General features: G+C 48.0%; 1 pseudogene; it reads right to left on the bottom strand.

Annotated features, from left to right (window-relative positions):
* Positions 1-29,748: 29,748 nt before the first annotated feature.
* LOC142925625 (exosome complex exonuclease RRP44-like) lies at positions 29,749-68,288 on the bottom strand (annotated as a pseudogene).
* Between the last annotated feature and the right edge of the window lie 3,801 nt (positions 68,289-72,089).

Here is a 72,089-nt window from a genome sequence, read left to right as displayed (position 1 = left end):
TTGGGAAACAATAAATGCGTCGGGCACCAGTTCTGATAATGTGGTGGAGAGCGCAAGTGTTGCTCCCGTAATTGACACACCTATCGAGCAGGGAAACATAACTGCATTAAAGTGTGATCCTACAGGAGATGATAACCAACCGCAGGGAGGGGAAGGAAAACCTGATTGTCTGGTAAATATAAATGCCATCCCTTGTGTCGCGGAAGTGCGTGAGTGTACTGTGGAAGAGGCAGATGAATGCAGACATCAGCCTTTGGATGTTAAATTGTGCTCGGGCACACTAAGGAGGGATGGAGATCAGAGTGTTGAAGTGGAGGAGAAGAATATCCGTGACGGATCGGGAATTGTGTTGAAACACAGCATACTCAAAAGCACGGAATCGAATCGTGACCCAGAATCGAATCGTGGCACGGAATCGAATCGTAGCGCAGAAGGGAATCGTGGCCCAGAGTCAAATCGACTCCCAGAGGCAGCAGATGTGCACAGGGCTGCGGAGAATACAAATGACCCCAACAGTCGAGTACGGAAACTCGTGGTGTATGTTGATCCTGGTTACGCACAGCATAACTTCACGCCACACAATCTCACATGGAAAGGGAGTGATAAAATAAATTACCGATACGAACCAGTGAGCCATGTTCATTAGGCCAAAGCCATCACGACGATGAGCCGGGACGATGATGTGATGATGTTGCATGGAAGGGTCATCGGTAACTCTAAGATACCTGGCCATGAGAGATATGATACACTCGTGACTAAAAGAGTCAGTCAGGTTATCAATGACTTGGTACAAGGTGGCAGAGAGGTAACATGAGAAAGTCAGAGAGACACCGTGGTTCTCGTTAACCTGCACTCCGCCATGGTTAACTTAACAATCCAAGAATTGGGTTTCGCAATCCGAGATCTGTACGAAGAAGAGAATACTCGACAGCAAATTCAATAGTTGATCCAAAGACTTGTTGCATTGCACCAGCGGCAGCATCAGTGATCTTCTCCAAGGACAATTACCTTCATATCTGGTAACTCCAACACTAAAAAAAAATGTGATACCATTAGCATCCCTGGAAACAATCAGTACAACACAGGTACAAATTGACTTTAAAATGGGTACAGCCACACCCATACATGGGGACTCCCAGACCGGACAGGTGGGATTTTTGTTGAATTTCCCACTGGTCAAACCCGAAAATGTATTTCGATTGCGGACAGTATTGAACGTGGGTACATGGAATAACGACATCTCCTATAACATGTAGCCAGTTAAACAATTTCCCCTTGTTTTACCTTCCTTTTAGTATTTCTTTTCTTATTTCAAATGTAATCATAAGTTGTGACGTGCGCGCGTTGTAAGGAAAAATTACTTGAGTAATATTGATGATTCATGATGGAAAAGTGCATAGATTCTTTGTTTTAAAAATGACCCGTGGCCAATTGACCACCGATCATTTTTAAAAGGGCGGAATGTTGTATCTAGGCCCCTTTTCCATCTTAATATTAACAAGTAATTTTTCAATACATATAGATACATATTTCTATTGTTTCTTTTAATTTTAATAATGAATAAAAACACCAAACCAGGCCTCAGCATGGCATGTGGGGGTCATATTTACCTTGACCCACTAACACGATTTTGACGTTCAGAGCCCTCCCAGGGTCAGAGGGAGCAGATAGAGAGCAGAGCGCAGTGGATTGCAAAGGGCTGACGTAAACACAAAGCCAGGGTCACTGGGAGGTTGCGTTAGCCTAGATCTAGTTAAGTCAAAAAAAGCTAATTGGTTCTGCATTACTATTAAAGTAACTTAAAGTCGGAATTTAACGACAGGGTAGGCTAAAGTTATTGATCTTCACACCCACTTCAATTGAACCCTGCCACAAGCTACGTCAATGTAACCATCACCCGTCTATTAATTTAATATGAAATGTATTTCCATATTTTAATAATGTCTATACGACTTGACCCGAAGCCTATAACAATCAGGTTTTCCTAAGTCAACATAAATGCTCTAGCCTCCACCCATACGCAAATAATATGCAGGGTTAAAGTAAGAGTAGAGAGGAAAAGAAATGCAAGCGCACAGCAAAACTGCAACGTAAGCAAAGGGTGATGTTAAACCCAGGGTCGGAGAGAAAGACAAATCCCGACCGTCTTTGTATCCCTGCAGCGCGGGGTAGGAGTGTGTATACGCTTGGGGAAACACGAGTCAAACACAACAACGAGAAGCTGACTCAGACCTTGGATTAATACAGAATCATAACTATGGAACTCTGATGAAATGAAATGTTAACTTAAAACTTTTTAACCATTTCTTTGTGCGTCGGTGAAAGTCGGAGGGAATATCGCCCCTCCCTCAGGTTGTGCACCCAGACAGAGAGGCGCCTTCGAGACAATTTATAACATTTGATTGTTTTACTTGTGGGTTTTATGGTAGGAGTATGACAACGGAATATACCGTGGGTGATCCACACAAGGACACACACTGACACATGTACGGACACACACACGGACGCAGATACATACGGACAAACCCTGACACAGCAAAAATCGAAAGAAACCTCGCCTTGTGGGCAGGATTTTTGGGCATAAAAAGAGGATCCTGAGCATTGAAACCTCAGTTCGACTGGGGGGGGGGGGGGGGGGGGGTCGGCTCACCAGAGTTCGACCGGGGGGTCGACTCTCGGGAGACAGTTCGACTCGGAGGAGCAACTCGGAAGAGTTCGACCCGGGGGGGGTCGGCTCACCAGAGTTCGACCGGGGGGGGTCGACTCTCGGGAGACAGTTCGACTCGGAGGGGTCGGAACTCGGGGAGTTCTACCAGGGGGATCGGAACTCGGGGAGTTCGAATCGGAGGAGGTCGGAACGCGGGGAGTTCGACCAGTGGGCCGGCTCAGGAGCAGTTCCAATCGGGAACGAGAGCAACAGGTCGCCAGCCGGCGAGCTGCAGAGCAGGGGGCGGCGAGCAGAAGCCAAAGTGGCCCCGTCGCTACCCACTGACGTTGGCAAGACTCGCAAGGTAGTGAGGCGTCACCTAGTGTGATTTCCAAGAGCTGAAAGACAGAGTATTGCTGAAAGATTATTCTACATTGAGTCCAGCTGCAGAGCGACCGACGCACCAAGCAAGAGCTTCTGCAAACCAGAGCAAGAGCACGTGCGACTTGAGTCATCCAGCAGTGGAGAAAAACCTGCTTTCAGCAAACCAGCAACGAGCACGTTCGAGTTCTCCACCCAGAGAGAGGGAGCGTGCCAATGCAGCTCATCCAACAGCGGAGAGAAACTGCTGTCAACGAACCAGCACGAGCGTGATCGCGCAGCTCATCCAGCAGTGGAGAGAGGTGTCCACTGAGCAGAACTGAGAGCGATCAAGCAACTCTCCCCCGTGGACAGAGGCTGGCTGCTGCGTGGAGGAGGGCGGCGATTCGTATGATGCACTCCCACACACCTCACCGCTCTAAAGGGAGCGAGGCTACTTCTCCTACAAGCGATGCCAACTTCAGCATATGGCAACGCAAATAATTAATTCCAAACACTGACTATTCAAAACAATTCATATCACTCAAACATACACAGGTCCTTAACCAGAAGCGAACACTCAAGTCCGTGAACCATCTGGCTGTGGAAGCATCGATCGTGTGATAACAGTCCGTCATTTATAAGTATATTCATAATTTCCCTCTTTAATATTTTGTTTTGGACTGTACTTCTAATCGCATAAGTTACCAACCGATCCATCAATACGAATTAACCCTTGGCACCTACGCCACGGAGCTACGCTCCCGGGGAGGAATCGTGCTAAACCGATTTTCTGATCATACATTCTTATTCACTAATTAATTAATTAATCTCCCGTGAGATAACACATTCCGCCGCATACCCTCACACTAAGCCATTTCGATAATCTTATAGTCTGTCCGGTGGATCTGTTGTTACATTCATGCCTTTGGAAATAATAACTGTTTGATTGTCTTTTTTATATGAATACCGTTGCATGTTAATCAGTCGCCTGTGATAATGTGCTGACTATTTCAAGCATAATGATCGTTCATATTATAATGTATAAGCTTTTGTGTAACATAGCATTTGCATATTCTGACTCTCTCTCTCACTAACAGCAATCGCTTTATGCGGGGTCCATGTGTTATCAAAGTGAAATCGTACAGTCGTTGATGATACTGTCTTGATACCTTGTGGATACCGTTTTGAAGTTCCGAGATTGAGAGTCACATACATATTATAGTTAAGGTTTAATTAGAAAATAAATTGATTAATACAGAAGTGGTCGTGTGATTCTTTCCTGAAGTTTTTGCATAAGATCTGTATCCTGCGACGAGATATGAACTCGGGAACCTAAACTATAAACACACCAATCCACACTCATTAAACTAAAACGAACGATGTGAACATGGGACCTAAAATATGAACACTCGGGGAGTGTTAAAGCGAGAATCATTGTATTATGCTGATCAATAATACGAAGTTAGACAACGAGGCCGAATTGACACTAGCGTAACGGCACACGATTGATTGCGTTATCCTGATTGATAACCCCACCTCGTCAACGAGGCGGGGCCTGATTATCATAAAGGCTATCATTAACACAGCCACACCCACTCGTATGAATTAATACGATTACCTCTCTAATTAGCATAGTTACACGCATAAGTACACAAATTAGCATAATTTCGGATTAATTATGCAAATTTCGAATTTCATTTAATTTTAATTATTTTTCATCAATTTTCACACACCCACATATACAACAGAGGCCACATGGAGCCAACCATGGGCACCCGACTCTTGGCCCCCACATGCAGGGCATGGAAGCAAGAAGGGGGACTCGGATTATGACCTCCGTGTGGGTAGCGAAACCAGCCAGGTCTCAAAGAGGTCATCTTCGCGGGCACCATCTTCTGCCAGGAAGACCTGTGGAGATTCTTCGAAGAGACCCACAGGAAACCAAACAAGGTGATGGAGGCCTTGTCAGGATGGCGAGCCAGACGCCATAGAAGTCTCCCTCAGACGCATCCTAGGGGAGCTCCAGCAGGAAGGACAACAATCGAGAGACCTGGAGAGGTCCAGGGTAAGGAGCCTTCTCAGCAAGGTGACTGATTGGAACAGGCGGGCCACTCGCTCACAATGACACTGCGCATCGCCTCCCTGAACATGAATGGGTGCCGAGAGGCGCTGAGAAGATACTACGCAGCGTCCCTTGCAAAGCAGCATAATGTCTCTGTGCTGTTCGTGCAGGAGACCCATCTCGCCATGGACGATGAGGTTGCCTGGAGGACGGAGTGGAAAATGGGAGCCTTTTTTCAGCCACTTCAGCAACACCTCCTCAGGAGTAGCAACCGTGCTGTCACCAAACTTCACTCCTGACACCGTCAGCCAGGTGGAGGTGATCAAGGGGAGGGTCCTGGACGTCCGGGCGCAGGTCGGCAACACCGCCATCCACCTCGTCAACGTGTACGCTCCCACCACTGACAGTGAGAGACCCGGGTTCCTGCAACTTCTGCGGAACCACCTCGGTGGCATTCCAGAGGACGAGTTTGTGGTCATGGGAGGTGACTACAACTGCACGCTGGATGCTCTCGACCGTACAGGGAAGGGTCACTGCAACGCCAAGCTCTGGGGAGAGCTCCAAGCCCTTCTGGACCCCTCTGATCTGGTGGACGTGTGGCAGCTTCACCACCCGAGGCGGCGAAGCTTCACCTACACGAGGACAAGGGGCAATGAACCAGCTACCCAGTCCAGGATCGACCGCTTCTATATCTCCAGAAGTCTTGTCTCGAGCATTCTGCCTGCTGACATCAGGGCTGCACCACTAACAGACCACAGCCTGATCCTGCTGGACCTTAGGCTGCGTTGAACACCAAGTGCTGCGGCCTACTGGCACTTCAACAACGCCCTGCTGGAGGACAGTACGTTCACCGACCTCTTTAGGAAATTCTGGGCAGGCATAGACGTTTTATCAGGAGAGAAGAGGTCACTATAAAATTCCCAGGTTATTGATATTATGTCCTCACTCTTTGTTTTATGAGTGGAGGAGGAGGAAGAAGAAGGTGAGGGGGAGGAAGAAAAAGGAGGCGCTGCAGCTGTTGACTGTCTTGACAGCGAATCTGATCGCGGGCTTCATGGCTCACCTAGCGAAACAGACAAGAGTAGCTGCAGGTGCAGGAGCAGCTGCAGGTCCAGCAGCTGCAGAAGGTTCAGCCAGCACAGCTGGTGCAGGAGGTGGTCAACTGCCTGGGGGACCTGTTCCTCGCGCGGTTCAGAGACTCTGTTCTGGTGAGCCACGCGGAGGAGCGCGTGGAGCACCGAGGGCCCCGCCGGCTGCTCGTGGACGTGGCCTGGGAGGTCCTCCGTGACGTCTTCGCGAGCTGGGGCCGCGTGGTGGTCCTGGTGGTGCTCTGCTCGCTCCTCCCTCGCGAAGAGGCTGGTGGACTGCGTACGTCTGAGTGACGCGGAGAAGACGGCGGCAGTGACGGACGTGGTGGCCGCCCTGCTGGTGAACGCGTGCTGGGCCTGGTTCGTCGAGCAGGGAGGCTGGGAGGGCTTCCTGCGAGAATTCGGGCTGGGGACGCCCACCTAGGAGAGGGGCCGCGGATGCCGAGCTCCGACGGTTGGCGACGGTGGAGACAAAAAGAGAGGAGAGAGCGAGAACATCGCAGTTGGGAAAGGAAGAAACAATCCGTACGGAGGAGACGGCGCGACCGCACCCTCACCCCAACTGAGACGCGCGTCGGAGAACCCTCATGTCATTGTTGTTGAATCCGTAGTACAGGCTTTGTTTGGGTTAGATCGCGTGAATATATTAATTTTGTGTCATTAAACCCGCCACCACCCGACATGGCCATCACTACACAGAGACCCACAGACTCACCACACAGAGACCCACAGACTCACCACACTGACACCCACAGACTCAGCCCCTTTACCGTATTCACCTGATTAAGAGACTCAGTTTTTTCTATGTTCTTGTTACAACAAAGTTTGGTTTGCGTCCTATAATCCGGTAATAGGAAAGATCAGATTTATTTAACTCACCGGTTTTGGGGTGCGTCTTACTTTACCCACTAAGCCATTCATTGCTGTTGTTTGTGTTATATTTTAAATACAACACGTTTACGTTTATGGGACCTCTTTGGCCCAGAATTAAAAAGACATAATAAGGACACCCTGCAAGCCTCGCAGAGTGCCCTGCTAATGTGGAAGAGGCGTGCGGTAGCATTCCACCTGCCACGGCCCCTGGGGGAGGCCACATGGAGCCAACCATGGGCCCCCGACTCTTGGCCCCCACATGCAGGGCATGGAAGCAAGAAGGGGGACTCGGATGATAACCTCCGTGTGGGTAGCGAAACCAACCAGGTCTCAAAGAGGTCATCTTCGCGGGCACCCATCTTCTGCCAGGAAGACCTGTGGAGATTCTTCAAAGAGACCCCCAGGAAACCAAACAAGGTGATGGAGGCCTTGACAAGATGGCGAGCCAGACGCCATAGAGGTCTCCCTCTGACGCATCCTCACAGAGCTCCAGCAGGAAGGAAAACAATCGAGAGACCTGGAGACGTCCAGGGTAAGGAGCCTCCTCAGCAAGGTGACTCATTGGAACAGGCGGGCGACTCACTCACAATGACGCTGCGCAACGCCTCCCTGAACATGAATGGGTGCAGAGGGGCGCTGAGAATATACTACGTAGGATACCTTGCAAAGCAGCATAAGGTCTCCGTGCTGTTCGTGCAGGAGACCCATCTCGCCATGGACAATGACGTTGCCTGGAGGACGGAGTGGAGAGCGAAGCCCTTCATCAGCCACTTCAGCAACACCTCCTCAGGAGTAGCAACCGTGCTGTCACCAAACTTTTCCCCCGACACCGTCAGCCAGGTGGAGGTGATCAAGGGGAGGATCCTGGACCTCACGGTGCAGGTCGGCGTCACCGCCATCCACCTCGTCAATGTGTACGCTCCCACCACTGACAGTGAGAGACCCGGGTTCCTGCAACTTCTGCGGAACCACCTCGGTGGCATTCCAGGGGACGAGTTTGTGGTCACGGGAGGTGACTACAACTGCACGCTGGATGCTCTCGACCACACAGGGAAGGGGCACTGCAACGCCAATCTCCGGGGAGAGCTCCAAGCCCTTCTGGACGCCTCCGATCTGGTGGACGTGTGGCGGCTTCACCACCCTAGGCGGCGAAGCTTCACCTTCACGCGGACACGGGGCAATGAACCAGCTACACAGTCCAGGATCGACCGTTTCTACATCTCCAGAAGTCTTGTCTCGAGCATTCTGACTGCTGACATCAGGGGCTGCATCACTAACAGACCACAGCCTGATCCTGCTGGACCTCAGGCTGCGTGGAACACCAAGTGGTGAGGCCTACTGGCACTTCAACAACGCCCTGCTGGAGGACAGTACTTTCACCGAGCTCTTTAGGAAATTCTGGGCAGGCATAGACGTTTTATCAGGAAAGAAGAGGTCACTATAAAATTCCCGGGTTATTGATATTATGTCCTCACTCTTTGTTTTGAAAGTGGAGGAGGAGGGGGAGGAGGAGGAGGGGGAGGAGGAAAACGAGGGGGAGGAGGAAGGTGAGGAAAAGAAGAAGGCGCTGCAGCTGTTGAGCGTCTTGATAGCGAATCTGATCGCCGGCTACATGGCTCACATGGCGACACAGACGGAGTAGATGTAGGTGCAGGAGTAGCTGCAGGTGCAGGAGCAGCTGCAGCTCCAGCAGCTGCAGAAGGTTCAGCCAGCACAGCTGGCGCAGGAGGTGGTCAACTGCCTGGGAGACCTGTTCCTCGCGCGGTTCAGAAACTCCGTTCTGGTGAGCCACGCGGAGGAGCGGGTGGAGCACCGAGGGCCCCGCCGGCTGCTCGTGGACGTGGCCTGGGAAGTCCTCCACGACGGCTCTGCGAGCCGGAGCCGCGTGGTGGTCCTGGTGGTGCTCTGCTCGCTCCTCCCTCGCAAAGAGGCTGGTCGACTGCATACGTCTGCGCGACGCGGAGAAGACGGCGGCCGTGATGGACGCGGTGGACGCCCTGCTGGTGAACGCGTGCGGGGCCTGGCTCGTCGAGCAGGGAGGCTAGGAGGGCTTCCTGCAAGCATTCGGGCTGGGGACGCCCACTTAGGAGAGGGGCTGCGGATGCGGTGTGTTAAAGTGTAGGTACTACTTCCTCTTCATCTGCCCAGTGTGGAAGAGTAGACCAAAACATCGAGTAAAGGGGTTCTCTAGAACTCCGTCTTGTAGAAATTCTTCCTGTCACCAGAGGTATGAGAAAGCAATTGTGGAATTGTGCCACCACTCCACAATAAACATTTTTTGACAGAGTATTCAAAGAATGCTGCTGCCCACGATACAGGTTGCTGCTTATGTATTTGACATGGGGGGTGTTTGGAGGCGGCTAAGTGACCCAGAGGTCATAGCACTGACCAGGCACCACGGAGTACTTGGGTTTGAATCCACACCGCCTGTGATCAAAGCAGGTTCTCAATTCTAGCGAGCTAATGATCTCAGCCCAGTCGTCATTGACAGCACAAAATAAACCATTACATGGCTGCAATGTGGTTCTGCACTTAATTTGGATAAATTTCATCGAAAAGAACGTTGTTATGACCAACGTTACTCCTACTTAAAGGACAGGTGGGAGGGTGCTGCTCTTTACTGTGGACCAGAGGGCGTTTGAAGGGTAATTAGAAGTAGCTCTGTGATATCAGCTTCAGTGAGCCATTCTCTAACACAAGGCCTGCAATGGTCTGCTAGAGACACGAATTAATAATTGGTTCCAGGGCAGGATGGCGACAGCCCAACCCAGGTTAAAATTTGGGAAAAATAAGAAAATGCAGGTTGATGAATAAAATGCGTTGCAGTTTTATTACCACTGCAGTGGCTTTTCGGCATGGAGCACAGAGGTAGGGTAGATGTAAAGTTTCACGTCATTGTGTACCCCATGCTGTTTAATGACACAGTAAAGACTCGGAGTGAATGCACATCCACTCTCGTTACTATCCACGTACAAATACAGAACACATACAGTGCATGGAATTGTCCATGTCTCTGACAAGCTCGCAGGAACATTCTCCTGAAGCCGGTGCCTCGGATGATTCCTCTGCTGCATTCGGTCGGTGCCTAGGGCGACACATTCACGGTGGTACAGGTGTTCCACTACGTGGAACAGTACATCAAGCGGAGGCGACTTTACGATGAAGAGAGGCAGTACCTGGTGAGGTGTGGCAGGAACCCCCTGGAGGAGGTGTTTTGTCTGGAGGGATTCTCACTCAGAGATCTCAGACACTCGGTGGCAGCGCTGCTCATTAAGTTATTCTCCATAGTGACGGCCGACAACAGGCGAGCCGGTGCCAGCGTCAACACCACCTCCACCACTGCCTCTCCTTCTTACACTCCAGCCGGTAGCGGTGGTGGATGGTGATGGTGTGGGTGGTGTGGTTGGTGGTGGTGTAGGTAGTGGTGGCATGGGTGGTGGTGCTGGTGGTGTTGTGGGTGGTGTTGTGGGTGGTGGTGGTGTTGTGGGTGGGTGCGTGGTGTGCCGGTGTGAGCCACGTAGCTGCACGTTGGTTCACGGCGACAGCGAAAACCTTGCCACATGCCGCCACTGCGTCTTCGAGTTGCAGCGGCGCGGCATGGCCTGTCCCCTGTGCCGCAGGGAGATTCACTCTGTGGTGCACACATTCCTGGTCTGACAGAACACACACACAGACACACACACAGACACACAACAACCGCCAACTTGCTGGGCTTTTTGGTGTGTGTAAAAACACTCTTTGGTTGTTTCGGTAAAGAAAAAAAACATAGTTAATGATTTAAGTTGTTGTTGTCACGTTTGCAGCGATCCTGGCTCTCTTCGAGCCTCGCCTGACCGAGCGCCAGGAGGAGGAGCTGGCCGACGTCTGTCAAGTTTGGTTTTTCTCTATGGACGAGGGCAAATCCCGCGGTGGCATCTACAACGATGGCTACGACGACCAAGAAAACAAATACATCCCTGTGAGGCTCACAGAGACCCAGACATCCATAGATACACCCATTGAGACACCTATAGAGACCCATAGATAACACCCATAACGACCCACAACTACATCCCTGTGAGGCTCACAGAGACACCCACAGAGCCCATTCAGACACCCATAGAGATCCACAGAGACACTCATAGAGACTCACAGAGGCACCAATCGAGACCCACAGCTATATATCAGTGAGATGCACAGACACAGAGATACCCACAGAGACCCACAACTATATCCCTGTGAGACTCGCACAGACAGACACACAAACACAGGCACACACACAAAGGCACACAGACACACAGGCACTACTGCTACTACTAACTACTAACCACTACGACCACTGCTGCTCCTACCACTAAGCGTTAAATATTCCCATCGTGATTGTGACTCTGACTGGCTGTGGCGGCGCTGCTGCTGCTTCGGCTGCTTTTTAGATACCCCAGGATCAGCACCAATAGGGCTTCGAGGTGCAAGAGAAGATTGGCTAGGGAGGGCAGGGTGTGGTGCTGCAGTGCGTGGACCACAAGATGGGATTCCTGGTGGCTGTCAAGATGCTGGTACTGCACGGAAAGTGGGTTGGGGCAGGGGTGATGGGGTTGGTGGGGGGGTGGGTGGGTAGTGGTGATGTGGCGTGGTTGGAAATGGTGTGGGTGGTGGTGGTCTTAACACAGTGGGAGCAGTCGTAATAATTATACATGAATAAAATAATAATAGATCATAAATGGTAGTAAATACAACATGGTTACAAAATAATGAGTATAATAGTAAACAGCAATGATAATAACCTCCGTAAAACTCTCTAAATATAAACTGAAACTATCTCACTAAAATAATAACCCTCTTAAGACTACTATAAACTATAGACAACCATAGAGATCCATAGACACCCTTAGACACTCATAGAGACCCACAGAGACCCAAATAATTCATAATAAAGGTGTTTGGGTTAGATCGCGTTTATTTATAAATGTGTCGCAACCCTCCACCACCCGACACGGCCAATCAGCAAAAAAGTGTCACGTTGACAAAAGACAAACAATTCACTACTTCAGCCCACCGGTGTGTTGAAGAGTCAATCCACATTTACAGTTTGGGTACGACGTTTCGCTGGTAAATACATCCAGCATCATCAAGCAATTGATGATGCTGGAAGTATTTACCATCATCAAGCAATTGATGATGCTGGATGTATTTACCAGCGAAACGTCGTACTCAAACTGTAAATGTGGATTGACTCTTCAACACACCGGTGGGCTGAAGTAGTGAATTGTTTGTCTTTTGTCAACGTGACACTTTTTTGCTGATTGGCCGTGTCGGGTAGTGGAGGGTTGCGACACATTTATAAATAAACGCGATCTAACCCAAAAACCTTTATTATGAATGATATTGGTCGCGAAAGCCTACGTGTTAAACTGACCCAAAGAATTGCTGTGTGCACGCAGCCCTACCAAGATGGAGATGCAGAGGATGGAGCTGAAGGTGATCACGGAGCTGCAGGGGGAGGGCAGTGCTGAGCTGCACGGCGTCATCCGCGTCCTGCACTCGTTCCACTTCCGCGGACACAACTGTCTCGTGCTGGAGCTGTTGAAGTACGCATCATCACCATTGTTATTATCGTCATCATTATCACCATCGTCATCATTATCACCATCGTCATCATTATCGTCATTATCACTATCGTCATTAAAATTGATTAACACGGAAGTGGTGTGTGTTCTTTCCTGAAATTTATGCATAAGAACTGTATTCTGTGCTGAGATCTGAACTTGGAGACCTGGCTGAACACACTAACACATACTCAGTAAATGTTAAAGCGAGAATAATTGTATTATACCCATCGATAATACGAAGTTAAACAACACAGCCGAGTTTAATGTGACATGCTCACAGTACCTGCATAACTGCATACGATTAATTGCATTATCTCGATTGATAAACGACCCTCGTCAACGAGGCGGGGCCTAATTATCATAACGGCTCGCAGTAGCATAATCACACATACACTAGCATAAATTAATACGATTATCTCTCGAATTAGCATAGTCTATGCGCATAACTTACATCAATTAGCATAATGTCGGATTATTATGCAAATTTCATTTAATTTTTATTATTTACATCAAATTTTCATAACCTACATATACAACAGAAAGCACCCTCACCCCAACCGAGACGCGCGTCGGAGAGCCCTCATGTCGTTGTTGTTGACTCGGTAGTACAGGTTTTGATTGGGTTAGATCGCGTGAATATATAAATGTTGTGTGGTTAAACCCGCCACCACCCGACACGGCCATCACCACAGAGACCCATAGACATCGTCACCACACAGAGACCCACAGACTCACCACACCGGCAACCACAGACTCAGCCCCTTTACCGTATTCACCTGATTAAGATAATCAGTTTTTTTATGTTCTTGTTACAACAAAGTTTGGTTTGCGTCCTATAATCCGGTAGGAGAGATTGGATTTATTTAACTCACCCGTTTTGGCGTGCGTCTTACTTTACCCACTAAGCCATTCATTGTTGTTGTGTTATAATTTAAATACAAAACGTTTACGTTTGTGGGACCTCTTTGGCCCAGAATTACAATTACAAAATAAGGGATACGGCGTTTACACCTTGTGGAAATAAAAAAAAAACTTCATCAGCAAAAATAAAAAAGAGGGAGACACAGGGAAGAGGGATACGGGGGAAGGAGGAGGGACGCACGGGGACGAGGAAGGAGACCGGGGGAGGAGGGTCACACAGGGAGTTAGAGGGAGACAGAGGAGAAGGAGTCTAAGGAGGGGGAGGAGGAAGATGATGAGGTGGAGGAGGAAGACGAGGGGGAGGAAGAGAAGTAGGCGCTGCAGCTGCTGACCGTCTTGCCAGCGAATCTGGTCGCCGGCTTCATGGCTCACCTAGCGACACAGACGGAGTGGCTGCAGGTGCAGGAGCAGCTGCAGAAGGTGCAGAAGGTTCAGCAGCTGCAGGAGGTTCAGCCAACGCAGCTGGTGCAGGAGGTGGTCAACTGCCTGGGAGACCTGTCCCTCGCGCGGTTCAGAGACTCCGTTCTGGACTTGGTGAGCTACACGGAGGAGCGGGTGGAGCACCGAGGGCCCCGCCGGCTGCTCGTGGACGTGGCCTGGGAGGTCCTCCGCGATGGCTCCGCGAGCTGGGGCCGCGTGGTGGTCCTGGTGGTGGTCTGCTCGCTCCTCCCTCGCGAAGAGGCTGGTGGAATGCGTACGTCTGAGCAACGCGGAGGAGACGTCGGCCGTGACGGACGCGGTGGCCGCCCTGCTGGTGAACGCGTGCGGGAACTGGCTCGTCGAGCAGGTAGGCTGGGGGCGCTTCCTGCGAGCATTTGGGCTGGGGACGCCCACTGAGGAGAGGAATTGTGTCAGCACTCCACGATAAAAATTATTTTGGCAGAGTATTCAAAGAATGCTGCTGCTCACGGTACAGGTTGCTGCTTATGTATTTGACATGGGGGGTGTTTAGAGGCGGCCCAGTGGCCAAGAGGTCATAGCACGGAACTGGCACCACGGAGTACTTGGGTTTGAATACAGGCACCCGCAAGTGATTAAAACGGGTTCTCAAGTCTAGCGAGTAAATGATCTCAGCCTTGTCGTCATTGACAGCACAAAATAAACCATCACATTGCTGCAATGTGGTTCTGCACTTAATTTGGATAAATTTCAACGAAAAGAACATTGTTATGACCAACGTTACTCCTACTTAAAGGACAGGTGGGAGGGTGCTGCTCTTTACTGTGGACCAGAGGGCACTTGAAGGGTACTCAGAAGTAGCTCTGTGATATCAGCTTCAGTGAGCCATTCTCTAACACAAGGCTTGCAATGGTCTGCTAGAGACACGAATGAATAATTGGTTCCAGGGCAGGATGGCGACAGCCCAACCCGGGTTAAAATTTGGGAAAAATAAGAAAATGCAGGTTGATGAATAAAATACGTTGCAGTTTTATTACCACTGCAGTGGCTTTTCGGCATGGAGCACGGAGGTAGGGTAGATGTGAAGTTTCACGTCATTGTGTACCCCATGCTGTTTAACGACCCAGTAAAGACTCGGAGTGAATGTACATCCACTGTCGTTACTATCCACGTACAAATACAGAACACATACAGTGCATGGAATTGTCCATGTCTCTGACAAGCTCGGAGGAACACTCCTGAAGCCGGTGCCTCGGATGCTTCCACTGCTGCAGTCGGTCGGTGCCGAGGGCGACACATTCACTGTGGAGCAGGTGTTCCACTACGTGGAACAGTACATCAAGCGGAGGCGACTTTACGATGAAGAGAGGCAGTACCTGGTGAGGTGTGGCGGGGGACCCCCTGGGGGAGGTGTTTGGTGTGGAGGGATTCTCACTCAGAGATCTCAGACACTCAGTATTAGCGCTGCTCATGAAGATATTCTCCGTAGTGACAGCCGACAACAGGCGAGCAGGTGCCAGCGTCAACACCACCTCCACCACTGCCTCTCCTTCTTACACTCCAGCCGGTAGCGGTGGTGGTGTGGGTGGTGGTGATGGTGTGGGTGGTGGTGTTGTGGGTGGGTGCGTGGTGTGGGTGGTGGTGGTGTGGTTGGTGGTGGTGGTGTGGGTGGTGGTGATGTAGGTAGTGGTGGCATGGGTGGTTGTGGCCTGGGTAGTGCTGCTGGTAGTGTGGTTGGTGGTGTTGGTGGTGCGGGTGGCGTTGGTCTGGGTGGTGGTGTGGGTGGTGGTGGTGTTGTGGGTGGTGGTGTTGTTGTGGGTGGTGCTGGTGGTGTGGGTGGTTTTGGTGCGGGTGTTGGTATAGGTGGTGGTGGCATGGGTGGTGGTGCTGGAAGTGTGGTTGGTGGTGTTGGTGGTGTGGGTGGTGTTGGTGTGGCTGATGGTGGTGGTCTTGTGGGTGGGTGCGTGGTGTTGTGGGTGGTGGTGGTGTTGTGGGTGGTGGTTGTGGTGTGGGTAGTGGTGGTGTTGTGGGTGGGTGCGTGGTGTGCCAGTGTGAGCCGCGTAGCTGCACGTTGGTTCACGGCGACGGCGGCCACCTTGCCACGTGCCGCCGCTGCATCTTCGAGTTGCAGCGGCGCGGCATGGCCTGTCCACTGTACCGCAGTGAGATTCACTCTGTGGTGCACACATTCTTGGCCTGATTGAATATACACACACACACAACAACCGCCATTCGCCACTAAGTGGCGGTGACATCATAACGACGCTTGTGCCAGGCTATGTGCACTTTTAAGCCAAGTGAAGTGTCGAACTCCCGCTGGCAGGAGGTCACGGGGCAGACCCAACAGGTGCCACGGGTCGACCGACTGAGACGAGTGGCTGATGCACCACCTGTGCCCCCTACTGTGCCAATTTACTGGGCTTATTGGTGTGTAAGAAACACTCTGGTTCTGTCGGTAAAGAAAAAAAACCCATAGTTGTTGTCAGGTGTGCAGTGATCCTGGCACTCTTCCTGCCTCGCCTGACCGAGCGACAGGAGGAGCTGGCCGACGTCTGTCAAGTTTGTTTTGTCTCTATGGACGAGGACAAATCCCGCGGTTGCATCAACAACGATGGCTACGACAACCAAGAACACAAATATATCCCTGTGAGGCTCACAAAGACAGACACTCATAGACACACTCATTGAGACACCCATTGCACTTAATTTGGATAAATTTCAACGAAAAGAACATTGTTATGACCAACGTTACTCCTACTTAAAGGACAGGTGGGAGGGTGCTGCTCTTTACTGTGGACCAGAGGGCACTTGAAGGGTACTCAGAAGTAGCTCTGTGATATCAGCTTCAGTGAGCCATTCTCTAACACAAGGCTTGCAATGGTCTGCTAGAGACACGAATGAATAATTGGTTCCAGGGCAGGATGGCGACAGCCCAACCCGGGTTAAAATTTGGGAAAAATAAGAAAATGCAGGTTGATGAATAAAATACGTTGCAGTTTTATTACCACTGCAGTGGCTTTTCGGCATGGAGCACGGAGGTAGGGTAGATGTGAAGTTTCACGTCATTGTGTACCCCATGCTGTTTAACGACCCAGTAAAGACTCGGAGTGAATGTACATCCACTGTCGTTACTATCCACGTACAAATACAGAACACATACAGTGCATGGAATTGTCCATGTCTCTGACAAGCTCGGAGGAACACTCCTGAAGCCGGTGCCTCGGATGCTTCCACTGCTGCAGTCGGTCGGTGCCGAGGGCGACACATTCACTGTGGAGCAGGTGTTCCACTACGTGGAACAGTACATCAAGCGGAGGCGACTTTACGATGAAGAGAGGCAGTACCTGGTGAGGTGTGGCGGGGGACCCCCTGGGGGAGGTGTTTGGTGTGGAGGGATTCTCACTCAGAGATCTCAGACACTCAGTATTAGCGCTGCTCATGAAGATATTCTCCGTAGTGACAGCCGACAACAGGCGAGCAGGTGCCAGCGTCAACACCACCTCCACCACTGCCTCTCCTTCTTACACTCCAGCCGGTAGCGGTGGTGGTGTGGGTGGTGGTGATGGTGTGGGTGGTGGTGTTGTGGGTGGGTGCGTGGTGTGGGTGGTGGTGGTGTGGTTGGTGGTGGTGGTGTGGGTGGTGGTGATGTAGGTAGTGGTGGCATGGGTGGTTGTGGCCTGGGTAGTGCTGCTGGTAGTGTGGTTGGTGGTGTTGGTGGTGCGGGTGGCGTTGGTCTGGGTGGTGGTGTGGGTGGTGGTGGTGTTGTGGGTGGTGGTGTTGTTGTGGGTGGTGCTGGTGGTGTGGGTGGTTTTGGTGCGGGTGTTGGTATAGGTGGTGGTGGCATGGGTGGTGGTGCTGGAAGTGTGGTTGGTGGTGTTGGTGGTGTGGGTGGTGTTGGTGTGGCTGATGGTGGTGGTCTTGTGGGTGGGTGCGTGGTGTTGTGGGTGGTGGTGGTGTTGTGGGTGGTGGTTGTGGTGTGGGTAGTGGTGGTGTTGTGGGTGGGTGCGTGGTGTGCCAGTGTGAGCCGCGTAGCTGCACGTTGGTTCACGGCGACGGCGGCCACCTTGCCACGTGCCGCCGCTGCATCTTCGAGTTGCAGCGGCGCGGCATGGCCTGTCCACTGTACCGCAGTGAGATTCACTCTGTGGTGCACACATTCTTGGCCTGATTGAATATACACACACACACAACAACCGCCATTCGCCACTAAGTGGCGGTGACATCATAACGACGCTTGTGCCAGGCTATGTGCACTTTTAAGCCAAGTGAAGTGTCGAACTCCCGCTGGCAGGAGGTCACGGGGCAGACCCAACAGGTGCCACGGGTCGACCGACTGAGACGAGTGGCTGATGCACCACCTGTGCCCCCTACTGTGCCAATTTACTGGGCTTATTGGTGTGTAAGAAACACTCTGGTTCTGTCGGTAAAGAAAAAAAACCCATAGTTGTTGTCAGGTGTGCAGTGATCCTGGCACTCTTCCTGCCTCGCCTGACCGAGCGACAGGAGGAGCTGGCCGACGTCTGTCAAGTTTGTTTTGTCTCTATGGACGAGGACAAATCCCGCGGTTGCATCAACAACGATGGCTACGACAACCAAGAACACAAATATATCCCTGTGAGGCTCACAAAGACAGACACTCATAGACACACTCATTGAGACACCCATTGAGACACCCATAGATACACCCATAACGACCCACAACTACATCCCTGTGAGACTCACAGACACCCATAGAGATCTACAGATACCCATTGAGACTCAAAGAGGCACCAATAGAGACCCACAGCTACATCCCAGTGAGACGCACAGACACAGAGACACCCACAGAAACCCACAACTATATCCCTGTGAGACTCGCACATACAGACACACACACACTACTGCTACTACTAACCACTACTACCACTGCTGCTCCTACCACTAAGCGTTAAACATTCACATCGTGATTGTGACTGACTGGCTTGTGGCGGCGCTGCTGCCTCATCTGCTCCATTTTATATTCCCCAGGAGCAGCTCCAATACCACTTCGAGGTGCGAGAGAATAATTTGGCGAGGAAGGGCAGGGAGTAGTGCTGCGGTGTGTGGACCACAAGATGGGATTCCTGGTGGCTGTGAAGATGCTGGCACTGCCCATCAAGTGGGTTGTTGCAGGGGTGATGGGGATGGTGGTGTGGGTGGGTGGTGGTGTTTTGGTGTGGTTGGAAATGGTGTGGGTGGTGGTGGTCTTAACAAAGCGGCCGCAGTCGTAATAATTATAAATGAAGAAAATAATAGATAATGGAAGTAAATACATGGTTACAAAATAATGAGTAAAATAGTAAAAAATAATAATAACCTCCGTAAAACTACTATGACCCCCAAACACCCATAGAGATCCATAGACACCCGTAGAAACCCACAGAGACCCACAGAGACCCAGAGACCCACAGACTTGCTGTGTGCACGCAGCCCTACCAAGATGGAGATGCAGAGGATGGAGCTGAAGCTGATCACGGAGCTGCAGGGGAGGGCAGTGCTGAGCTGCACGGCGTCATCCGCGTCCTGCACTCGTTCCACTTCCGCGGACACAACTGCCTCGTGCTGCAGCTGTTGAAGTACGCATCATCACCATTGTTATTATCGTCATCATTATCGTCATTATCACTATCGTCATCATCACCATCGTCATCGTGATTATCACCATCGTCATTGTCATCATTATCGTCATTATCATCATCGTCATCATCATCTTCATTACCGTCATCATCGCTATCGTCGTCGTTGCTGCTGCTGCCGCCGCCGGGATTGCCTCTACGACTTGAGCAAGCGAGCGGTGATCTGGCGCATCAACGACGCCGCGTTGAGGTCATACACCAGTGGAATCGTCCGCTTCCTGGCCCAGACCAAGTCCCGCGGCATCGTCCACGCGGTCATCAAAGCCGGTGATAGCGGAGGGCACTCTGGGGGCGCGCACGCTCCCCACGACGCACTCGCGCTCGCTCCTGTTGTAGCGGTGGTGTGTAGTAAACATCGCCCAATGGGGGAGACAAAGGCGGCCGGCCGTGGTACTGGCCACCCACTCCCTCTGTGTGTGCCACAGTGTCAGCTTGCATAGGCAGTGCTGCTACTAGCTACTTCTAACAGCACTTGGCCCTACAGCCTGCTAGCGGCTACACGAGGGGACCTTTGTAATTGTCGTTGTTCGTGGGTCGATCCACTGCTGGCTGACTGCTCACAGGGCAGCCTCTGAGCGTGACCTCCCCTTGCCTCCCCGTGTGCGTCCAGGACAACGTGATGCTCTCTCAGGCCGGCCACATGAGAGTCACCGATATTGGTTGCAGCTTCTATGTTTGTCAATCAATGTGAGTGGCCACCCACCCATCGACCGACCCACCCACCCACCGACCCACACACCGACCGACCCACCCACCGACCGACCGACCGACTCACCCAAACACCCACCCACCAACCGACTGAACCACCGACCCACCCACCGACCCACCCACCGACTGACCCACCCATCCACCCACCCACCAACCGACCCACCGACCAACCCACCCACCGACCCAAACCGATCCACCCACCCACACCGACCCACCCATCCACCCACTGACCCAAACCGACCCACCCACCCAAACCGACCCACCCACCCAAACCGACCCACACACCCACCCACCGACCCATGCCGCCCTGACTGCACGACACGTGATGCTGCTTGCGCGCAATGCCCGGCGACGGCACCACGGGCACGCGCTGCGCCACTCCGCCCGACACAGCGCCCGCGGCGCTCCGAACGGCGCCGGTGACGCGGTCCGGCAACCCGCACCGGCTCCCGGGACGCAGGGAGCTGCTGTCGCGACTGCGGCCCTGACTGCGCGGTAGGTCTCTCCAGATTTCATCTTGGGCAGGCATAGACGTTTATAAGGAGAGAAGAATTCTGGCCAAAGCGCTATTCTCCAAGATGAAGACTGTATTGGCTCAGGTGGTGGGCAGTGACCAGGCCCACACGGTCCCAGTGAGAACAATTCATGATGGCGTCTTCCTCGTCAGAGACCTCAGCACCCTCTTCGAGAGAAAGGGGGCTCCCACTCGCGCTTCTCTCCCTCGACCAAGAGAAGGCGTTTGACCACGGGTACCTAATGGGACCACCGAGGGCGTTTGGTTTTGGGACCAGCTTCCTGGGACTGAACCGCCTGCTCTACACTGAAGTCCAGTGTCTAATCAAAGTCAACGGTACGCTCACTGCCCCTGTCAGCTTCAGAAGAGGTGTACGACAGGGTCGTCCCATGTCAGAGCAGCTGTATACCCTCGTTGTGGGGAAACATACTAATTAACTGATTACTAACGTAGTATATAATTACAATAATACACATTACACCTAATTACTAATCTACAACTTATTACTGATCATAACATTTGACTGATTACTAATCTATTATATAATTAAAATACCCCCCACTCCACCTCAAACCACTGCACCTGAATGAGTTAAATGATGTCACCCTGCTGCTCTATTTAAGACCGCGAGTGAGTGAGGGCTTCACCATTCTGGCGAATTGCCCGATGATGCTGGATGTAATTACCAGTGAAACGTCATACTAAAAAATTGTAAATGTTGTGGATTCACTCTTCAACACACCAGTGGGCTAAAGTAGTGAACTATTTTGTCTTTTGTCAACATGACACTTTTTTACTGATTGGCCGTGTCGGGTGGTGGAGGGTTACGACACATTTATTAATAACGCGATCTAACCCAAACACGTTTATTATGAATAATATTGGTCGCGAAAGCCTACGTGTTAAACTGACTAACCTCTATGGGGAGGATACTTTTCTTAAAACCAGAAAGTTGGAGAAGCTCCGCATCAAGCGGATGGAATTGATATCTTCACTGGCGTTCCTCAAAAGGTGCAGAGATTCGAAGTTAATACCAAACGCAGTTAAAATAACACATCACAAAGTCTGCTAAAGCTAACCAAATACTACACAAAGCTAGCAAATGATTATTAATAGAGAGAATACAGCACAACAGGAGTGAATTATCTTACATTTCAGAATCTCTAAGGCAGTTGCACTTAGATATAAGCAAGTAGATCAATGCATTATTGGAATATAATCGAGACCATAACACAACAATCGGCTGATAATGTGTTTAATCTAACCAAAACTAGCCAAATGAATAAATTATCTAGACTTCATAATAAACAAATACCCACTAAAAACGAACAATTTAAAAACAAACCCGTAATGAACTTGACTAACACTGTTTTAACCAGTGACATGATCTCTGTCCTTTCTAAAGGCCTTAACTTTGCCGTTACCCCACGCACAATTCCAGTGGATGAGATAATTGCTGAGGTAGAATCAGCAGTTAGACTCCTTCCACATAATGAGGCAGAGATGACTAGACACGAGGTTGCCAAAATAATTGAAAATAGCAAAGTACCAAAAATAAATATTAGCTCGAACGAAGCAAAAGCCTTAAGAGAGATTCATTTAAATAAAGATTTTAAAATCCTGGCAGCTGATGAAGGCCGCACTACTGTGGTGATGCCACGAGCCAATTATGATAATAAATTTAAAGATTTACTAGAGAAAAGTACCCACATTAAAATTAAACGAGATCCTATTAATACTTTAGAACGTCAGACTACTGCAATAATTGCAAATTCATTAATCCCTAAGAATGAGCAATACCGAATAATTCCAAGGGCCTCAAAACCATCTAGACTGTATGGGCTACCAAAGATTCATGAAATCGGCATCCCATTACGACCCATAGTCAGTACAATTCGCTCTGCCACATATAAATTAGCAAAACATATAACTAAACAATTACATCCCTACATCGGGAGGACATCTTCATACATAAGAAATTCAGAACATCTTGTGAATGTGAATAAAGATATTAAACTTTACCCTAATGATATTCTGGTGAGTTTTGATGTGATTTCTCTATTCACTAAGGTTCCAGTGAACGAGTCACTTAAATTACTTGATACACTAGTAAAGAATACAGGTTTACCAAAATATATTCTGAAACTGGCTCATCATTGTTTAAATAACACTTACTTCTTTTGGAGGTGATTTCTTTAAACAAAAGGAAGGAGCAGCAATGGGCTCTCCTTTATCTCCGGCTATAGCAAATATGCACATGGAAAACTCTGAAACAAGAGCACTTGTCTCGAGCACATTGAAACCATGTTTTTGGTTTAGATATGTGGATGACACTTTGGTTGCCTGGCCACATGGTAAAGATACACTTAATGATTTTCTAAATCATCTCAATGCACAAAACCCGGCCATCCAGTTCACCATGGAAATGGAGGTGAATAACACATTCCCGTTCCTAGATATTTTGCTTGGACATGGCCTAAATGGTAAAATAGCACACAGCGTTTACAGAAAGCGAACGCACACACTGATGCTATTTGAATGCAGAATCACATCATCACCCAGCTCAGACATCCTCTCTTATCAAGACGCTGATATATCAGGCTAAAGCAGTGTCAGATGGTGAAAGTCTCGTGAGAGAGATTAAACACGTTAAAGAAGCACTACGACAGAATGGCTACAATAATGCTCAAATTAACAGAGCATTGAATGCCAAATCACGATGGCAAAGCAACAATGCTGAAATCGATAAGATTGTTAAAACAATTAAAATACCATATATCTCGGGAGTAACTGACAAATTAGTACGTGTTTTGCAAAAGCAAAACATTACAGTAGGAGGGAGACACAGGGAGGTGGAGGGAGACAGGGGAAGGGAGTGGGACACGGGGAGGAGGAATGAGACACGGGCAGGAGGAGGAAGAAGATGAGGGGGAGGAAAAGGAGGTGCTGCAGCTGCTGACCGTCTTGACAGCGGATCTGATCATCGGCTACATGGCTCACCTGGTGACACAGACGGAGTAGCTGCAGGTGCAGGAGCAGCTGCAGGTCCAGCAGCTGCAGAAGGTTTAGCCAGCACAGCTGGTGCAGGAGGTGGTCAACTGCCTGGGGGACCTGTTCCTCACACGGAGTGGGTGGAGCACCGAGGGCACCGCCGGCTGCTCGTGGACGTGGCCTGGGAAGTCATCCGCGATGGCTCTGCGAGCTGGGGCCGCGTGGTGGTCCTGGTGGTGCTCTGCTCGCTCCTCCCTCGCGAAGAGGCTGGTGGACTGCGTACGTCTGAGCGACGCGGAGAAGTCGGCCGTGACGGACGTGGTGGCCGCCTTGTTGGTGAACGTGTGCGGGGCCTGGTTCGTCGAGCAGGGAGGCTGGGAGGGCTTCCTGCGAGCATTCGGGCTGGGGACGCCCACTTAGGAGAGGGGCCGTGGATGCGGTGCGTTAAATTGTGGGTACTCCTTCCTCTACTGAAACATCCGCCCAGTGTGGAAGAGTAGACCAAAACATCGCGTAAAGGGGTTCTCTAGAACTCGGTCTTGTAGAAATTCTTCCTATCACCAGAGATATGATAAAGCTATTGCGGAATTGTGCCACCACTCCACAATTCAAATTGTTTTGGCAGAGTATTCAAATAATGCTGCTGCTCACGATACAGGTTCCTGCTTATGTATTTGACATGGGGGGTGTTTGGAAGCGGCTCAGTGACCCAGAGGTTGTGGTGCCGCGGCAGCGGAGCCGCTCCATCGGGGCCGTGCCCACCGCCGTGACGCAGCCACCGGGGAGTGACGGCGCCGACATTACACTTTCGGTGTTTTGCTTTCACTGGTGTTTGTCACGCCAAAACAAAGGTCACATGTTGCTTTCGGGAGGTTATAGCTGGGAGGGAGAGGACAAGTTTGGCAGAAAAGAACCAGAGCTTTGTATGAAGTGATAGGCCATGTAACTTTTCTACAGCGCTAAGCAGCTGAAAAAAAGGATCTGCCACTGAACTAATTCAGAGTAAGACCTCCGCTCTGAAATCGGAGCTGGTCATAAACAACTGCCCAGATATGGGAATACCTCCACTCTTTCCACAACTACCTATCATGCGGAGTTGAGGGGGTGGAGTACTTGAAGACATACAAAATATCAAGGTAGGTACTGCTTTGATTTATTTGGTAGGGCAAATGGTAAGGCCCTACCTCTTATTGGCACGATCCAGGTTCACCATCAGACTCTCCCACTCCTCGAAGTGAACAGCCATTACGAGATCATCACCAACATCATCAGCACACAGATCATCCGTTGTTCTCTCCTTCCAGATTAAGAAAAACCGTGGGGCATGTTACACGTTAACATTATTGATACATTACGATTAGTAGATCAAAGTAGATTTTAATACAATCAGTCCTCGCTTAGAATGCCCCCGTAGAACACTGATTCGTTACAGTGATAGGTGTGGGGCCAAATGTTCTGGACTGACTTCTACCACCAAGCCAGCTTCACAACATCTGCGCGTTTCTCCGGTTTCCTCCTACGTGCCGAACCCTGATGCTTGAAATTGTCCAAACATCTTAATGCAGCACGGAGCTAATAATGAGTCTCGAGACTCAATGTGGCTCACCTGGGTACATAAAGGATATTTCTAGATTTGATTATATTTATTCATATGATTCAGCCGAGCAGCTGCACTGCGATGTGCCAGCCTTGCCACTGTGTCATGGTAGTAGTGGTGGTAAAACCGATTCGGAATAATATGTTCAGTACGCGTCGTCATTTTTTATTTTAAAAGTGTTAATCAAACGAGTTGCAGTGACGTCATGGCCGAGTAAGCAGCAATGACCGCTCCCACCCCTACATTAGAACATTACCTTTTTCGACCCAACATAACCACTCGCTTTCCTGTTTGATAGTTTTCTTATTTTTCTACCTGGCCTCAGGCACTTTATAGGGGGCCTTGGAAAGCTGGTTTTCTACTTTGGAGCTTCCTAGGGCGATCCACAGCCTCCTTAGGTGCTAGAGTCCTCAGTAAGCAACTTGAGCCTGACCTCATGGCTAGGCCAAGGGGACCTTCCGCCTGTATCTTTGTGCTCCATGGAAGACAGATCCCCTGGGAAAAAAGCCATAGCTTTGTCTCCCCCCCCCCCCCCCCCCACGTTCAAGTTGACACCAGAGATCCCGGTGGGAGGAACGAGAGCTCTTACAAGCCCTTTTGTAAAAAAAAAAACAAAGAGAATACTGCCCTTCTTCGGGTCCTCAACGAGATGTCGAGTAAGGTTTGCAGGAGGGTGAAGATTCAGGAGGCAGCCACATATGACCCTTCAGACTATGCTAGACGAGCAGAGCGGTGCAATGAAGACCTACGAAGCCAGGCTGCTGGAACCTGAAGAGGCTTACATCAGACTGGACTCTAAGGGACGGGAGTGCCAAGTAAACCATACGGCCTCCCGGAGGGGGTCGAGGGCAACGCTCCTCAAGATGCTCTCTCCTACATTCGGCTACATCTGCTCGAAGCTCCGGCATTCCTCTCTACAACTGGGCCATCACCACCTACACGAGTCGGCGCTGCACTGTGACCACGGCGTGCCTCCACGCGTGCCTGTCGACGGTCGTCCTCAAGACTGCCCGCATCGAACGCGAGCTCATCTCATTCGTATGGCAATGCTTGCTTCCCGCAGAGCAGACTCCTGTCCACAACCTCTCTCACAGAGATGTAGCGTAATAAATGCACATCCTATACCGTCGGTATACTTACCTGCAGTTGCAGGCACAAGCCCATAGAGGGTGCCACCCAGAGCTGGGGAAGGACAGAGAGAGCCAGGCCCCAGGTGAGGAGTTGGGGGGTTCTTCCAGAGCCCCCTGGAAGGTTCTAGAGAGGGGGCGGTACCGGGGGCGGAGAGCCCCCGAGAGGTGTATTAAAGGGGCACCTCCGGGACAGCTCGGGGCAGTGCTCCGAAGACGAAGAACAGAAGACCAGCCTAGCTAGGACCCTGGGACCCGACATCCTTATAAGGGTCGGGGCCGAGCGCGGACCAGTGGTCAGGACCCGCACCTTGGCTGGGTCGGGTCAGTTAGCCTCCCCTAGGGCACAGATAGCCAGAGGGCTGAGAGCCAGGTTTGATCAGTGCGAGGATACGCTAGCCTGGAGTCTGTACCTCTCTAGATAGTGGGAGTTAAGGGGAGTTCTGTTCATAGTTACAAATAAACCGTGTAGCCTCTAAAGACGTCTTCAGTCTATGTGGAACCCACTACATATATGTATTTTTATATTTTGACCACTGTGTGATAAACACGTTGCCTGCGTGCGGCGACACTGGATGCTTTTCCCTCTTCCTTTTCCTCATCCCTTCACCACAGAATGAACACGGTAACGCGGTCATGCACCTCGGGGGGGGGGGGTCAGACATTTGTGACGATGTGTGACGAGGGGGAGGGGGGGTTTGAGAAATGTGACGTCACATCAAAATGCGCAACTTTAAGTATAGAATTGTTATAACACTAATTGTTATAACACTCCTACAACATCAGTGCAGCGCCACGCACTACAATGACAATAGTTGAAGCATGTTTTATTTTCAAGATGGAAATATGGTTTTGGGGGGGGGGGCAGAGCTTTGTGACGTCATGTTTGAGGGGGGGGTCTGACTTTTTGTGACGCCGAGTGACGAGAGGTCAAAAATTGCGTGACGTCATTTATGGACGGCCCGTCAAGTGAATGGCAAAATTGGTTTCGATTTACGTTGTTTCACTTACCGTCGTGTTTTTCAATGTACTAAATCGAGAACTTCAGTGCTTGGGGGATTTTGGAGCTGGCTCACCGCCTGGGCTGCTGCTGCCTTCCCACTCGGCTGTGGTTGCTCGAACCTTCGAGTCGTTCATAGCTCGTGGCTTCTAATATCGGAAGGAAGCGGTGATCGTCTTTGTTCGATGGCCAAGAGCTGCTGCTGCGAGGATGACCGGAGTTTGCGTGATGATCGTTTATGCTCCTGGACACGAGATCAGCAAGGTGTGATGTTTCATTTGTGGGAGTTGCACCGCCTGTACGCGATCAACCGTCGACGCGCCCACCCGAGCCCCACGTTTGCCGCGAGGCACCATGAGGGCCTCCCCGACGGCCAGGGCCTCCGCATGGTCGGAGTGGGCAGAGGCCGGCGTTCGACTGGTGGTTTGAAAAGAACACGGACAAACATTCGAGCTCACGCTTTTGCTTTGGCAACAATTTTCGTTAATTGGGCTCCGAGCGGCTCAACAAGCCTGGAAGCCGGCGCATTTAATCACCTCCGAGATCGAAATGTGGCAAATCGCATGCTAATCAGGAGCAAGTTGGCCCAGGGATTGAGAATCAAATTTGCATGTGAAACGGCGGTGCAGGACTCGATTCGAAGGCGAGTGAATACTGCGCGGTGGTGCATTGCAAGTGGACATTATTATCATCCAACAGTGACCAGCATGGTCAAGTATGGTCAAACTAAACCTGACATCCAACATCACGTGGCGAGATGTTCATCCAGCAGTGGAAAACGTAACTTAAAGTAACCAAAATAACAGATGCATGAAAAATAAATCGATCTAATTTTGTATATAAACGCATATAACTCATGTGTACATGCTTGTAAATATACGATTCAGCTAAAAAATGTTAAACACATTTACACAAAGTCGCAAAGACATCAACTCGCTTAAATCTTTACCACTACTCCAGGAGCTTAGAATTATTGCCCAAGTACTGTATATACGTGAGCAAAGTTATAACCATTTACGAAACAATTTGAAAACGTGTCAATATTGTCAGAAATTATCTTTGCACGTCTAAAGGACAAGAGAAGCTGTAACGAAATGCGCATTTGTAAACGATTAAACCTTAAAATTTTCTGACACCGACATTTTTTCCAAAAACATTCCTTGTGTGATTGCACAGAGTCTGATGAGGGGTGGGGCAGCTGTGTAAAAAAAACCTGAGGTGAAATTCTCCGTTAAACCGACGATTTAAACAGCAACAGCTCGGGTAATTTTATACTCTGTTCTATGCAGCTGACCGCTGCCCCTTCATACAGTAAATGGCATCCTCACAAGAATAAGTAACCTAACATCCCTTGCAGGGAATCCTCTCGCGATAAAAAAATCTTCCATTTGCCATCCATCACGAGACCCCTGCGGGTGTCACCGTGCACAATCATACTTCGAAGCTCTTGCTCGGATTCCCCAGAGCTTTGCCCTCTGAGTGGCCACCCTAATGGCCCACTCCGACAGGCCAAACCTGGCACAATTGTAGGTTTTCAACTATAATACACGTTTTATGGGTTAGATCGTTTAAATATATAAATGTGTTGTTAAACCCACCACCACCCGACAGTCAATTAGTAAGGTTTGTCGCGTAAACAGAACATGTCAATTCGTTACTAGTACAGTCCACCAGTGTGTTGGAGAGCAAAGCCACACCATTTACAATCTAAGTACAACATTTCGCCAGCACTAACTAGCTTCATCAGGCGACAGCCATCACTTGTGAGCACTTCTTTCGCGAATTGGGAGGGGAATCAATGAATGCATATGACTATGGGTATCCATTTCCGATTGGGTTATTTATATGTTAATCAACAAACATTATGCATGCGCATTAAGGGACGAGGATTCTCCACGAATCTGGCTGTCGCCTGATGAAGCTGGTTGTAATTACTGGTGAAACATTGTACTCAAATTGTAAATGTTGTGGCTTTGCTCTCCAAGACACCGGTGTGATGTTACTAGTAACGAATTGGCACGTTCTGTTAATGTGACAAACCTTTCGAATTGGCTGTGTCGGGTGGTGGCGGGTTTACCGACACATTTAAATATTTATTACGCGATCTAACCCAAAAAACCCGTGTTATGGATATTGGTCGCGAAAGCCTACGTGTTAAACTGGTTTTCAACTGTTAGATCAGTGGTAGCCGATATGTGAATCGCGATCCATGGGTGGATGATCGCAAAAGATTTTTTATTGTGGATCTCGGGACAAATAGGATTAAACACCTCTAATATAAAGCAATTCTTGTTATAGCAGATGGCAAAACAAAATCCTCGACTAAGAATTAATGGATTAATAATATATATTTTAAACCAATAGATCGCACTAGCACTTGGCATGTCTACAGTGTTCTATTAGTCAGTGAAATCCATCCGGGTAACTGTTGGCCATATATTGCTGGTAGATCACGGAACATGTTGAGATATACCAGAATGGATCACAGTGCTTTGTGGGTTGGACACTGCTGCGTTAGTCAATAAACACCACCGATTCAGTAACCAATATTTTTGTGAAATCACCTTCATCACAAGGGGGTCAGTGTCTTGGCTGGCAAAGAAGTGGGGCATAAGATATCCTAAACCTTTCATACATCTTGACGCGTATACACCTTAATTGGCTGATTGTACTGGTTGGTAAGGTAAAAATTCTAAAAAAAAAAATTGCGCTACCATTTGAACTGCTGCGACACGAGAACGAAGAACCGGTGACCTCTGGATTGCAAGTTCAGAGTGCAAACCGTCTGTTACTTCAGGGTAGCATTTCTCATAACCGCCACTGCTTTTTTTTCAATTGTTCACCTCTGCTTGCGAGCACAATGTACACTTAATTAACTCTGCAGATGTAAAACCCAGAGTGTGTGCCCACTCATGCACCTCCTCCGGCATCTTGTTGACACCGCATCCACGATACACTAGTGCTGTCTGGGTTTCTTAGGCCGGGGAGAAGGCGAGCCCCATGGGGTGGACTCCGTAGGGTTGTAGCCTGGAATCTGTGACAGCGGACACACAAATGGCACAAACGTACAACAAAGATAGTCACCCAAATAAGCCTTTAACAGACTGTGCTGCTGTTAGGCGGCATGGCCCACGAGGGGGTAAGTGGCCAACACCTCTCCCCAGTGCTGATATTTACACACTGCACCAGGTACTCATTTAAGAAAGAGTTGACCTTGGGTAGGCAAAACAGCAGTTCAGATAATCCTCATTGGTGTTGGCGGTGAGTGGGAATTGGGTTGCCGGGTTCATAGCGCAGCGTGCTAACCACTACACCAATGCTCTCACACACACACATGTGAGTATTTCCAACACAAGTGATACGTTATTATTACACTTAATAACACTGAAAAACTTCGCCAAGTCTGAAGACTTTTGAGGAACAGGGGGAGAGAAGATGACAACTCCACACAGTAACACACTCTAGTTGGGAATCAAACCCAGTTTTCTTGCTGCAAGATGCAAGGGTTTACCAATGTGCCACCCTGCCGCCCATGGCGATACGTAAACTACCTTAATACCAGTTTCAACGCATGCTTATTTTTAGATATGGGAGGAAACCAGAGAACCCGGAGGAAACCCATGCAGAACAGACTCATGGAGTTTTGTTAAGAAATCTGATATCTACCAAGGCTCCCACACCCTGACTTAGCTTGGTATCTTGAGAACTCGCATTCATCAACAACTGCCCCTAACGATCATTTAAATAGGTCACGTTTCAGATAATGGCCCTTCTTGTGCAATGAACTAGGGCCATAATAAAAATCTATTTTATACAACACCTTGCATATCGAAATATCTCAAAAAAGCACTGGACATTAAAAAACTACTCAAGTATAGATATAAGCCAATAGAAATGAAGTAAAAGCCGATAATAACAATAATGACAGTGATACTGACACTTTACACAGCATGCAAAATGTAATAAAAGCTAATCATAATGATTCCCCTCACAGTAATAACCAATCAGAATCCAGGAAAAGCCAATTAATAACGACGTTTTCAAGCTGGATTTAAACACACGGACAGTCACAACTGATATAGGTAGGGATAGTATCCCATAGTCTTTGGATATACAGTCTGTTCTATAATACGGTAGTTGCGTACCTCAAGAACACCGCGTTTTGGAAAAATCGTGTTATAATAAATAATATATATTATATGGGGTAAAGCGCATTCCGCAATAATGCGTGAGATGCGTAACACAGGCTGAACAAAGACTAAGGAACGTGGGTAGCATCTAGAAGCATCCAGCAGCATCCCGCCTTGTGTGATGCTACGCCGAGGCAGCCGTTACACAACCGCTTATTCCTAATCGCGCGACGTAGTTCCATTCATTCAACCGAGTTAAATCCAGTTCAGATCCGCGTTATACAAAAAAATGCGTTCCCTCATACATTCATCATCGCGTTATATCCAATTTGCCAGTTACAGGAGGTATAGGACAACAGACTGCAGCTCAAAATGCTAGCTATACATATATTTTTTCCATCCAAGACCGGAGTTTATATTTTATTCCTGTGTTATAAGGGTATTAAGTTCAGGGGCTAAATGCCAATGGATGGGTCTGATAGCCACGGGAGAGCCTCAGGAGAGAGTTTGTGTCATCTTGCCACCCCCTCCATTGAAGGAGCGCAGACTACAGTGGTGTAAAATGTGGTCCATAGTTTGGGTTGCATGGCCACAATCGTACAGGAGCTTGTTTTTAATGCACTGCTATGTATCTGTATGAGTCTCTATGAATCTCTAGGAATCATAATGGGTCTCTCTGTATCTCCTATGTATCTCTGTGTCTCTATGGGTTTACTATACGGTCCCACAGTTTGGGTTGCATGGCAACAAGCGCTATGCTGTGGCTTGTGTCATTAATTTTCGGCCCGCTGACGTTCCGATGCGGCGAGCGTTTGTTTTTTGTGCACTACTGCTGGTGCAGCAAGCAGCAACAGCAGCATGGTCACAATACAAATCGGTGGTATTCCGAGGTTGCGCGCCGCACGGTGAGTACCTCCGGGCGGACGAGGTGCATGCGGATCCGCTGGTGCTGCAGGTTGGACGAATCCAGCGACACGCGCACGCGGTCGAACATGTTCAGCGCGATGCCCTCCACGCACAGTGTGAGGCCCTACACAAAACACAAAGACATCTCTAATGTAGCCTTAACAGACTGTTGGGGCAAGTGCTGTTGGCGAGGAGCACAGATGAAGGCCGGCACGGCACACAAGGGGGTGGTTTGCCAGTGCCATGCCCGGCCGCCTTTGTCTCCCCAGTGGCGATGTTTACACACCGCACCAGGCATTCAATTGAGTTCCGAGTCAACCTAGGGGAGGCCCAGGACCGGTTCAGATAATCATCACTGGTGTTGACCGTGCGAAGGAATCGAACCCAAGTCGCCAGGATTGTAGCACAGAACGCTAACCGCTACACTACCGCTGACTGCTCTCTGCCAAGTGCCCTGCATACAAGTACGGATTGACGTGAACCCAACGTTATTATTCATACAATTACAAGGGTCACTCAGAAAAGCCTCACTGATTCTCAAAACGTTTGCATTCAAGGTCACTGCTACGTTTTTGTAAAAGGAGGCGAACGATTAATATGTGCTCCCCAAATAAGTAATTTGCATGTAATTTGCCAACCTTGGACCATGATGCTGGCACACGAATAACGTTACAGGATCTTTTAACGTCCACTGTTAAAGCGGATAGCCTGTAAATATTTTACGCTTAATACACACCACAGTATTAACCGGAGTGGCCACCGAGTTTGAAACGCAAACCTCCACAACACACAGCGAATGCAATACCGCTTGGGCCACCTCACCGCGAGCTGAAAACCAGGCATGAGAAGCCGATGGCTGCAATGACCAAACCAACCGAGGGATCGTGATGTGTGGGCCAGCCAAGGAATTTTAAAGCCTTATTTGGCCATCATTAAGGAGTAGATGCAACCCCCCTTAGGTTATATGGAGTGTACAATTGCAGTTAAGAACATACCTAAAATATGGCTGCAAATGTTGACCCTTTTGAGCTTCTGGTCCAAATTAGGCTGTGTGCATTATCCACGCAGAGTGACAATGTAATGCGGCATACAAGGCATGCTGGAAAGGACCGGATCCACTGATCACAAATGTGCTTTTTGCCATATAGAGATCACTTTTTGCATCAACTACTATTTCCCTCATTTGTTTTTATTCTACAAGTACTTTTATGCCCTTCGAGTTTCTCATTGTTTACAGAAAGCATTAGATTTTCTCTATAATTCTTCCGGATCTGAGGGATTTTACTGTATTTTTAATGTGATGTCCTCTCCGTGACAATACGGGCTCCGTCATGGCAGTTATTTCCAAAGCAAATTTAATTGTGACCGTTTTATATTTGAAACGCATTTACATCATTTAATTCAGTTTCAGTTTAATTTGGTATAGCCCTGTGAGCCATCCGGCTCTAATGTATCCACCGGTGTAACTTCCTCTGTAATAGTCCACACTGCCAAATGGCAAAAAAAACGGAGCTTCGTATCTCACTGCGTTCTTCCACCTTAAACCAAGTGTCTGTGTGTCTGATAGAAACCTAATCGTAGAGAGATGGTCAGGGGGCTTGGGTCTCAGTGCATTAAGCCAGTCCTGGGTTTAAATGCAGAATTCAGCCGTTCGGGAAATGCCAATGCCTCCCGGTTAAGTGAACACATGCCCTACCTCCTCGTCGAAGGTAACGTTGAGCTTGAGATCTTTGGAGTCAAAGAAAACCGTCCCCTCCAAGCCGTACTTGGGAATGAGCACCACCACGGCATTCTTGCGCACAAACAGCACGAAGCCCTCTTCGCTCACCACTCCCTTGCTCTTGAAGAACAACTGAGACCACAACAACAACAGCCGTTAATCACCGCTACATGGCCAAGAGCAGACACACGCGCATCACTTACCAAGCCCATAATTACTTAACAAAATTTAAGGTAATTTTCCGCATCCCCCCGCTAATTTATTCCAGTTGTGCTATTGGCATCATGTCATGGGGATTATTTTGAGTTTAATCGTGAAGGTACAATGTCAATTGTATTGACTATAATCCTCCATCACCTGACAGAGCCAATCAAATAAAGTTGTCACATCATGGGCAAATGTGCCAAGTGACGAGGTTTTTCAGCAAACACAGAAGAATGCTGAAAAGCAATGTCAAGTGTAGCCAACCAGTACAGCCACGGCACCACCACACGTAAGCGTGTGAATAGAAAACAATTGATTCTTACTACACGCACAATACGATGCCTGCTTTCGTGACCTTAAAAATGGTTTTCAAGAGACGAATGGACTCATTATCAGGTGCCTAAGCACACGCCGTGCAAGCTCCACGTGGCCCACACTTCCGCCTCCCACCTGCGTGTGGAAAGCTACAGACGAGCGTTGGGCGTACTGCGCCATCTTGTGGCGGTAGTTGAGGTTGTTGCAGAGCTGCTGCTGATTCTGCTTGTCGGTGAGCGCCGGGTACGTGGGTCGGCGCCCACGCACACGGCCAGCAGCCGGTGCACAATCACATCCGAGTATCTGTAACGGTACAGGGAGACAACAACAACAATATTCACATTTGTTGTAGCCTCTATTTAATATGAAGATTAAATTTACAGTAGATACAGGCTGCGGTATGGCCACGAGATGCCAACGGAGCAGCGGTATTAATCCACCAAGCACCGCGATTCATTCTGTTGGATCTCAGCGGGTTTCACGATCCACCAGAAAGCTACGCAAACAATGACTCAGATGGATTTAACCCTGATAGAATACTGTACTCTGGCCATACCACGTTCTAGCACCATCTGCTGGTGGAAATTATCTTTGTTAATGTATGAATTTAATTCTTTGTTGAGGACTTTTTATTTGTCATCAGATGTAACGCAAATTGCTGCCTGCTCATATCTGTGTTCTTATTTAAGATCCACAACAAAATTGTTAGCGATCCATGGCAGAATTGCAATTCACTTTTGGCCGCCGCTGCAACACGGCAATGGATTCTTGATTCTGCACGTGGAACACTGTCACCCTCCTTGTAGGCGTCGGTGTTCTCCGAATCCTCTAGTTTTTCTCCAACACAAGCCAAACAACCATTTAAGGAATTGGCCAAACTTCCCGTTTAAAGGACCTTTTAGAAAAATAAGTCAAAAATCTGAATCTTTATCCTGGAGAAATCCGATTCGCGATAAAAGCTATTTTTGACAGATGTCCAGTAGGTAGATGATAGGAGTGCTAAGAATAGGAAAGGTAAACAAATCACTAAAAGTAAATAATAGAAAAAAGATATACAAGTACGTAGTCAATCGTGCTAATCGGAGGTGTGCCATAATGACAAATTAACATTGCATAAGTACATCAATTAATTAATAAATTCCTAAACTTGGGAAAGGCAACACAGTCCCAGACCACACCAAGACAACAACATAGTCCCCTCAATAATCGCGAAGGTCGATTTCACGCGTGTGCCTGACGCCAGAGCACGTCACCGTCGAATGGGCGACGTGAAGTGGGTGTAGATGGCGGTGGCGAGCCCGTAGTGGTGGGTGTCGGGCTCCATGCCGGAGCAGAAGTAGATGGCCTGCATCATGCAGCGCGTGGCCAGGATGCGCAGCAGAGTGTTGAGGTATGGTGGCGCTCCCGGCACCGCCGCCCGGTCCAGAGACTCGGCCAACGCCTTAGCCGAGTCCACCTGGATCTCGATGTTCTGCGCAAAAAAATCGGGCACACCGGCGTTTGTGAGGTGACTATCCCGCACGTGGCTTGTAGTTCAGTGCTGGGGAAGCAGCAAGGGTTGTGGTGTATTGGAAAGAAAACGTTATTCAGCGCACTTCCTGTGGGTATTCAGGTTTCCATAACCTGGCTTGCCAGGAGAAGGCAGTACAGCAAGTGGATTAATCTACATCTGGCACAGTGCCTGGCTGCCTTCCAGCGTTGTCTGTGGTTCGTCACACCTTTTGAGTTGTTCTGCCTCTAAGGGCGAGTGGAACCTATACGGCTACATCTCAAGATAAAGGTAAAAGGTGCAGCCCTGCAATTGCTCGCTCAGGCCAATACTGACATCGTTTCAAGGCACCTCTGCTTCACAGTAGGGGGTAGCACATTCCCACCCATTTTGAGCACAATGTTCATCACAATAAGTCGACCTGATATTTCAACATTTCAGTGCTGGAATTTATCTAAAATTAAATACAGTACTACATTTATCGTGATGGTTTTTTGTTGCTTATTTCTGTGGAGTAGCTGGGAAACGAGCCGAGTCCTTCAACTCCCTACACTTGATAACACAGTGTGTTCAATGCGGCTGCTGGATTTTGAAGCCAGGGTCCCAGCTGTAATCTCTGGGTCATAGGGTGACCCAGGTGACCCTTGCAAATGACACTATTATGGTCTCTTGAGTTCTCACCCGGTTAAACCAAAAGACCTCAAACAAAAATTTGAGCCACCCGGCGACCTCTGAATTCCTTGCGAGGAGGATGATATTGAAGGAAGGTTAACAGCAATCTAGAGACGATAGAACCCCTCTTAAAGACGGTAATTGGTTCCACGAACACGAGCATCGAAAGTTTCCCTTGTTCACCCAAAAAACGTACTTTATAATATTTAAACAATGGATATGAATACATAAAGATACTAACATTATAAACACATCATATTAAAATAAACACTGTTAATAAATGCATGAATTCATTTTGATTTAAAGCTTTCGTGACTGCAGGAATTCATATTCTTGGTTCTTTCAGTAAATTCACGTAGAAGGGCAACAATAAAATAATAAAAATATAAAACAATAAAATTCTCACGACGTTTCGACTGCAACACAAGCAATCATCATCACGTGTGAAAACCACAAGAAAATTTGAAAAAAGTGGCGGTTATATTAACGTTAGCACCACGGAGAGAGATTTGATAAACCATTTCGGGTCTTAATTGATTGATCACGCTCAAGGTGGCTTTCAGACCGCATCCATTATTTTTCGTCTCCCCCCTCCTCTTTTCCGAACATAGATGGACTCGTCCATCTGAACAAACTGTCAAATCTCTCTCTGTGGTGCTAACATTAAAAATAACTGCCACTTTTTTCAAATTTTCTTGTTGTGGTTTTCACACCTGATGATGATTGCTTGTGTTGCAGTCGAAACGTCGTGAGAATTTATTTTTTTATATTCTTATTATTTTATTGTTTCCCTTCTACGTGGCATTAATTCATATTTACTGTACCTACAACAGCCCGTCGTTAACAGGGAAATGGTCGGTTAAGCCTACACATTGAGCTCTATGGAGGTCCGTTGTTAAGCGATTAGTTAACAAGGGTGGTCGTTAAAAGGGGTTCTAACTCTACCTTTGATTTCGCCGCCTTCACCAAGATGTCGTAGTTGGAAGGCGGAGGCGCCGGGTGGCGTCGAAGCAGCGCACACTCGGGGAATTCGTCTACGATGCGCTCTGCCACGGAGATGTTGGCGAGCAACATGAACTCCTCCACCATCGAGTTGGTCTCCCTGTGTACACGCACCAGTTTCCGCCACCACAACACATCAATCACAAGGGTCAAGAATCTTTATCTTAGATTATTTTGCTGATAATAAATTTCCCACGTGATAAGCCACTTTGTTCAGCTATCATTTGTGGTCAGGTAAGATTTTTTAAAAAGATAAAAATAGTTTAGTTTTATTTGTATATTTGTTTAAGTTATTTGTTTACCTTTCCAATACTTTGCAATCCTAACGTGTGCTTATATTGTTTGTTGTTGTAACGTTGTGACCTGCCCCAACTGGACATCTGTGAAAAAAGAGCTTTATAGCTCATCGGATTCTTCCAGTAGAAATATATATTTTGATTCTGATAGAGAGGTCTGCACAACAGTCGGATTGCAGTCATGGGAGGTGTCTTCTTGACGAGACTCACTTGAGTTCCTTGGTCTGCAGGTCGATCGGGTCATGGGTTTCGCTGTCCATGTGGAATCGGACCTCAGGGGATGCCAGAGTCAATGCCCTACGGGTGGAGAAGGGACATGAGCGATTATCATGTCCAGCCAAAACAACACAGAATCTTAATATAAGACACTTCACAAACTCAGATATTTGAGTTGAACATGCAGAGCTCGTTAAGTCAATCAACTGCTGGATGAGGGCCACCCCCATGTCATGCGAGTCATGGGGTGGTTTTACCGTACTAAACCGTGGTGGTCAGTACGCGCTGGCAAAGGTGGGGGAGCACAGACATGGGAGCATTAAGTAGAGTAAAACAATTTATGTCACTGCATTGTCCTCTATTGCCCACAATGTAGCCCCGCAGCAGCCTGTAACACTCCAATCTAGAAGGATGTTATTAACCAGGTAAAACCTTAACTTCTTTATTGTTGCCTTCATTTCCGCATCTCCAGCTTCTTCAGCCTCCCACTCCCAGCCCCGCTCACTTCCCCCCCCCCCCGGCATTTTGCCGTGCTCGCCCCTTTAATCCCTCTAGCAGCACCCCACTTCCCCTATCCCACACCCCCCTCTCTATCTCTCCCCCCTTGCTCCCCCCCACTCTCTTACCTATATAGCCTGTTACAACAGCCCTTTTTTGCCCACTTCAGCAATTGTTTCTGGCTGTGGTTGTCCCACCTGAAGAAGGACGCTTGTGTTGCGCCCGAAATGTCGTGATTTAATTTAGTTGTTATTTTATTTTATAGTTTTACCTACGTGACTTTACTGAAAAAAAAACAAAGAGTATGAATCCTGTAACACTTGTTTGTGCATGGTATTCACCCAAGCCTCATGCATCATGGGGTCAAAAAAACCTACAGGTGCAGCTTTGCAATTGCTTGCTCAAGCCACTGCTGGAAGGGGGCTCCCATAAGAGGGGGCCCCTCTAGAGATACACCCTTTTACAGTCCCTCTCAATGTATTTTAGCCTACTCTTCCGCGCTGGCCGGATGTCTTAGAAGACACGGGAGTAACCACACTTTACCGCGCCACAGGCGACCTGCCGATCGACTAAATGTGGTGCACCCATTAATACTGCTCAGCGCTCCAGAGGCGGTGGAGGGGATGAGGATCTTGACAATGAGTTACCCGTTTTGAATGAGCCTCTGCTTGAGGATCTTGGCCAGGGAGTTGAGGCCACGCAAGCTGCTGGTGACCGGGTCCTTCCGCCCGGCGTCGTCCATCATTAGCTGAGCCTCTGTGTACGTCAGAGACGCCTGCGGGGATACGATGAACACACCACGGGTGAACCATGGGGTCCTCGCAATTACACAATGCCCACGCCTGATCCAAGCCCAAGCCAGAACTCAACAGATGTCTACGTGGCGCCCGATGACCACTGAGGGTTACGCTCACCCAAAGACAGTAAAATTTATATTTTTTGAATTCTCAAAGCTGGAATTTAACCAAATTTAGTGCAATGTAATTTGGTGGTCTTTTGTGCAGTGAGTTTAACACGTAGGCTTTCGTGACCAATATCATCCATAATACAGGTTTTTTGGGTTAGATTGTGTAAATACATAAATGTGTCGTTAAACCCGCCACCACCCGACACAGCCGACTAGTAAGGGTTGTCACATAAACAGAACGTGGCCAATTCGTCACTGGTACAACACACCGGTGTGCTGTACTCGTGACGAATTGGCATGTTCTGTGTTTTGTGCAGTGATTGTTGACTGGACAGAGACCATCAACTCACTACTTTCATGTCCTACCTCGCACCTCCGATTAGCACAGTTGGCTACGTACGGTGCAAAAGAAGTTCAACATACATACTACCACTTGTGAACCCGGTTCATCTCGCTATCCGGAAACCTCAACTGCACTAACATAGCAAGGCACCGATACAATAAACGTGAAAGCAAACGAGAGTTTTACAAAAACTGAACGTCTGTGGGGGGGGGGGGAGGGAATCACCTTGGAATTGATGATGCTCTTGGTAAAACGTGTGCTCACGATCTCAGCCTTTGGAGTCATCTCCCATATGCACGAGAACGCCAGCCTGCACGCGCACAGCACATGCACCGTCGCCATTCACCGTCGAGTGGCGGAGTCGTCGACATTGGAGTGGTGCAGGGTGTTCACTCAGGAAAGCCTCGCAAAGTCTCGAGACTCTTTTTCAGGAGGGTCTTGCCAAGTTTTTGGTAGTCGAGTCATTCTTTCAGCAGCGGGATGTTTGGCCAAATACCGGTTTGGGTTGTTACAAATTACTCAACTGGAATATATACGTAGCAACCATTGTTCGACTGCAAAAGCTTTGCAGTACCACGCATCATGGGATTACATGTGCACCTGGCAACAACGCACGTTAGCTGCTGAGTATGGGTTGCAATGTGCGCACTCGCGAGTTCACAGTTGTTGGTGCATCTCACCGGTCGACGTTGGATCTCAAGGAACACAGGTTTGAGCTCAATAACTCTGGCACCATATCAATCCTCTGCAGGTGCACAAACACATAAACGCAACCACTTCTCTATCAATAAACACAATCTGGCAAATACATATGCACCAACTCAACGAGTGTTTTGCAAGCAAACCCACACATGATTAAATCACCTGCATGTAACTGTTCAGCAAGGGGATGTTTTCGCGAATGCCAGTTAAGATTGTATGGGTTTTATTTAGAGGAAATCTGATTAATCCAGAGGAAACCCATTCACTAACAGGGGGGAGAACAAACAAAACAGCAAGCAAAAAGGCACAAGAGTTGAGTAATCAAACCCAGCGTCTCCTTGCTGCAAGGCACGAGTGTTACACTGCGCCGATAGCCTGTCGCTCATGATGTGACGGTACATCATATGATAAGAAATCCACAAAAATCACCTCGTTTAAAACATCATGAGAGATATTTAGCATTGTTGTTATTCATACGGGAAGTACTGAAAAGCACACAAAAAAATGTGGTGAAAATGTCAACTACAATTACAGTTGTGGGGAAACTGGTACCGCGATGATCATTACATCATAATATTTTACATCATGTCGTAAAGTTAAGAATGAAAGGATGAAATCGGCGGGTTGTAAAACACTTGATATTGTGGCAAGAAGAAATCCACATCTCACCTTCTCACACAGGTAAACTGTGGTACCACGCAGAGATGCCTCCTCATCCAAGGCATTCCCCGGCCGGATAAAGTAGCTCACATCGGCGATGTGAACCCCAACCTAGAACACACATTAATACACCGTCACCACCCTCACATGCATGGATGTGTAATGACAGGGTGATACCTGCCGGCCTGTAAGGGTAATTAAGGTTATAGCTGCATTACATAATGCCTTATTATGAAGGGGCGTATCTGGGGTAAAGGTCAACGGCGGAGTCAGTCGAGAAGCTCCGGGAACCATCCCGAAGGGCCTAGAAGGTTCTAGAATGGGGGCGTGGCCAGAGGTGGAGCTTGGCCACTCCAGGCAGATATAAAGAGCACCGAATCAGAACTTCGGGGCTGTTAGCGTGGGGTCTGGGTCCTGGTTGCGTCGCTACCGTCGTCATCTCTTCGTCTTCGACCACGTGGCTGGTTCTTCTGCAAGAGCAGCTCTGTCTCCGCCGCTACGCTCGTCAACCAACCAGCGTAGCTACGCAGGATGGAGATGGGCTGCGTGTTTGTACAGCCTAGGTGTAGCCGCGTTACGAAGTGTATCGCCCTGTGTGCTTTTAATAAATAAGACGCCTTCTACTAGACGTCTGTCGGAAGTTGCTCACTACACATGCATGCATAACCTCCACCATAGCCACTCCAACCAAAGCACAATAATGTGAAATGAAATGCACACCCATTACCACCTGGTGCATTCATTGTGAACCAGGCATTCGGCCAGTGATGTGGACACTTAGGCCAGTGGGGTCTTAGCCATGGCTTGGCTCAGGCTTGGCTCTCGCGCAACATGCATTGAGATTATTTCTATTATTTTGGCTGCTATAAATGTCCAAATGATGGGCCACTTTGTTCAGCTATTCATTTGTGGCCAGGTCACTAATCAAAAATAAATCAATACCTCAGTGGGCTTTGCCTGGTAGGATGGGGATGGTTTCGTTGTATTTGTTTGTGTTTGGGTTATTTGTTTGTCTTTCTTGTACTTTGCACTACTATTATGTTTTTGTACTGTTTGTTGTTGTAACGTTCTTACCCGCCTCTACTGGACATGTGAAAAATAGCTTTATAGCTCATCGGATTCCTCCAGTATAAATATTCTGATTCTAATTCTCAATAAGCCACATCAAAGCAATGCTTAAAACCCGAGCTGCCTCTAAGCATGGTTCCAGCCCTGAGCCTCTGTGTCCCTTGTGCCTCCTCGTATATCCCTGCATGCTCCCAGCCACGCTCAGAATTTCTGTGAGCTGAGCGTGAGCCAAGGCACAGCTGAGCCACTCATGCTTCTTTGGAGGCAACGGAGCAGATCAAGCCAGAACCGAGCCATGTTGAAGTCAGTCCTGAGCCGAGCAGACACCAAGAATACGGGCACTAAGGCAACAATGTTTGGAAACTTAAAAACAGGAATATTGTCCACCCCTTTGTCAATCCACTGCAGGATGAGGGCTTCTCCATGCCGTAATGGGTCGCGATTGTCATTTGACCTTGCTTTATTACGATGGTCAATGCAGGTGGTGAAGGGGAGAACTTGGGCAGTTTTTTTAGATATCACTCTGTACCGGTGTTAGCCATGACTGGAACTAAACCAGCTTGACAGGATGAATGTGCAGTGCACTTATCATTGTGTCATTAAACTCCCCTTGTCACCTCCGCTAGCATTGACAAAACCATGAAAGGAATAGGCACGAATTACCCCGACCGTGACCACGATTACCACCACCAAATGAATACCTCGGCGTTCCCATTGTCGAGCGGTTTGCAGTGTTGGGCATCGTCGATGTCTGTGCAGCCTGGAGGATCCACACTGCAGATGGACAACACACGGAGGTCCTCCCTGCCAGCCTGGTCCTTGTACGGGACACACACAGCACCAGGTTCAACAAAACGCTGCCTTACAACAAACAAAACACAGGGTGAGCCATACATGGGTAAACCAACTTCATTATAATGGCGTTCTAGCTTCTCAATAGGCGACTGAATATTTTGAAAGTACAGTCCATTCTCCTATAACTCCGCGTGTTTTCATATCGTGAATTAGATATAATGCGATGAATGCATTAGGGAACACATTTTTTTCATAACATGGATGCGAATTGGATAAAAGGCGATCGAGTGAACAGAACTGCGTTGTGCGAGGCAGAATAAGCGGTTGTACGGTTGCCTCGGTGTAGCATCACACAAGGTGGGATGCTTCTGGATGCTTCTAGATGCTACTCACGTACCCGAAGCCTTTGTTAAGCCTGCGTACGCATCTCACGTGTTATCGCGGACTGTGCTTTACCCTATCTTATTTATTATGCGATTTTTCCACAATTCGGTGTTCTTCAGGAACGCAAGTACAGCGTTATAGGAAAAAAGTCTGTAGTCCCCTTGCTCCATTCATTTCTGTACTGGACCATCTCCACGGCTACTGCAGAGTCCTCCACATCCTGGCTCACCATTTTGATCCGCATCTCTAGAGGCCTGCCTCTCGGGTCTCCGCCCTGGTGCTTCCATAAGTCCGTCGCCTTCCTTCCTCCGATGTGAATTTCCTCTCTTCTTACGATGATGTGTCCGAGCCATCGACTTTATTTCAGGTCGACGGCTTTTCTATATACGGTCTGCGGTAAAGGTGTAGAGCCCCGTGGCTTCTCGTTCATGCCAGTGCAGCGGAAGGACCTCGACTGGAGGGAGAGCTCCAGAGAGGTCCTCTAGAAGGTATTCTACGCAGGCCAAACATCTTGAAACTATTGAGGTTTGACAGCACGATGATGATGATGGGGGCTGTTTTCGCATTTTTCTATTGTCGGGGGCCTATACGTCGGGGGCCACACGTCATGGGCCACACCAAAGGCCACCCAGGGGCCACCAGTGGCCCGTGGGCCTTGTAATAAAGAACATTGAAGTAAAGGATTCTCACATGCACGACCAAGCACACCAACACACCGCAGGCGTAAGAATTGAACTCAATCGATGAATTGACATATCGTCACACGTCTCATGCGTACCTCTGCTGTGATGTTGAACGTGGGAGGGGGCAGGCATGCAAGTACGGACTGGCTGAAGGGCTGGTGTGGCACATCGTGCTCCAGCAGCAGCACCTCTGTCTCCGTCTCCTTATCCCCACATTCGCCCAGAGAGCGCACAAAATGGCCCTGCACAAGCACACCGACAATTAGCACGGTTGTCTACGTATGGTACGGAAGAAGTTCAACATGCATATGCACATACGTGGCCAATCGTCACCGGTATCCCTTTTCCACTGGTACATTGGAACCCAAACAGCGCAGAGCTCTTGAGGTGTCTGTGGTCACCCACTGGCTTTTTGCCGTGTCGAACCAGAACCAAACCGTGATATGCTGGCCCCACAAGGCATCCAAATCTATCCGAGGGCCGAGCAGGGCCAGGGCGCGGGGCTAGCGACACGTTAATTGTGTGACGGCAGTCGGTACACCACGGGGACGTGGCACCACAGCGTCATCTGCATGTGCCTAGACTTGTTCAAAGCATTGACCGTCCATGGCATGGATCTGCTTTTGCAGTGGATAAACAACCTGCAGCCTACTAAACCGTGCCAGCCATGGTGCCGCTCGGTTGTACAGTGGCAAATAGGTATGAAAAGCACAACCACAATGCCAACCTTGTACCTAACGTACATTATGTAGAATATTAACCGGCATCTGTTTAAACAAAGATACAACCCAAAGAATACATCTGAACAATATATTTAACTTTTCACCAATTTTGTTTCTCATTGTGTTAATGGTATCACACAAGACAAGCAATCTATACAAACCCTCCGTGGTCAAGGACGACCCACAGGAGCAGACATAACAGAGCTACTTCTAAGATCCATTGAAGTGAAATGCAGTCCAAATTGTAGGGGGGCAGTGCTTTTCCAACCACTCTGCCAATCAAAGTAATGTTCATCACATGGCAGTCAAACGCAGTAGTTTTCTCAGAGATGGAAATTAAACAATCGAACTGCACGACCAAATTTAATATCGTTTTTGGTGCAGTTATTGGTGACTGGGCTGAGACTATCAACTTACAACACCTTAATAACCTAGGTTGAATCACAGGTGAGTTTGCCATGCTTTCAAACAAATAAATCACAGTGGTGCCAGCTCATCCACCCTGACGTCCAATTCACCGTGTCACCGTTCGTGTTTTGGGTTCGACGGCTGTATTGCATACAGAGCCGCGTGGCCGCGCGTCAAGTGACAGACGGATGAGCCCGACGATGCCGACCACGGGACGGACGGGTGAGGTGTCACGGCGTGCGGGGCGTCACGGTGCAGTCGTACGTTCGGGTAGCGGGAGTGTCGCAGCCAGCCATCGATGGCCACCACGATGCGGTGGGCCTGCAGGGACGCTGCTTGTCTTGTCTCCACCCGCACTCGTGGCATGCGGTGGTCCGCGGGTGTGAACAGGTGGCGGGTGGCCTGCAACACGCACAAAGAGCCCCCAGTAAGGCATTCAACAAACTGTTTGGGCGAGTGCCGTCAGCACACACCTATTCAAGCTGGTACGGCAAACGACGGGGTGGGTATGGCCAGCACCATGCCCGACCGCCTTTGTCTCCACAGCGCTGATGTTTACATGCCACATCAGATACTCATTTATGGACGAGTCAACCTAGGGAAGGGCCCAAGACAGGTTCAGACATTTGCCGCTGTTTATTGGTTATGAGCGATAAATATAATCCAACTCGGGTCCCAGGATTCGTAGCGCAGCGCGCTAACCGCTACATCACCGCTCTCCACACGTACACACACACATGCAGATCAGCCCACCTCCTTGATTGGGCTGGGCATGAGCATGCCGCACAGCGGCCTCGAGTTCCGCTTGATGATGCCGACCACTTTGCCAGTGGGCCGACGCATCTTCCCACTTTCGGCTTTCAGCTGGAGACCAAAACAAAGGACAAACATCGTGTTGCGTAATCTAAGCAAGAGCGACGACAGCAGCAGCAGCAGCAGCTGGGATAGCACCGGGAGATGACAACGCAAACTCAAATGAGCACTCACCACAGTAGCGTCTCTCTCACACACTGAAATAATGAAATAACTATTTTTTTTTACCAGCTCACTGCGTAACACAATACAATTTGGCTTGAAGGGGAAGGAGCAATCCAAAACAATAGCGCTTAACCTGCGGATGTGATTTCATGCTGTGTCTCATCAATGTCAATAATGAGACTGACGCTTTGTTAAAATGACAAAAGATCACAGTGAGGAGTCCTCCGTAAATATTGATAAGTTAAAACAGTTCTGGCGATTGATAGAATCAACCGGAACACACCCGTCAGATACCACACGTTTAAAAAAAAAACGCGTAGGCTTTTGCGACCAATATTATCTACAACAAAGGTTACCCTCCCATCTAATTCCCAATTTGATGCTTAATCTCTCGATTCTTTATGATTTCACTGATTGACATTTTCTCTTACCTGCTTAGCACATCAGTCACCCTATATGTGTTTGATGTTTACATAACGTTTTTATAAGTATAACTGTGCAATGATCAGTCTATAAATAATCTGTCCAAGCCAACTTGCACTACATGCGATTTAATATCTAACACTTGTTTATGTTTGTGCAATATTGTCGAATTTTCATAAACCACGGTTGTTTTCGTGGCAATTTCAATTAACTTCATTGCTGTACTTTATTATGTTTTGCATTTTGTCACTGTGGTATGTATGCATGTAGAACTTATTTCGCACCGTACACAGCCAACCATGCTAATCGGAGGTGCGCGGAAAGGACAACAATCTAAATACAAAAAGCAGTTCTAAAGAAATTAGTTTTCAATATAGAGGCCACCCTGTGACCCAGCTCAGACCGTGGAAGCGACGCCGTGTTGAGCCTGGATATGCATAACAGGTGGTATAGGCTCTGCGCCAAAATGGCTGGCAGCAGAGCGCAGTACAGCAAAATGAACTGTTGTCCTGTCCTTCTATGCTCCTGATCTATGCCCCCCCCCCTTCACCAACCCGCACCAAAGTATGGTCAAATAACCCCTACGTACATACAAAAATAGTACAAAATGATTAGCACTCCTGACTTGATTTTGAAGTAATGTAATGTAAAGTCATTTAATAAACGCAAAATCAAGCTAACAGCATCTCTAATGTGGATTGTTGTCTGGTCACACGGTGTTCATTATGTTTAAGGTCTCTCTTGAAGTGGTTGAGTCTTTGTTGTTATTCTTTGTTTAAACTATATTAAAACTATTTAAAAACTATAAACTAAATAACTTTACCAGGTAAGGACCCTGAGAGCTATATAGCTGTTTTTAATTGACCTGGCCACAAATGATCGTTCAATGAAGTATCTTATCACGTTTGAAATTGATAGCAGCCAAATACTCTAAGTGCCTGTCAGATTGTAACTGTGGAGGGAAAAGCCGGAGGACCTGGAGAAAAATCCATGCGACCACGGGGAGAGAGACACGCACACTGCAGGTGTCTGGGTTTGATTTTGGTTCGGCAGTGTTGACGCTCCACTCACCACATCCTCCTCATTCTCTTCTGCAACGTCCCCTGCGACGCCCTCATCGTGCAGGACCAGCGAGGAGGGGGCAACCCAGCGCTCCTCGGGGAACATCTCCACGCACATGATGTCGTCGTGCATCGCGCGGTTTAAATGCTGCAGCCCCTGGATCAACACCTGCACGGAGACAAAAAAGATCCCCCGTATAGCCTTAACAGACCGCTGGGCCAAGTGCTGTTAGAGAGCAGCATATACAGTAAAACCTTGGATTGCGAGTAACTTGGTCTGCGAGTGTTTTACAAGACGAGCAAAATTTTTTATAAATATTAATTTGATAAACGAGCGAGGGTCTTGCAATACGAGCAGCTTTGTACTGCTGAGCGTCACGTGATCACAACTGATATACGAGTGCTTTGATATACGAGTGCTTTGATATACGAGTGCTTTGGATTACAAACACGTTTCCGGAACGAATTATGCTCGCAATCCAAGGTTTTACTGTACAAGAGTTTTAATACAACGAATAAACAATTTAAAATGTAGGACTATGAGCCCATGAATCTTCTGAAACCAATGTTTTTCAGTAACATATGTTCAAGCAGGGCAATTTCTGGACTGGGTTTTTTTTCCAACAAAGGGCCAATGTACCTAATTGTTATTTAACGTTACATTTTGGAGGTGGAAATAGACCATTCATTTTGTTAACAAAGTAGTCACAACCATCATTAGACCTCCTTTGCCAGTACCAAAATATAATAGGATTTTCCCCTTTTTTCTGGCAACAAAACTGAAACCTTTTACAAGGAATCATGTGTGCATTAACCACAATACTTGTGGTCAAAATGCAAACAAAAACACACTGATAATATTTGCAATATATGCGTACGCCTTTTGGCGTCCTCTGGTCTACACCAATTGGGTCGAGGCTCAAAAGAAAGCCATCCCTGGTGTGGACCAATCAGTCTCAAGAACAATGCATATATTATCATAGTGTGTTTTTTGTTTGCATTTTGAGCACAAATATTGTGGTTAATGCACACATGATTCCTTGTAAAAGGTTTCAGTTTTGTTGCCAGAAAAAAAGGGAAAAACCCTATTATTAAAGTAGTCACAATTAACTTATATACTGTGGTTGTGGTGGCGTAGCTATCGAGTGTGCAGGCAGTGCAACTGCACCAGGACCCACAGGCCGGGGGGGCAGGAGCCAGGCTACGACACCTACGTAGGGTGCAAAAGACGTTCAAAATACAAATATTTTAGCCCAGTAGCTCTTAACCTTTACTGCAGCTTTGCAGTAAAGGTTAAGAGCTACTGCTCATGCCAAGAACGCTATGCCACTGCTTGATTATAAATTTGTTTTTAAAACTCACACAGATACGATCGAACAGCATTGTTCCTTCCAGACGCAGGCTTGTGAAACGTGTACCTCTTTATCACTGTCACCGTCCCCTCGCACCCTCAGAGTCCCCTCCAGGTAATTCTCACGACTCGCAAGGAAGGTTCCCTGGACAAACCGGCCGGAGCGCACACCTTGCTGCAGCTGGGACAGCGGGAGATGTTCGGGGAAGATTACCCGGGACTCCACCACATCCTGCACACGTACACAGCACACGCACGGCACATGCACGCGTCAACAACTATTTTGCAACTGACATCACGTAACGAGACGAAGGATCCAGTCTGATTTATCTCAGAGCAGTACGGCCAGCCGTGTTAGAGAATGTTCCACAAAAGCGGATATCATAGAGCTACCTCTAGAGTTTCACCCTTCCGTCTCTGCTTTTTGCTAAATATTCCACGTTATAAATATAGGATTTATTTGATTGATTGACCATTGCTGGTGAGGATGAGACGTTCTAAAAGGGAGCTGTTTAATACGTATTCTTTTGCGACCAATATTATCCATAATAAAGGTTTTTTGGGTAAGAGCGCGTAAATGTGTGTAGTTAACTCGGTACAGCCAATTAGTAAGGTTTGTTACGTAAAACAAAACGTGTCAATTAGTTACTACTGCAGCACGCCAGTGTATTGGAGAGTAAACCCACAACACTTACAAATCGAGTATATCGTTTCCTTGGCGATTACAACCAGCGAAACGTCATACTCAACGCAAGGCAAGTGTCCCTTTCTTCAGTGAGGCAGCTGGATGCAACGCGGAAGTGAGGGGTTGGACAAGGGTACAGGCCCGCACCATAAATGAGGGGGGCAGAGCTGATGCACGCATACGGAGTCTCACCTGTTCCGAGGCCAGTGCCAGACGGTCAATCAACTCAGGGTTGTCCAGCAAGCTGCGCACGTATTCCTCCACTGGGGGTACACAGACACGCGCAGATAAACACAGAAATTATAATTGGCGGCACGATTTACCGGACGATTTAGAGTGCCACCCAAAATGTAAATTTGTTACTTTTCAAGTCATGCCTGCTGGATTTATTGATTTTCTTGTTTAACTGAAGCACTTCTAGATTTGAAGCTTTTGTGACTACAAGGATACATACTCTTTGGTTCTATTCGGTAAAGTCACATAGGTAAAAAATAAAACAACAAAAATCACGATGTTTCGGCCACAACACAAGTGGCCTTCTTCAGGTGAAGGAACAGAACTGTCGGGACGACAGCACTTCAATGACCGAAGCACTGTTTAACAAGAGGCACTACATTTACCACTGTTAAAGAGAGGGATCCTTAAAAGGCATCACGGCCCCGAGCCGTGGTATTCATTTAATCGTGAAGCTGGGGGGCAAATCGTTCTTTCCGAGGCTCCCATCTACTCGGATATTATCATCGTATTGTTGTCATGCTATTGGAGTATTATAAAGCAGCCTTTGATAAAGTCGACCGCAGCAGATTGTTATAGGCTGTGGTGGGCAGCATATGGCGGTGAAGCAATGTCCATTGTTTTGTTCCGCGCTATCGTCGTCACCAACCCGCACTGACCAAAGTTGTGAGATACAGCAAGTCCTCGCTTAACACGGGGGTTGCGTTCCTGACAATTGCTAAGTGAAACGAATCCGCGTTCAACGGGAGTAATTTTCCCATAACAAATAACGGTAAAGGTGGGGGTGCCGTTCCAGCCCGTAATTTAATTGTTTTTGATAGCACAGTACACTGTTTTACATGTTCATTTTAAAATGTGTTGTATTTATATAGTATCTCTATCAATATGCTAAGTATGACACTCCTTTAATTAAATCTCAAATGAGAGATATGGTGAGTGAAAAATATAATGGAGCGAGATGACGCTCCGCGCACAAAGATCCTGCTGGAACAAAGACCGAGGAAGAGGAAGGTACGCTGGGTATCACAGCATACATCAGTACTACAGCTTCCAGCATCATCCAACAACACTGCTAACACCGACGCCGCTCAGAAAAGTAGTCCGTGACCACGCGCTATACTTGCAATGTAGGGAGCGCGGTTGAGCGTTAAAATCTAAAAACTTTCCATAAAAAGGTAAAACCGTGTTAAAGCCAAAACGCGTAGTGTGAACGCGCATTCAACAGGGATCTACCGTGCGGTCAAATAACCTTGCACAACCTCGCACAGAACGAGGCCCACACCCAGCAGTGGATTGAAAAAGAGGGCTGTTACATGTGAAAAGCAGTGTGACAAGATTTGAAGCTTTCGTGACTGCAAGGATTCATACTCTTTGGTTTTATTCGGTAAAGTCACGTAGATAAAATAAAACAAAATAAAAGAAAACAATTCAATCACGACGTTTCGGAGGCAACACAAGCTTCCGTCTTCAGGTGGAATAGTCAACGCAGAATATCGGATGGCTCGGTCATTACAGTCATTGGAAGACTCCCCCTTCTCCTGCTCCACATACGTGTCTCTGAGACACACGACAATCAAGTTACGGCGCTGTTAGACAATCACACTGGGCGTTGCTGTGTAATCACTTGCACGCTAGTCACAGTAACAAAGTTGTGGAGGCATAATGTCAGAGGTTTCCCTCCGAGTGCTGGAAACGCCTTCAGGAATCCAGTTTTAATGACAAGAAATGTATTTAATAATCATGAATTACATTTATAAAACGCCTTTTTGCTCGGTAACTCAAGCCACGGGGGCGTTCAGTCCCACGAGCCGAATCAGATGCACAGTTTATTATCTCAACTGTATGTAGCACAGTTGGCTATGTACTGTGTGAAGGAAGTTCAACATACATACAATGCAAACCCCACCCCACAGAGTGCCAAAATTCAATAAAGGGAGTGCAATTAATTTCAGCCCTGGCGAAAAAATCAGCTACCAATCCTTGGCCATCTGGACAGGGGCAGCCTTATGCACAACGCCACTACGCCACCAACTCTGCTGGCCCTCATGGCACTGGGAAACAGTCCCAACGAGACTTTGCGCCACCAACCGCCACCGTGTGCCACAGTTCAGAAGTAAAGAGACGTCAATTCGTGTGCCGTGCACACTGGATTGGCGAGATGGCTAGGACCGGTTGGAGAGCGGCGCCTACCGATGGTGCTCATTGGTGAAGGCGTAGAAGTGTTTCTGCGGAGTGGAGATGATGTCGCGAAGTCTCTTGTAGACGGGAGCGGAGCGATGGCGGATCTCCTGCAACACCGTCTGCAGAATCACCACGTTAAGCAGGCATGGGTCCTCCAGCAGGTCAATCTGAGAAGCAAGCACACACGCAAACGTACACACGAGGGGAGCATTCATTAGCCAGGCGGCAGTGGTGCACACCTGTAATCCAGCACCGTTGAGGCGAGGATTCATGGATCACGCAAATGTTGCGAAACTTCTTTCCCGTGAGCATGCAGGAAGTGCCATACCCCGGATATGCCAAAAGGCAGCATAGCAAAATGTGGACTAATATTATCTGTCCCTTCTGTATGGGATAAAGTGTTGCCCCCCCACATGAATAAACACGCATACATTGGCTGGAATATATTGGTATATAGAGCTTGGGCAATTGTTGGTGCTGGCTCACCGCTTGGCTGCAGTGACATTGTTCATGCAATTTGCATGAACGGCGCTCCACCTAAAACGAAACATTATATCATATGATCGTAATGTGGGTATGTGTCTCAAGAGGTCTGAGCGCTGAGCTGGTACAGCTTTGCCTGTCAGTCGACACAACTCCCCACATTCGGCTTGCAGCTGAAGAAAACACTCAGCACTGCCATCCCCTGGTCACCTGACAGTCACACGTCTGTAGCTCAGGGCAAGCCCAGGCTTAACTCTGCTTAGCATCGGAGATCAGATGAGAACTAAGGTGATAAAGTTGTAGCAGGGGTATAACGCATTGTGGTGGGTCCACACACTAATCATAATAATAGGTAACAGTAGAAATGAGTAACACTGGTCAGGTATATTGGCTGCTGTTATAGATGTGACCTTGGTAAATAAATAAAAAATACATTTTGATTTAAAGCTTTCGTGACTGCAGGGATTCATATTCTTGGTTCTTTCGGTAAAGTCACGTAGAAGGGATGATGATTGCTTGTGTTGCAGTCGAAACGTCGTGAGAATTGTATTGTTTTATATTTTATTATTTCCCTTCTACGAGACTTTACCGAAAGAACCAAGAAAATAAAAAATAGTTTAGTATTTTTTTATCATTGGTGTGGTCCCCTTATGCACCATAGGTCACACCTGATTGGGCTCTCACCTAGTTCAGGAGCAATGATTTTCCTACCTTACCAGTTGAGGTGAGGAAGGTGAAGTGAGAAGTAAAATTGCCCGACCTCACCTGGTAGAGGAGGACAAATCTGTCTCTGACCTGATTCAGGAACCCCTCATCCAAATGATGAAGTGGTGCTGGACACCTGTGAAAAAGAGCTTTATAGCTCATCGGATTGATCCAGGAAAAATATTCAGATTATGATGCTGCCATAATGTGACGGTTATCACACTGGGCTTGGCAACCCAAATGCCGCCGGTTCGTCCTCCAAGCGCGGCAGGTGATTGAACCGTTTCTTAAATCCCCCCTCACTGGCCCTGCCGTCGTCCACTCAGCACTGTCAATGGGTAGTCCATCGGCAGTTCGTGTGTGGTGGGGTAAAATGTGGGTTACTCCCACCTCTTCCAAACGTCTGGCTCAACAACATATCCTCCAGAAGGGAGCTTGCAGTGGCGCGAGCCAATATATTTTCAGGGCTGCCTGCACCTTAACCTTCAACCTTTTAGAGTGAGATGGTGGTTTGAGTGAGATGGTGGTTGAGTGAGTTGGTGGTTTGAGTGAGTTGGTGGTTTGAGTGAGATGGTGGTTTGAGTGAGATGGTGGTTTGAGTGAGTTTGGTGGTTTGAGTGAGATGGTGGTTTGAGTAAGTTGGTGGTTTGAGTGAGATGGTGGTTTGAGTGAGATGGTGGTTTGAGTGAGATGGTGGTTTGAGTGAGATGGTGGTGGTTTGAGTGAGTTGGTGGTTTGAGTGAGTTTGGTGGTTTGAGTGAGTTGGTGGTTTGAGTGAGTTTGGTGGTTTGAGTGAGTTGGTGGTTTGAGTGAGTTTGGTGGTTTGAGTGAGTTGGTGGTTTGAGTGAGATGGTGGTTTGAGTGAGATAGTGGTTTGAGTGAGTTGGTGGTTTGAGTGAGTTGGTGGTTTGAGTGAGATGGTGGTGGTTTGAGTGAGTTGGTGGTTTGAGTGAGATGGTGGTTTGAGTGAGATGGTGGTTTGAGTGAGTTTGGTGGTTTGAGTGAGTTGGTGGTTTGAGTGAGTTGGTGGTTTGAGTGAGATGGTGGTTTGAGTGAGTTGGTGGTTTGAGTGAGATGGTGGTTTTAGTGAGATGGTGGTTTGAGTGAGTTGGTGGTTTGAGTGAGATGGTGGTGGTTTGAGTGAGATGGTGGTGGTTTGAGTGAGATGGTGGTTTTAGTGAGATGGTGGTTTGAGTGCGTTGGTGGTTTGAGTGAGTTGGTGGTTTGAGTGAGTTGGTGGTTTGAGTGAGTTGGTGGTTTGAGTGAGTTGGTGGTTTGAGTGAGTGAGTTGGTGGTTTGAGTGAGTTGGTGGTTTGAGTGAGATGGTCGTTTGAGTGAGATGGTGGTTTGAGTGAGATGGTGGTTTGAGTGAGTTGGTGGTTTGAGTGAGTTGGTGGTTTTAGTGAGATGGTGGTTTGAGTGCGTTGGTGGTTTGAGTGAGTTGGTGGTTTGAGTGAGTTGGTGGTTTGAGTGAGTTGGTGGTTTGAGTGAGTTGGTGGTTTGAGTGAGTTGGTGGTTTGAGTGAGTTGATGGTTTGAGTGAGTTAGTGGTTTGAGTGAGTTGGTGGTTTGAGTGAGTTTGTGGTTTGAATGAGTTGGTGGTTTGAGTGAGATGGTGGTGGTTTGAGTGAGTTGGTGGTTTGAGTGAGTTGATGGTTTCAGTGAGTTGATGGTTTGAGTTAGTGGTTTGAGTGAGTTGGTGGTTTGAGTGAGTTGGTGGTTTGAGTGAGTTGGTGGTTTGAGTGAGTTGGTGGTTTGAGTGAGTTGGTGGTTTGAGTGAGATGGTGGGTTGAGTGAGTTGATGGTTTCAGTGAGTTGATGGTTGATTGAGTTGGTGGTTTCAGTGAGTTGATGGTTGAGTGAGATGGTGGTTTGAGTGAGTTGGTGGTTTGAGTGAGTTGGTGGTTTGAGTGAGATGGTGGGTTGAGTGAGTTGATGGTTTCAGTGAGTTGATGGTTGATTGAGTTGGTGGTTTCAGTGAGTTGATGGTTGAGTGAGATGGTGGTTTGAGTGAGTTGGTGGTTTGAGTGAGTTGGTGGTTTGAGTGAGATGGTGGTTTGAATGAGATGGTGGTTTGAGTGAGTTTGGTGGTTTGAGTGAGTTGGTGGTTTGAGTGAGTTGGTGGTTTGAGTGAGATGGTGGTTTGAGTGAGTTGGTGGTTTGAGTGAGATGGTGGTTTGAGTGAGATGGTGGTTTGAGTGAGTTGGTGGTTTGAGTGAGATGGTGGTGGTTTGAGTGAGATGGTGGTGGTTTGAGTGAGATGGTGGTTTTAGTGAGATGGTGGTTTGAGTGCGTTGGTGGTTTGAGTGAGTTGGTGGTTTGAGTGAGTTGGTGGTTTGAGTGAGTTGGTGGTTTGAGTGAGTTGGTGGTTTGAGTGAGTGAGTTGGTGGTTTGAGTGAGTTGGTGGTTTGAGTGAGATGGTCGTTTGAGTGAGATGGTGGTTTGAGTGAGATGGTGGTTTGAGTGAGTTGGTGGTTTGAGTGAGTTGGTGGTTTTAGTGAGATGGTGGTTTGAGTGCGTTGGTGGTTTGAGTGAGTTGGTGGTTTGAGTGAGTTGGTGGTTTGAGTGAGTTGGTGGTTTGAGTGAGTTGGTGGTTTGAGTGAGTTGGTGGTTTGAGTGAGTTGATGGTTTGAGTGAGTTAGTGGTTTGAGTGAGTTGGTGGTTTGAGTGAGTTGGTGGTTTGAGTGAGTTGGTGGTTTGAGTGAGTTGGTGGTTTGAGTGAGTTGGTGGTTTGAGTGAGTTGATGGTTTCAGTGAGTTGATGGTTTGAGTTAGTGGTTTGAGTGAGTTGGTGGTTTGAGTGAGTTGGTGGTTTGAGTGAGTTGGTGGTTTGAGTGAGTTGGTGGTTTGAGTGAGTTGGTGGTTTGAGTGAGATGGTGGGTTGAGTGAGTTGATGGTTTCAGTGAGTTGATGGTTGATTGAGTTGGTGGTTTCAGTGAGTTGATGGTTGAGTGAGATGGTGGTTTGAGTGAGTTGGTGGTTTGAGTGAGTTGGTGGTTTGAGTGAGATGGTGGGTTGAGTGAGTTGATGGTTGAGTGAGTTGGTGGTTTGAGTGAGATTGAGTTGGTGGTTTGAGTGAGAACGGGTGAGTTTGTGAGCATAAGATGTCCTAAACTATTCATACATAGTGACGCTTATACACCTCACCTGGCTGTTTGTACTGGTTGGCAAGGTAAAATTTGTAAATTTAAGAAAATTGCGCTACTGTTTCAAACGCTGTGATGGGAAAACGAACCAGTAACTTCTGGATTGCAAGTTCAGAGTGCAAACCGCCCGTTACTTCAGGGTAGCGTTTCTCATAACCGCCACTGATTTTTTTAATTGTTCACTTCTGCTTGCGAGCACACTGTACACTTAACTAACTCTGCAGATGTAAAACCCAGAGTGTGTGCCCACTCATGCACCTCTTACCTCTTGTTGACACCGCATGCATGATGCACTAGTACTGTCTGGGTTTTTTAGGCCGGGGAGAAGGGGAGCCCCATGGGGTGGACTCCGGAGGGTTGTAGTCTGGAATCTGTGACAGCGGACACACAAGATGGCACAAGCATACAACAAAGATGAAGATCACCCAAATAAGCCTTAACAGACTGTGCTGCTGTTAGGCGGCATGGCCCACGAGGAGGTGGGTGGCCAGCACCACGCGCATGCAGCCACGTCTGTCTCCCGAGTGCTCATGTCTACACACTGCACCAGGTACTCATTTAAGACGGAGTTTACCTAGGATAGGCACAACACCGGTTCAGATAAGGCAGACTGTCTGCCTCAGCAGCTGTCCCTCTCTCTTTTTTTCTTCCTGATAACGAAGGCTTGTCTTGCGATCGAAACGTCGTAGTTTTTTGTTATTTTTGGTTATTTCATTTGAACCTATCTACGTGACGTTACCGAAAGACCCAAAGAATGTCTTCCTGCAGTCACAAAAGCTTTAAGTCAAGATTTATTATTACATTTGTTTACTGTGCAAAAACTCAAGACTTCTTCATGAGGGTCCTGCGAAGTTTTGCCATCACTGTGTAGTCCCAATTGAGTAATTTGCAGGTGATTTTTCAGTATTGGGATGTTTTGCCCAATGCCAGACTCGTTGTATTGGGTTTTTTTTTTACTATGGGAGGAAACTCGAGAATGTGGAGGAGACCCAGAAGAGGGGGAGAACATACAATCTTCACACACTCACACATTCACGCTAACTCACTCGCTCACACACTCACTCAAACACTCCATTGCACTTACACACTCTGACGAACGGGGAGAGAAGATGACAACTCCACGCCGAAACGCGCCCGAGTCGGGAATCAAACCCAGCTTTCTTGCTACAAGGCGCAATGGTTACTTACCAATGTGCCACCATGCCGCCCATGGCGATTCGTAAACTACATCAATACCAGTTTCCATGGACTGGGGGCAGCTGCCCCTGTGCAGCCACAGCCTTGCAAGCGGGCTTTACCCTGCCAAGTGGGTTTGTGATGTTATTAGGCAGCTTCCCCGATGGAATATTTAGCGAGTAAATTTCTCAAATTTGGATTACACCACACAACACTTGGCCGACTCTCTTTTTCGAATCATGTACGTGTTCGCTCTAACTGTGTCTACTGCGAAGTAGACCGCGGTATTAACCAGAGCGGCCACCGACTTCATTTCAGTGTTAAATATTACAGACGGTACATTATACACCTCATACAACTTAAAAAATGACAATACTGCACTATATACATCACTCCATTCAGAGTCTTCGAGATTGGATTGGTAAGCACGGTACAGTAAATACCGTAACATTTTACAGTAGGATATTTTTTTTGTGTATTTGCATGTTTATTCATACCAATTTCACGTATTAAACTAATTTAAAACACAAAAAAACACATTCACAACATTAAAAAACATGCTATGCAAGAATGTGCAAAAAAATTAGCTATTTAAAATTATTATGTAGTGAATATCCGGCGCTGTTAAAAAATTCGGTGTCCCCTTCCCCCCCCCCCCGCCCCGAAGCCGCAGAATAATCGATGATCTACTATAGATACTCTATAGTTAGGGCATTTCTGAGTCGTCCGGGCTTCCTTGTGCGCCGCAGGCTGGGACGCGTCGTCGTCGGAGAGAGAAGCGATCGTGAGCGACTCTACTCCATCCGGGGTGGACAACCTTCCTCGCTCACAAGAACATGAGTCGTGAGAGGAGTGACTCAGCAGTCAGCCTTTCTCCTGGGTTAAACGAGTGGTGGAACAATGATAATACGTGATGATTTTAACCTGTCTCTGTGTCTCTCGGTATGTGTCTCCGTGCCTGTCTGACTCTATCCCTACAGGGCCTTGACCATCTTTAAGAACCTCCGGAAATTCACCTCTGTGTTTCAATTTGACCATGTGTGACTGCGCGTGTTTAACTGTCTTGATTTGAATTTCACAAATCGCCTTCCTCCTCCCCCCCCCACCATGTGGTACACGGGGTAACTCTGGCCCAGAATAACCTGTGGTGGTTACCACCAGGCTAACTACACTAATTACAACATGACTAGCTACGACAGACCGGGACCACAGCTCGGGTCCAGGTCCACGTGTTGGAGACTCAGTAGAACGTAGGTTTCTTCAAGATGAACAACAACGCCAGTCCCTCTTATATTCTCTGTGGCATGGCTGGCTCCGCCCTTGGCCACGACCACCTTCTAGAATCCTCGAGCAGCAGGATCTGGACCCCGACCACGTGACCACACCTAGCCCCCACTTGGTGCCCCTTTGTAGACTTAACCGGTCACGTGTCCTCTCGGGTCAACCAGAGTGCCATGGCATTTAGTAACCCCTTTCCTACGGCCGGCATTCCCACACCCTATCCTGTCGGGCTGGCACTGCGCGCCAAGCGTGATGCCATCCAGCTGATCAATCAGCGCTGACCGAGCCCCTCTAGGGCCAGTACTACACCCGCACCATAGTGGTATCCGCGATGTCAATACACCGCACGCCGTGCCTCTCTAGGCCCGGCACTACACAGTGACATCCCATGATGTCATTACACATTTAACCCTTCAGGGTAGTGGAGGGCTAGATGACGCTAATTTGGCCAGATGAATATGTGGCCTCACGCAAAAAACGTATGACGAATCGCGAAGCATCGCCCTGAACTGAATTTACTGAACGTATTATTGTTGTGCTTGTGGCCATGCGGTCATGTCCGTTAGGTGCCTCTGCCTGTAAAGCGGATGTCTCCAGAAAGCATGTTCCATGGGCTCTACAAGGTGCAGAGCGACGTGTGGTCATACGGTATGCTACTGTGAGAAATTTTATATTTTGCTGAGACAAACTTTCACTTGCCACAAACATTCGGGGCCCTGAGTACAGAAGATCCTCACAGCAGACAACAATGATAGTCTTAGCTTACACTATTATTTTTAATTGCATCAAGTTGTTGCGTGCTTGGGCTCCAGATGCCGAAATTACCTTTTAAAAAACGGCTACCAGTCTCATCAGATCTCAGAAGCTAAGCTTGCAGCACCCAGTCCTGATGGCAACCCGGGGATACAAATTAATGTGGAGAAACAAATGTTCGCTTGTGACGACCAAGAATACGCCTGTCCTCCCAAGGACAGGCCTCACTGATTCCGAAGACTTTTTTTTTCAGGAGGGTCCTGCCGAGTTTTTTGCAGTAGGGAGGCGATGTTGTGCTGTGCAGTGCCGGAGAGTAAGCTCATATAGCCGCTCCACCCTGTCCTCTCTCCTCCCGTCGGGACAGAACGGTCGCAATAGTGATCAGAAACATCCTCCACATCACAACACAATTCAATTTCTCAATCCGGAGGTCAGCTCAAATCTGTATTGTGGGCGTTCCCTTGCACTCTACTGTGTACGTGGGGCTCTGGGTCCAATCCCCTGATCACCATTGCATTCACTTAAATAAACAATTATCCTGGCTACCCATAGAAAATAAGAGTGCACAATTATACGTGTGATTCATCACAGGCGAGCTCACACCGGCTACACTTACAGCTTAGGGCCTCGCATTAAGAGAAGGGGGGGGGGCTCTAAATACGAAAGACGAAATGGACACGAGGTTTCGAGTTTTAACATAATTATTAAAAAAATAAAAATCGGTAAGAAAAAATACTCTCCAACGCAGTTATTTTCATTCTTCTGACAAAAATATACAGGGATTCATAGAAGGGGCCTCTTAAGCTTGACAATGGCATAGGGCCCCAGCAATGCCATCATCCGGCTCTGCTGCCGAGTGTCATCCCAATGAAGGAATTTGCAGGTAACTTTAGCATTGGGATGCTTGGCCAATACCCAGTTACATTGTGATTGTGTGTTTTCAAGCTATGTCAGCAAACTGGATAACCCATACAGAACAAAGGGGAGAACGTAGAAAACTCCGCAAAGTCCCAGTCGGATAATTAACCAAGGCCCTTCTTGTTGCGAGGGTCAAAGATCACCGCTGCACCATCCTGCCACCTGAAACGATAATAGTTCGCTTATATTTTTTTATTTTGGTGTGCACATTTACACGCGATAATCACATCTCATCTCAAGCATTTGAAAAGGGCACCATCAGTGGCAACTGTTCTCTGTGTGACACACGGTTATTCAGCACCTAACCTGCAAGCAGGTCAGGTGCTGTTTGCTGCGAGCAATCCCAATTGAGTGTTTCGCAGTGAAGTTTTTTTTTACATGCCAATTTTCGCGTGTGATGCTAACACACGATGGCCATACATTATTTTAAATAAGTCTTGGGATCGTTTTTACTTTTTTACGTTGAATTGTATTGAGTAAATCACGAGCCTGTTACAGTGTGCCACGGGACTGCACGCCATTCGAGTGGTGCATTCACAATGCAACCGGACCATTTATTAGTAGGAGCTGACGCGAAGAGGGGAGTGAGGCCCGCGCCACCCCATAAACTGGGGGGGGGGGAAGGGCGGCATTGTGACAGGCGTAGAGTTGTAGTTGTAATCTGCTCCACGTTTGTCTTGATAAAGGAGACCTGTGCAACCTGCTCGGTGTGTGATGTGCGTGCTCCTCGGTGTGACGTGTGTGCCGCTCGGTGTGATGTGTGTGGGTGTAGGAAAGGCCCCTTATCCTGGCGCATGGCAGTCGATGACAAGTTCTATCGCTTGATCTGCGATGACTACTGCATGCAGCCACCACCCGGCTGTCCACCGAAAGTGTAAGCCGCCCCCCCCATACCACCCACACCAGGTTTATCCACTGCTGGACTGATGCGTTTCTATTGTCGATGCAGGTGGCTGACGGAGGAGAGTACGAAGTGTTTGTTCTGGGAGATTCTTTGGTTTCAATTGTAGTGATTCAATTAATTGATTGAACAATTGCTTAAGGGTGAATTATGTGATACGTGTTATTGGCAGTGAGTTGTGCCGGCTGGTTCAGTGCCGTTGACACGGCCATTATGAACACTCTTAGTCTGGAATGTCCTACTTCCAGCTGTACGTGCTGTTGCGACCCACAGACTCCTCACATAGAGACCCACAGACTGCTTCTCTCTCTACGAGATAAACATGACCAGTGTTTCTGCGCTACGTATGGAGATGCGGTGGCATTTAGACGCCGCTGTGTGAATCCATACTGTAGGTATTTTATGCCTTCATGACCCTCTCCCTACTCACCCCCCCTCACCCCCCTCGCCACCTGACCCCCTTCATCCCCCTCCGTGACGTCATTAACATCATCGGCCCTCATTCAACCATTCTGAGAACGAACGCGCACTGGAAGAGGTGAAAGCGCAGTCCGAGCTTGTGCGCAATTCGCCTTCCTCGCACCCTCACCGCACCCTCCCCTCGCCCCACAGCCGCAAGGTGATGCACCACTGCTGGAGCCACGCGCCGTTAGAGCACCCCACGTTTGAGGCGATCCTCGCAGAGCTGAGACCGGCCTCCAACGATGACAAGATCGACAAAGGCGAAGAGGTCGGCTAGGAGCCGTCGTCCGTTCCGTCCGAGTACAGCTCCCTCGCTTGCTAGAATCACCCTCGTTACCCTGTCCACTCTAGGGGTGAATAGTTTATTTTATTATTTCAAAGATTACCGTGCTACATTTGTTTACTCAGGGAAGTCTCACTCTTTTGCAGGAGGGTCCTGTCCAGCTTTCACAGAAGGGGGCGATGTTGCCACGGTGTGTAATCCCTGTTTAAGTAATTTGCAAGTAAAATCTCACTGTTAGAATTGGTTGTTCTTTTTTGAAAGCTGAGAACCCTGAGAAAACGCGTGCACAACAGGGGAAGAACATGCAAAGTCCACAAACTCTCACTTACACGCCAAGACTAAGATCCCCCCATGTAACAGACTGTTGGGGTAAGTGCCGTTATGAGCACTTATGCAGGCCAGCACAGCATATGGGGTTTGTCTCTGCCAGAGCTGATGTTTTCACAATGCACCAAGTACTCATTTGAGGCCGAGGGTAGATCCAGGAATGGTTCAGATAATTGCCACTGGTGTTGGCCATGAGCAGGAATTAAACCAGGATTTATGGCTTCATAGTACAGCTCGCTAACCCGCTGCACTAACGCTCCCCGTAAACATCTGTAACATAAACAAACAACAGCTCGTACAAATACAAGAACAAATACAAGAACCCCCCCCCCCCATAAGGTACATCGTGTTGTTTTGATTTCACGACTCGGCGCGACTCGCGAATACTCAAAGCGAGATGCTCGTGGTTAGTAAACAGGTGTCCAGTAGTCAATCCGTGTTTACTAAAATCTCGTGGTTGGTAAATTAGCGGTTGGCAATGGATTCCTGTACATGTATGCCTCTATTTACGAAAGGGATGCGTTCTTCTCAAAACGCACGCAAAACAAAATATCGTAAATCGGAATGGCCTTTCCCATTAATTGAATACGAAAAACTTGCGATGTATATTCATATTCTTAGTTCTTTCGGTAAAGTCTAAGAATATGAATTACTGCAGTCACGAAAGCTTTAAATCAAAATTTAACTTGCGATGTGTTTCAGACAGTCATTTCTGCTATACTCCTAAACCCAAAATATACACCAATATTTCACAATACAAAAACTAATAAAGAACAAATATTATAACGGTTGAATAACAATCTATTTAAGACAAAAATAATTAACATCTTCAAGGAACTCACCAAAATATCTGCATGTTGGAGTGACTGGAGAGGTGACGAGGCGTTACTTTTGCACTATGGGGATACCGTGACACTGTCGTGGATGGATGACAGCTTCTTGCTTGATGATCTCATGGCGCGTGCCATGTGATATATTGTTTCCGCTGAAATTCTATTTCGTAAGTCGAAAAGTATCCTTAATTTGTCAATTTCGTTTTCACTAAATTTCGTGAATGGAACATTCGTAAATCAAAACACAAAGATTTGCTGTACAACCAATATAGACTGTTGGGCCAAGTGCTGTCGTCAAGCACCTAATACAGAAAATAAAAAACACGTGCATTCATGCACAACCACGTACAAATACACGTGACCACTATAAGCACATGCTTTCAACAGAAATTACAAATGTTATATATTGTGCTTTAATGATTACATTTTATATTAGTGTCTTAATATTACACAGTAAATATCTTCAAGGACCACTCTTACAGTCCCATCATCACCACCATCATCACCAAAAGTATCATTATCATCATCCCAACCATCTGTATAATCAATCACCATCTGTATCATCACCACCAAAGCAAAGACCCCCTTATAGCCCGAATAGACTGTTGGGGCAAGTGCTGTTAGCGAGTACCTGTGAAGGCCAGCATGGCACACGAGGGGTGGGTGGCCAACACCACGCCCGGCCGCCTTTGTCTCCCCAGTAGTGATGTTTACACCACACCAGGTACTCATTTGAGGCTGAGTCGACCTAGGGGAGGCCCATGACCGGTTCAGAGAGTCGTTACCTGCGTTGGGCATGAGCGAGAATTTAACTCGGGTCGCCGGGTGCATAGCGCAGCGTGCTAAACGCTACACTACCGCTACCCACCACCTGTATCACCATCATCTTCCAGAGTTAATATATTTCATGTCAATAGCTGAAAAATGCTTGTATTTGTAATAACAAAAAATGCATACGTAGTTGTCACTCACTCACCCACACTCAAACGGTCAGAAAGGACTGAAAGATGAAACATCTTCAGAACCCTACATCCTGAAACTAAATTATTTCAATTTTACCAAGTAAGGCCCACTGAGCTATATCGCATGCTCAGGAGTCCTGATTCCACTTCTGGGAGTCTCAAGTCCAACGCCATGGAATTGTATATGTTTAAACATGTGCGTACATGTGTGTTTGTGTGCACGTATGTGTGCATGCATGCCTTCATATGCGCATGCGTGTATGCACGTGCGTGTGTATGCACGTGCGTGTGTAAAATAGTTTTAGGGTTAAGAGCTTTGCACACGCAAACAGGTGGGTGTGTTAACTCACCAATGTGTAGCTCACCTCACTGGTGAGCTGGTGTGTACGCTATCTAATCTGTAAGCTAACGACTGTGTGTGCACACTAGTGTGTAAGCTCACTGATGTGTAAACCTGCTGGTGTGTGCTCTTTGGTGTGTGGCCTCACTAATGTGCAGCACATTTTGTGGAAGCTCACTAGTGTGCTTGCACACGAGTGTGCCGGTGAGTGTGAGTGTGTGCGGTGTGTGTAAGTGAGTGTGTGTGAGTGTGCGGTGAGTGTGTGTAAATGTGTGTGAGTGTGTGTGAGTGAGTGTGTGTGAGTGAATGAGTGCGGTGTGAGTGTGTGTGAGTGTGTGTGAATGCGGTGTGAGTGCGGTGTGCGTGAATGTGCAGCCAGAGTGTTGGTAAGTGAGTGTGCGGTGAGTGTGTGTGAATGTGCAGTCAGAGTGTCGGTAAGTGAGGGCGTGGTGAGTGTGCGGTGAGTGTGTGTGAAAGTGCAGTCAGTGTGCCGGTAAGTGAGTGCGTGGTGAGTGTGCAGTGAGTGTGTGTGAATGTGCAATCAGAGTGCCGGTAAGTGAGTGCGTGGTGAGTGTGCGGTGAGTGTGCGGTGAGTGTGTGTGAATGTGCAGTCAGAGTGCCGGTAAGTGAGTGCGTGGTGAGTGTGCGGTGTGTGTGAAAGTGCAGTCAGAGTGCCGGTAAGTGAGTGCGTGGTGAGTGTGCGGTGAGTGTGCGGTGAGTGTGTGTGAATGTGCAGTCAGTGTGCCGGTAAGTGAGTGCGTGGTGAGAGCGGTGTGTGAATGTGCAGTCAGTGTGCCGGTAAGTGAGTGCGTGGTGAGTGTGGTGTGTGTGGGTGTGCAGTGAGTGCCAGTGTGCGAGTGTGCCAGTAAGTGAGTGTGCGGTGAATGTGGTGTGTGTGAATGTGCCGGTGAGTGTGTGGTGAGTGTGTGGCTTGACGTGTATCCGTATCAGTCTTACTCAGCCACCCCCTTACTTGCCCACGCGTAGATCCGTCCTGCCCACCAGACAGCTACATGCGATTCAAATGTCCACGTACACATGACATCACATTGCGATGCGCATGTGTGACATACATGTGCCACGTGTTGCACACACTACGCACGTCCCATGCACAAAGGGCATGCCTTACAAGTGATAACAACGCGATGCAGGTGCTTGCCTTGTAGATGTCACGTACCCGTGACGCACGTGGCCCGTGCGCGTGACGCGCGTGCTCCGCGCTGCCGTGTGCTTTGACCAGGGCCGTCCATAGGGGGTGCGTGGGCCCCCCCCGATGCCTTCAAACTAAACCGGAAGCATTACATGTGACACTGATGTCTACACGTGGGGCCTCCCCCGAAGCGCGGGGCCCGGGATAGTCGGTCCAATTTGCCGGACACTCGGGGACGACTCTTGATTTGGCATACGCGACGCGCACGTTGTGTGCGCTGTGCGTGGGGTGACTGGCCCGATGTGCGTGCCAGGCAGGGCAAGGGGGACTGCCATTGATTGTGTCGAGACCTTTTGTATGGGTGACGAGATGAACGCCCAAATTCAACGCAGGCCGCCACACAAGGGCTGCACATTTCAATGTTGAGCAGGTCCATGTGTGTCCGTGCGTGTGGGTCCCTGTGTGTGTGTGTGTTGTTTCTGTGTGCGTTATGTGAGGGTAGCAGTGGCGCAGTGGATAGTAAGCTACGCTCCGAACCCCGCAAACATGCGAGTTGGAGTTCCGCTCATGGCCAACACCAATAACGATTATTTATCTGAACTGGTCCTGGGTCGACTCAACCTCAAATAAATACCTGGAGCGGTGTGTGTAATACGTCACCACTTGGGAGACAAAGGCGGCCGGGTGTGGTGTTGGTCACCTACCCCCTGGTATACCATGCCGACCTTCATTGGTGCTTGCGAACAGCACTTGCCACAACAGTCTGTTAAGACCATATGGGGGATCTTCGTCTCTGTAGTGGGAAACTCGTAGGTGTGTGCATGTGTGGAGGGAAACCTGTACTGCTGTCGTACGTTGTGACCGGGCGAGGCCAATTTCCGTCCTCATGGTCGGCCACGGCGTCCTGGTCTTCGTACTGCTGCTTGTTTTTGGCTGTAATGACACCCAACATGGACAACCCCATCACCTGCGTTCAAACAAGTGTTACACAGTACGTACACACGCGCAATAAAGCAACCACAAAGCACATACACTTTTAAATATAAAAGCACTGGGGGTCTAGTACTGTAGTCACCAATCCGTGTGTATTATTTATTTATTTGTTGATCATTCTGATGGCAGCACAAACAGAAGCTGCATCCATAACTTCTCAATCCGCACAGTCCCAGGCCAAGGTCCATTCGTGGAATTAATACAAATATTTCCTTATTAGAGGGTGTTTTTGTTTGTTTGGGTTAGATCGCGTAAATCTTAGTCAAGTTTGTCACGTAAACAAAACATGCCAATTAGTGACTAATTCAGCACATCGGTGTGTTGGAGAGTAAACCCAAAACATTTACAATTCAAGTACCGTGACGTTTCGCCTGTAACTACAACAACAACCCGCCTCGTCAGGTGACAGCCAGAGTTGTGGTGAAATCCTTCCCCTGTTTCGGTCTTTAATAGACGTAGACGGGGGATAAATGTGACGTCGTCGCTTGTAAGCAGATCCGATACGAAGACGGGGGGGGGTAATGTATTGATGTAAATTACAATGGATATCTGTTATTGATTGGGTTATTCGCAGTTAATCAACATACATAATTGTTACTCCTGCTATTATGGATTGACTCAAACAGCTAGCGAAGGATGCTAGGTTTAGTAATATATGTTATATATGTCGCTATTGTTAACTTTCAATCACATTTCTTATGATCACTGTTGCATTGTTTTATAGCATTATTTTAGTAACTTCTAGAAAGGTTTAGTTTAGCCTGATTTTTACATAGTGGACACTGTGTGTGTGTGTGTGCTGCGAGCTGAGTGGTGGAGGTACCTGGCAACAGTCGAACCGAGCCCGCTCGGCCTCTTCATCCGTGGCGACCAGGGTACAATCCTTACTATATTCTTGGTTCTTTCAGGTAAAGTCACGTAGATAGAAAATAATAACAATAAAAATAAATTAAAATAAAAGAAAAAAACCCACGACGTTTCGATCGCAACACGTGATGAAGACCGCTTGTGTTGCCACCGAAACCTCGTGGGTTTTTTGCCTTCACTTAAAATGTTATTTTCTATCTACGTGACTTTACCGAAAGAACCAAAAATATGAATTCCTGCAAGTTACGAAAGTTTAAAGTAAAAATTTGACAGTCGTGTAACTAATCAGGCCTGGAGGATACAGTGGACCACGTGGTTTCCGGGGTTCGTTACCTTAACAAGTGACGTCACTTCCCTAGCAACGGTCGATCGTTACAGACGGAGGTGGACGCGCGCTCTGTGTGCTTAAAGATCGCATTCGGGAGCACACTTCGACAACGTCGTCAGTGAACATCGATAACGCGGTTAAATTACTTGGTAAACCTCATTGACAAACATCCGTGAGGTTGAACACTTCATTAACACAGTTAACGAAATCTATTGACAAAACGTGACCATCCGTGACTTCTCGTTCTGCCTTCAAGGCGATGTCTTCCGTGAGTACATCCACACGCGCGCTGTATCAGGATAACATTAATCTGAAGAACATCTATATGTGAATGTGTGTCTGTTCGAAATGTTTAATGATGAGGACGGTAATGATGATGGTGGTGGTGGTTGTAAGCTGTGATATGATTAGAGTCTCACGTGCGCTGCTGTGATTTTGTTGCAGGGTGGAGAGATGAGCAAGCCGACGGGAAGTGAGTACTGTAATTCCACACACAGACATACACACAGACACATGCACCTGTATACAAAGACAGATCCCCGTATAGCCTTAACAGACTATTGAGTCAAGTGCTGTTAGCGAGTTAGCACCTATGATGGGGTGGGTGGTCAGCACCGCATCCGGATGCCTTTGTCTCCCCACATTTGATGTTTATACGTTGCACGAGTTACTATTTTAAGTTTGAGTAGATGTAGGGGACGCACACGACCGGTTTTATTTATTAGTCACTGATGGTTGTGAATGGGAATCGAACTCAGGTCGATCCCCACAGACACAACTGCTCCCAACCACTCATACAGACACTGCACATAGACACAAACAAAGACAGAAATCTTGTGTATAGCCTTGAAACACTGTAGGAGCAAGTGCTGTTAGTGAGCACCTATGACGGCCGGCACCGCACACGAGGGGTGGGTTGCCAGCACCACACTTGTCCGTCTTTGTCTCCCAAGTGGCGATGTTTACACACCGTATCAGATACTTATTTGAGGCTGAGTGGACGTAGGGGAGGCCCCTAACCGACTCAGATAACAACAACAGCCCTCATTCGCCACTAAGTGATGGAGACGTCACCATGGCGCTTGTGCCAGGCCTGGTGCATTCCGAGGCCACTTGAAGTGTCGAAGGCTTGCCGACAGGAGATCAGGGGACAGACCCCAGTGCGATGGGTTGACTGACTGAGATGACTGGCAGACGCACCACCTTTGCATCCTACTGTGCCAACTTGCTGCGTTTTAGTCATCCAGTGCACCGTCTGTTGTTGTGAGCGTCGCTCCTCTCACCCTCCTTTTTTGCTTGAGGGCAACTGCCACCAACTTCCCATAAGCATCCTTCACGAGCTTCCTCCATAGAGGCAGATCTTGACACCAGTGGTACCAGTCTTTGGCAAGTCCACTTAGTTCCGTATCCTCCTGTACTGCATCAGTCCATCTCTTCTCCAGGCCGTGCCACGCCCATTTAGCCCCCTCTATCTGGAAAAACAGAGGCTGCTTGGGGATGCGGTGGCTGAGCAAGCAGGCTACATGACCCAGGCAATGCAGCCCTGCCCACCAGTGGAGCTCACTGTGAGCTGTTCACACATTCCAGCCTAGTTAAACCCAGGGTGGATCGTAGGCAGGCCAGTCTGAAAGTGTAAAGCTGGTTCAGATTTTTCATTTATTCTATCATTGGCCAAGAAGACCCAGCGTTTTGTGTCGAGTGACAGACCAGGTAGATACCCCAAAGTGTTACGAAGCTGATGAAAATATGCCACTTGACCGATTCGGAGTGAGACCTCTGCTGCCAAACCAGAATTTTTGCATAAGCACACTATCCAGGTACGTAAACTTCTCTCTACAATTACCCCATCACTCAAGAGTAGTTGAGGGGGCGGAGTATTAAATTACACAAAATACTCAGGCGGGTGCTTAGTTTTGGTGGGGCTGATGGTAAGGCACCACCTCTTTGTCACACGCTCCAGGCTTAGCAGCAGAACCTCCAACTATTTTTCAGTGTGAGCATCAACTTCCAAATGATAAGTGTACATAACATGGTTGACCAGTAGGGAGCCATCCCTTGACCTCACCCAGGCATCAATCAGCCTCCCATTGTATCTGTAGCAAATATTAAAAAATCCACCGGTACAGCCATAAAAAAACTTCTCGAACTATGTGGTGACATGGCAGGCGTTTAGAAACCCGCAGTGCCGGCAGATGTAAAGTCGTTACACACAGTGTCTTTCGAACAATACAACAGTCAGGTGCTTGATGCAGCTGGTGACTTTCCAGATGTGGTGGGGTATTGACGATGTGTAGAACGATGCAATTGTACTTCTTTCTCGAATGTCAGGTGTTGTCGGGCTTTGACGATGTGTAGCACGATGGATTTCCTTCAGTATCCAACGTATAGAGGTGTCTTCACCATGATAATTATTCACAGGCTTGTTGGTTTACAGTCACGTTTTTTCTAAACTCATGTGATTCATGGCACGTGACCTTGCAGCACAGTTTTGAGCAATGCCTTTCCTTCTCCAAGAGACACACATGTATCCTCTCTTTCTGTAAAACTCACTTTAAGTCTTCTTAATTTCACTTGCCATATGTATCGGCTCAATATAAAGTGACAAATGCAAATCTTAAACTTTGCTTTTAAAATCTCCACTGTTTTACCACTATACCGTCTCCACTGCTTAACCACTATACCTCTGAGTGGTTACTCAGCGTTTCAGCCATTCTCGTGCAAGGAATGACTTCTGTTGAGAGCAACCTCACATGCACGGGAGCACATGCTATCCAGCCAACATAAACATTAGGGTTGCCCCTGGCTCTCTGGCCCCTTTGGGCACCCTCCTCTTCTCCTCCCTTTATCTTTTCTAACGTAGCCCACTAATATACTAATTGTATGAATGGACCAGTGTATAAGAATTAATAGTGTATTTCTTATCCAATTCATGTTCTCTCTTGTGAAACAATGGACATCTTTTAAATTTAGCCAGACCTCCACAGCTTGCCCATAAATCCATCTTACTTTTTCTGAGATAACGGAAGTTTTTCTATGTTTGGCCTGGAGTTTCCAGACCTCGCAAACTTAATATGGCCTCCCCAACCAGCCCATAATCCTAATGAAGTTATTTGGAGGAGGAGGTGTCTCCGGCACATGAGTCAACCTCCAGACCTCCCTACAGTGTTATCATTGTTACATCGGTCTCAAGTTAAGTTAGATTCCTGTCAATGGTGCCAAGTTTCTTTACCAAAATAACATACAGGAAATACGCCTTTTGGCGTCCTCTGGTCTAACACCGTTTGAGACGAGGCTCAAAAGAAAGCTGTCCCTGGTGTGGACCAATCAGTTTCAAGGACAATGCATATATTATCAGAGTATGTTTTTTGTTTGCATTCTGACCACAAGCATCATGGTTAATGCAGACATGATTCCTTGTAAAAGGTTTCAGTTTGGTGTTTTAACATCTTAACACCTGTTTTGTTGCCAGTAAAAACGGGAAAAACCTATTATCGTACAGGAAATACTCAAATACCCATTAACGAATCAATTGTGGTGCTGCTCTCTCCTCCCCATGTGACTCCCCAGACCGTCGCTCGAAGGGGCAGCGAAAGAGGTTCCTCGTTGACACAAGACTAG

This window comes from Petromyzon marinus, chromosome 22, assembly GCF_048934315.1.
Source record: "Petromyzon marinus isolate PM22_M1 ecotype Great Lakes invasive population chromosome 22, UKy_Petmar_22M1.pri1.0, whole genome shotgun sequence".
Classification (NCBI taxonomy): domain Eukaryota; kingdom Metazoa; phylum Chordata; class Hyperoartia; order Petromyzontiformes; family Petromyzontidae; genus Petromyzon; species Petromyzon marinus.
This window is presented reverse-complemented; position numbering and strand designations above follow the sequence as displayed.